The following is a 72089-nucleotide window of genomic DNA, read 5'->3' as shown; positions in this document are numbered from 1 at the left end:
TGAACATTCGTGACAAAGTATTGCATAATGAAATGTTTGATTCGGGAACTTCCCATAATCTGATGCCTAAATCTGTGATGGAAAGATTGGACCTAGATATCACAAGGCCATACAAAGACTTGTTTTCATTTGATTCCAGCCAGGTCAGGTGTCTAGGCCTAATCAAAGATTTGTGTGTATCTCTAGTCCAATACCCTGCTAAGACTATTTTAATGGATGTAGTGGTAGTTGATATCCCACCAAAGTATGGAATGCTTTTGTCCAGATCTTGGGGTGCAAAACTCCAAGGATCCTTGCAGCTAGACATGTTCTATGCCACCATTTCAGTCTTTGGCCAGCCAAAGAGATTGTACCGGGAAACATTGATGAAATATGTGGTTAGTAGTCAAGAGAAACCCCAAAATTTCCCCATTTATTCCATTCATTCTGATATGGATTCGTTCGTCTTATACAATGCTGAAATGTGCCCCAAAACTGATGACAAACTTCTAGAATTAGCACAAGCAAGAGACATAAATGAAGAATCTACTGCTCAAGATCTAAAAGTTATTGAAGTGATTGATGCAACAAACAAACAAGCCAAACCATATGAGTCACAAAATCCAAATCTGCCCACTAAGACAGTTTCTAAAACTCCTCATCCTAGTGGTAATCAAGAAATCTTATGGTACTTAGAATTTGATGGGTCAATAAATAAACTAGGAGCAGGGGCAGGGATTTGGATACACAATATGCAAAATGATGATGTTGAGTTAACGAGTCTGTTTGGGTTATCACATTTCGTAATGGGAGTGTTCCTTTGCCTTTTCATATATTATTTTCATTATAATATTGCAATGCGAGCAAGTTTCACTGTGAAGTGATTTTGTTAATACTTAAGCCTTTTAAGGAATAGACATGCTAGGTTCTTAGGGGTTATCCTTTATGGCATTGCAAGTTTCAAAAGGGTAAAAACAAAGTGTTGTTTCTTTGATAATTTGCGATATGTGATATCGTTGGGATTTTCTTTAAGGTAGGCTTTATTCAAGTTGTTTGGGGCCGCTTGGATTTGTTTATTCAAAAATCAAATTTTCTCTTTCAAAAAACCTAAACTATGTTATTTTCCTATGCTTTTAAATTTTTAAGGGTCTCCATTTATTTATACAATAATTTCCTAAGACATTTATATATAAATAAATGGGGGGTTGTTGCATAGCACAACAAAACAATATATTCAACCTCAAAAATACTAAGGGAATTATACTTCTGCTTCCTGCTCATCTAAAATATAATGGTAGATCCAAGACTAAAACAACATATTGAAGTTATTTTCCTATCAATAACATTTTTGTCCCAGTCAACATCAATATATCCATGCAGCCATACGTCTCCAATGATACATTTGAGACTAAGGTTAATCATCACATACAGATATCTCAACACATGCTTGGAAACAACCTAATGTGCATGAAGAGGATCTATCATGAATTGGATCAAAGTGTTAATTGCAAGACATATGTCTAGATGGGTGCTCACAAGGAACATTAGTGTCCCAATAAATTGTTCATACTTAGAAGGATTTACCAAATCGAGTCCTGCAACATCTCCACATAACTTCTTAAAGTTAATCTCCATTGGTGTGCCCATGGACTTGCATTTTACCATTCCAAACCTTCCAACAATTTCACAACATATTTTCCCTAAGACTGGAAAATCTCTCTGGAAGATTTCCACAATTCTAATCCTAGGAAGTAATGCATCAAACCAAGACCTTTCATTTCAAACTCAGACGCCAACTCCTTCTTACTCTCAAGCATCAAAGGCTCACTACCTATCAAGAATAGATCGGTAATATATAAAATAAAAATGAGAGGCATATCTTGGACCACTTTGAAGTAAAGGTTTAGATCAACATTGCTTCTCGTGACTCTAAGCTCCACCAGGTAACTATCAATGCTGGCATACCAAGCTATGGGGGATCACTTCAACCAATATAGTTGTTTCTTTAAACTACAAACATGAGTCTTCTTTCCTTGAACTTTGAAGCCCAATGGTTGCTCAACTATTACTTCTTCCTATAAAATGCCATGAAGAAACGCAACCTTTACATCCATCTGGTGGAGGGTCCATCCTTAAGTAGAAAGAAAGGAAATAATAGGTCTAATCGTGGTATAGCAGAAAAAATGTGAAATTATATTGTCACAATCTTCTCCCTCTTTATGGGATAAACCTCTAGTCACGAGCATTGCTTTATATTTCTCAGTACTTCCATCAACTCCATGATTGATCTTGTATGGTCACTTCTAGGTAATGAAAAACTTTACTTTTTAAGTATTAGAACAACATCCGCACATCATTCTAATAATATACTCATACACTTCAACCATGGCAACCTTCCAAACCAACTCTTATACTGATTCTTAAAAAGTGGGACATTTAGCCTGGATGATAGTGCTCATAGCTACAATGTATTCCTGGTACCAACATGGATTCTTGCTTTTCCTCTGATAGTGGCATGTATTTTAGCATCATGTAATGTATCATGAAGCCAAAAGGCTATCTTCTTGCTAGGGGAATCATATGGACGAGGATCTAAGGGTTCTATATGCTCAACAGGGTCATGAACAATCTCCTTCTCAAGCTCGGGCATAGAAGGACCTTCTGGTAGTTCCATGTCATCATCCTTATTCTCAATAGGATAAGGTTGAGGAATGTCCCTTGATTTTGCAAGGGAAACATCTTCATCGAAAGTCACATCTATACCAAATTTGATTTTCCTTTGAATATATATATATATATATATATATATATATATATATATATATATATATATATATATATATATATATATATATATATATATATATATATATATATATATATATATATATAGTCAAAGGGGAATCATATGGAGGAGGATCCAAGGGTTCCATAGGCTCCATTGGATCATGAACAATCTCCTTCTCAAGCTCGGGCATAGAAGGACCTTCTAGTAGTTCTATGTCATCATCCTTCTTCTCAATAGGAGAAGGTTGAGGAATGTCCCTTTATTTTCCAAGGGAAACATCTTCATCGAAAATCACCTCTGTTAAACTCTATTTTCCTTTGACTATTTTTTTTTTTCTAAAGGATTTAGAATTTTCACAATATCCAACAAATATACCTTTCTTTTTGGTGGCTTCTAGCTTGTTCCTCTTGTTCTTCAGCACATTAAAGTACATGGGGTAGCCAAATATCATCATTTGTCCAGCTTCGGGCTTCACACCTATGAAAACTTCTTCGTAAGTTTTGTTAGCTAGGGCTTGATTAGCAACACTGTTTTGAACATAGACCATTGTATTAGTGGCTTCTCCCCAAAGAAAATTCAATGAATTTAGATCACATGGTTTGGGAATATTCCATGATTGACCTATTCTTTCTTTGAACCACTCCGTTCTACTCAAGATTATAGGGAACAATCATTTTCTTCTTAATTCCAGCCTTCTTGCAAAATTCAACAAAACTCATTAGAAGTATATTCTCTACCATTTTAGACATACATACCTTGATCCTTTTCCTAGTTTGGTTCAGTATCAATTAATTAAAATCCTAGAACATATCAAATGTTTCATCCTTGTGCTTTAAATAAAATATCCATATTTTCCTAGATAATCCATCCACAAAGATTATATAGTAAAGGTATCAACCAAGGGAGTGCACATACATGGGTCCACATAAGTCATAATGAATGAGTTGTAGGATATCATTGGTCATGGTTTCACTGGAGGGGAATGCTCCCCTTGACTTATTTCCACTAGTACATCTTGGACATACTCCATCATAACCAACTTTAACCTAAGGCATTCTAGAGACCATCTTTCTAACTTTGGGTAGAGCTTCATAATGTATGTGAGCAAATATTTGATGCCATAACTAATTTTGATGATTGATATCATGAACCATTGCTTGTAGTGGTCTTCCATTACCTCTATAGACTCCTTAGGCTTTATATACCCAGGTAAATGCATCCCTCATGTGAGATTCCATAGACTAGGTGAGTACCATTCCTCTTATGAAGAAAAATCTCATCCCTTTGTATTCCAAGGCATATATAGATATTCAATTCTACTTTAATCCTGTAACATACATAACATCATGAATAAGAATGAATTCCATAGAGTCCAAATGAAATTTAAATGAACCAAATCCCTTTAGCAAATAAGTGGAGTTGAATCCAATAATGATCTTTAAATTGGTATCCCATTCAAGTAGATTTGAGAGGACTTCTAGATGTCCATAAAAAAGTATAGAATCCCCATTATCTACCAAAGAGCTATCACACGAATCTGGAGGAGAAGAACTAGAAAGAGAATAAATAAGAATGTATTCGTATTGAGTAGCAACTACATTATTTCCATACCTGGAGTTCCTTGACTTCTTTTAAGGATGATGATCTTCTTCATGATCATGCAGAGCATTTCTTATTCTTCTATCATCACCTCTTTTTCTATCATTGAACCTATTGTTGTTGAAGCCATGATTGTTGTTGTAATTAGACTTTGGAGCATTCCTCTTTTTTGGACAATCTTGAGAATAATGACCATATTTGTGACAATTATAACATTTAATCTTTGACATATCCCTCTCCCTTCTTGATATTCTATTAGAGTCCCTAGATGTTGGAGAAAAGTTTTTTGAATTAGATGGTCCTCCTCTTCCTTAACTTTTCTTGTCTCGAGCAAAAAAAGCAACGGGCACTCCTTCTTCATGCTTTTGAATCCTCCCTCTAGAGATAATACTAGATTCTTATTGAATAGATTTTCCAACCAACTCATCAAATGTCAGAAATTTGTCATTGTTTCTTATAGCAATGATGAAGGTTTCCCAAATTAGGGGGAAACCTTGAAGATTGGCCAACATAAACCCTATATTAGATATAGGCTCACCAACAATCTGCAATTTATCCCTTAAATGGTATATCCTTGTGAAATAGGATTGCATAAATTCCCCCTTATTCATATTGATGTCATTGAGTTGATTCTTCAAGGAAAGCATGTGATTTAAAATATTGACCTCATATATCCCAACCAACTTATCAAATATATCCTTAGAATTTTTTAATTTTCCAACATAATTAAGCATATGATCTTTCAAAGAATAAATAATAATTTTCTTAGATTTGAGCTCACCTTTGTTATATTTGGACTTGGTAGCAGGAGGAGAATTTTCTGGTGGCTCAAGTACTTTTTCTTCCACATATTCCAAAACATCATTGTCATCCAATGTGGCTTCCAACCAGATCTTCCAATCATAAAAGTTTGATGAGTCAAGAAAACTCTTTGTGTCCTTAAAGTAAGAGGCAGACATCTTGACCAAGTCAATTAGGCTCCTTTAGCTTCTTCCAAAGATGATTTCTCTTGTCTCTTGATTCCTTGAGCTTGTCTTAACCTCAACTCTAATACCATGTTAATTTTCCATTGTTCTATGCTAAGTACAATCAAATATCCCAATTCATTCCTTAGTTAGCAATCAATTTTAAGTAAAATTAATATTCCAATGTCAAATAGAAATTGTAGATAGAATAGTAAATCCAATATGCAATAGAAGACAACCATGAGAAATGACAAGAAACACAAGATTTGTTCAAAGACCAGGAAAAAACCACACAAGGGGGAAAAACAATTCAATTTTTTCTTATATTATATTGTCATCAAATGTTTAGTAGAGATATTACAATGTTCCAAGTCATAAATCAAGAGTCAAAGTTAAACCTTTGACTAACCAACAAAACCAACCAATCAATATCCAAAATATGAGCCCAATAGTCAAATATGGTCAAAAAGTCAAATATAAAAATTTGGTCGAAGTCAACCATAGTTATAACAGTCCCAAATGGTCAATAGACCTACAAAAGAGCTCGGTCAATAGTCAAAAAGTGCGGCCTTATATGTTGGTCAAAGTGCAATCAAAACAATCCAAAAACATTCTTCTAAATTCAGTCAAAGTCCGTTGAAACCCTAGTTGCATATCTATAGTCAAATAAGGTCAAAGTGCCCATAAAATTTCATCCTCCTTTCTAATGAATTCAACCTAACAAACAGATGCAAAATCTCAAGTCAAACCAAGTCAAACCAATCCCAAACTCAAAAAAGTCAACAAGGGTCGAAGACAAAATTTGGCCCAATAAGAAGTCTTCTCTCTCCTCCTTGAACATGTGAATGAGACCTACAATCTTTAGAATAATTCAAAACTCCAAGAGAAGAAGAAGATGTGTGATGATGATATCCAAATGAGGTGACATTGAGGTGTATTTATATGCTTCTTTGGAGACCCAATTTGTCCTTTAGGTCGACTTGTAATTTTGTGTACTTGTGGGTTCTCCTTTAAAAATAATATTTTCCACAACCAAATTAAATTCTTCCAAGGGTAAAGAGGATCTTCTCTAGATGAGGAAGGTTGGAGAGAATTTTTCTGTGAGCTACCATGTTAACAACTTGGTTATAACAAAGATTAATAGCCTACTAGGGCTTAGGTTTGAATACCTCAACTATTAACCATAGTTAAAATATGTACTCTTCTAGAGTATTGTTCATCATAATCACATAGGTACCCCCTTTTCAATGAATAACGGTGGTTAACATGACATCCTCTCAAATTATGGTGGTGAAAAGAAGAAGGTCAAATTCTGAGTGGCATAACTTTCGGATATAGACTTTAATTGAGGTGATTCTTGTGTCATTGGAAACGTATATGTATTTAGAACATGGAAAATATGTGTAGAATCAAAGCGACAAAGCTTTACCCCCAAAATACGTCATTTGATGACTCAAAATGGTCTTGGAAGGTTTTAGACCCCGATTTGCCAAACTGGGTCTTGCAAAATAAAAAATGGCCTTATGAGATCATTCGTATGCTTTTTCCACTCTAAAAGCATCGAGGTGGACAAAAAAAATATAATGATCTAATCCAAATTAGAGAACTTCTGAATATGCTGCAACTACTTTACCCAACTCTTTATTCAATATGAGGATATCAACCAAATATACAACCACGAAATACTTGGTGAAAGGTCACAACATGTCATCCATTATCCTTATGAAATTTGATGGGGAAATTGTCAAACCAGAAGACATGACCAACCATTCAAAAAGAACCTCCTTAGACTTGAAAGCGATCATCCACATATTACTTGGTTCTATAAGAACTTGGTGATATCTAGACTTGAACTCAATATTATTGAAGTACTTGACCCCATTGAGCTGGTCAAGAAGGTCATCAATATGGGGAATCAAGTACTTATTCTTGGCTGTGAATTTTTCCAGAGTCCATTAATAAATGCAGAGACTCCATGCCCCATCCTTCTTTTTCACGAGTACAATTATGCTCCCACAGGGTGAGGAACTTGGTCGTACATGTTGTCTCTGTAGTAGCTTTTATATATGCCACTTGATTTGCTCATTTTGCAAAAGAGAGCGATAATAAATTGGCCAATTGGTTAGAGGTGCATCGGGGGTTAGATCCATTGAATGATTGAATTGATAGTGTAAAGGTGCTCCCATGGGTGAGGAGAAGATGTCTCTATACTTTTTGATGACCTTATTCACTTACCTCTACCATGAGGAGGAGCCTTATGTGTAGGCCATGGATGTGGCCATGATCTTCTCTTTACTTTGAGAGAAAATCTATAAGAAGAAAAAATTTCTAGTCTAGGAGACAATCTTACTACATTTATTAGCAAAGATCAAAGAAATGGTACTAGGTGGGACTACCTTTGGTATCCTATATAATTGTCTACCTGTTTTGTAGTTGACTTGCGAAGAATATAGAATCCCAAAAATACGAGAACAATATTGCCAAAAACATATAAATATCACACTGAATGAGACAAGCTACAAATATCTTATATTATTTAGAAGAAGAATAAAATATTCACTTGCCTCTTCGAGGGGCAACCTCCAACAAAGCAGAGCTCGATTACAATAAAACTTGATGATACCTCCCTTACTATCTAAGACTATTTATAGCTTCATGGAATCCAAAGCCCTAAAAACTCATGGTGGCTTGCATAATATGGATTAACCACACTATTTAATAACTATGCCCACTTATAACTACTTTTGGTCCATTTTCCATAATGCGGGTCAACCACTTACAATCATTATTAATTCGGATAACTAGTTACGGGCTTTATTAACTCAACTAAACAAAAACTAACTAATTATGACTTTGACAAGGCCCCTTGGGATTATTACACAAATAAAAGGGTTAGGTTTGGACCCTAACATGCCCTCCCCCATCAAAAGAATCCTTGTCCTGAAGGTTGAAGCTGTGGAAATTGCTGAAGTATAAAGGTTAGTTCCCATATTGCATCTTCTGGAGGTGTCTTTCCAATTGATGAGAACTTCCTTGATTGTGTAGCCATAGAGATGTATTTATCGAGTATCGAGGACCTATTCAGGCTGGAGCTAGAGTGAAACTTCCTCATCTAATTTTGGTACAGTTGTCTGAACCATGTAGTTGTTCCCCACAACTTCTTAAGGTAGGATACATGGAAGACTGGGTGAATTTTTGGAGTGGTCTAGTCCTAACCTATTGATGAGTTGGGACAAAGAGGGGTGGGAGAATCATTCATGACGGGTTTCTTCAATCCAATTTGGTATGGGAAAAGAGAGGGATAAAAGGGTGCCATCTTCCTCAAGTTGGCAAGATAAGACATCGACCACTACATTTTCATGTCCCTTCTTGTATACTATCTCATAATAATATCCCAACATTTTTGTGAGCCATTTATTTTGCTGTGGCGACGATAGAAGCTACTCCAAGAAATATTTTAGGCTATGATGGTCAATGCGGATTTGTAAATTTTGCCCCATTAAGTATGGTTTCCAAGTGTATACTGCATGTAAGATGGCCATTATTTCTTTCTCAAAAGTAGATTGACTCAAATGTTTGCCACTGAGTTGTTCACTGGTGAAATCCATTTTTTCTCCTTCCCGCATTAATAGTTCTCCAATACTTGTACCTGAAGCATCACATTCAATCACAAAATATTTTTCGAAGTCTGGTAGGGCCAAAACTGGAGTGGAGCACATGGCCTGTTGATATTTATGATTGGGAATTACTAAGGGGGGGGGGGGGGGGGGGGGTTGAACCAGTAATTCAAATTCTTTATTTTTTCTCAACTTAATATTCTTCTTATGCAATTAATGATTTATGTTTGTGTAGAATTATTATTGAATTCCTTTTGCAGGTGTCAAGGAGAGAAGTTTTCAGATTTTTTTATCAAGAATTCAAAACATTCACACAACATGCAAGAATAAACACATAAAGACACCAGATATAAGTGGAAACCCTAAAGGGAGAAAACCATGAAGTTTAGGCTGGAAGTGATGTGAAGGTAAGCCACTACTCCTTATTACATCAAATTTTTGTAGGCTCTAACCTAAAAGAGGTTCCTTCCATGAAGGAAGCTCCAACACCAACAAGTTTTTTGCAGGCTACAACCCACAGGAGGTTCATACCTCAGCAGGCTACAACCCATTCATTTTCAAGCTACAACATAGAAGGGGACAAAAATATCTGAATCGAAACATCATGTTACAAATGAGGGTTACCTTATTTATTGTTCTTCTGTCAAGTCCACTGCTGCATTGCTTCTCCTTTTCACTTTGCATCTCTTTCCTTGTTTCACATCCACTTTCGTATGCAGATTTCTTTTGCTTATAAAGTCCCATTTCCATTCCACATTGTATGTTTTTTAAGAAAGCCAGATGGGCTGTTTGTATTCTTTGTAGGAATATGAAATGAAGCATTGTATTTTGGACTTCCAAAACAACTCATACACTTGTCCCTTCATTTTTAGTTCTGAAAGAAATTTTGTAATATAAAATAGAGCTGAAATAACACAACTCAACTAGTAATGATTACAAGAGACAAATAAGAATTGTATCATACATTTTTTTATTAATAAAAGCATATATTTTTCCATCTTGTGTTTCAATAGTTTTTTTTCCATTTCATGATGTTCAACCTTCACATTGATTATCATAGCCTTTACACTTCACATCACTTTCAACCTTCTTCAGTTCAAGCCATCTAGCATTCAACATAAATTATCCTTTGAGCAACATTCTCACTCATCATATGCATACAACAACATAAGCCAACATCATCAGATCATCAACATCCCAAGCTCAATATTTTGATTCACATAGTTTCTCCTAAAACAATGCCAACACCTGTTTGAGAGCCAAGAAGGCCTGTTGAGCTATGTCAATCTAGATAAATGAATTTTTCTTGAGAATATTAGTGAGGGGCCTAACAATGCATCCATAACTGCTAACTAATTTGTGATAGTATCCCATGAGACCTAATAAGCTCCTCAAGCTCTTCAAGGTTTTTGGTTGGGACCAATATTACATTTCCTAAATGTTTTTTCGGATCAACCCTCACTCCTTTATGACCTACAATGTTTCCCAAATACTGCATTTCTTCCATGCCAAAAGAACACTTGGATAACTTGACAAATAAATAGTGATCCTGTAGAAGTTGTAATACCTTGTCAACATGATGAAGGTGTGTGTCCCATGTTATGTTGTAGATGAGGATGTCATAAAAAAATACCAGGACAAACTTTATGAGATATGGTTTCAGAGCTTGGTTCATGAAGCTCTAAAAAGTGGATGAGACATTACAATGACCAAATGGCATGACCAAGAATTCATAATGGCCTTCATGGGTTTTGAAGGTTGTCTAGGGAATGTGAGCTTCCTTCATCTGTATTTGGTGATAGCTTAAGCGAAGGTCCAACTTGGTAAAAAAAATAGTACCATGAAGTTCATCAAGCATATTGTCAACTACTTAGATAGGAAATTTGTCCTTGACAGTGAGCTTGTTAAGGACTCAAAAGTTTGGACACATGTGCCATTCACCATATTTCTTTAAAACCATGACCACTAGGGATGAATAACACCTACTTCAAGGAGTTCCTTGACAATTTTTTTAATTTCATTATTTTGTGCAAAAGGATATCTATAGGGGCAGACATTAGGCAGCTGGGTACCCAAAAGAAAAGGGATGCTATGATTATTTTCACCCCTAGAGGGTGGAACCTCCTTAGGTTTGTCAAAAACCCACTGGTGGCAATCCAATACCTTTTTCATATTGGGATGAATGTTAGTTAGACTGGATTCAATGGCATGAATGACATTGGATTTCACTACTATCCCATCGCAACCCTTTTTTAAAATCTTCTCCATTGGATACGAGATGATGATAGTAGGATAACTTGTCTAGAGCCCCCATATTGTATGAGTGTGGTCATTCTAATTAAAGATCATATATAGCTCCTGAAAGTCCATGGTAATAGGGCCCAGTGTGTGGAGCCACTCAACACCAAGAACAATGTCACAACCATCCAATTCAATGGAAAACATGTGGGTTTTGAGCTAACAATACCCCATCTGAAGCTTAATATTTTTACAATGTGCTTCACATTTTAAGGTCTCCCAATTAGTGATAAGGACTTGGAAATTAGATATTAGCCTTACAAAATAATGAACGGCTTCAACTACCCTCTTATGAAAAAAGTTATTCGTGCTGCCACTATAAATCAACATTACCACTGGCCTATGAATAATAAAACCTTTGATTTTTAGAGTTTGTGGAGAAGAACTTTCCACCAAGAATTTAGTGAGATAACTGAATCATATAGCATAGTTGTAGTCTTGATGTGGATGGATGTTTGAGGTTCACCCTATTCCTCCTCAGTAACTTCAGTGGATGAAACTTCATTGACAGAGCTATTTTCAGTAGCATTGATTTGAAAGAATTTTTGTTCCTTGCATTTATGTCCTTGGGAGTATTTGTCATTAAAGTAGTAGCAGAGGCATTTTTTTCTTCTTTCACCATTTGTATCGATGACACATTTTGAACTTTAAATGTTTGGGTGGGACCCATGGCAATGGTGGGACGTGCCCATGAGATGAAAGTTGGACAGTTGGATTGGGCATTTAGAGCAACTTCCGCATCTAAGGCCTTGTAGCATGCCTCCAACCAAATAGTTGGTTGATGCATTCAAATATGGGCTTGGATGACTTCCTTTAGGATGCTGATGAAACATTCCATGTAAAATGCATCTCCTAGGCCCTCAGTCTAGATGACCAATTGTTTAAAGGATGTAATGTAGTCCTGTACTACACTAGTTGTTATAACCAAAAAATTGATCATCTAGGCTAATTTACTAGATGGATCGAAGTATACCATGTAAATCCAGTTTTACCATAGTAAAATTTCTTTCATAGTGAGAAATTACCTAATAAACCACCTTTTTTAAGTAATTTATAGTTAAACGCATGAAGAATAATTAAATAAATCACTATTTATTTGATTTTCTTATAGGAATAGTTAATTAAACCATTGTTTTATTATTATTTCTTGTCAAATTTTAACCAATCATGAAAAATAAACAGATAAATCATTATTTATTTTATTTTTGTCTAAGAATAATTAATTAATCACTAATTAATTATTATTTTTTGTCAAATTTGACTAAATCCCTTAGGAATAATTGAATAAATCCTTATTTGTTTATTATTCCTTAACTAATTCCTTGAGATGATAAATAAATCATTTATTTACTTATTATTTCTAAATAAAAGTTTAAATACTTTTTCCCTTCTAACTAAATTGTTGATGGTGCTAGACCTGCCAACATGTCATAGATCTCCCCAGTAAGAAGTCCCAATTAGACCTCAGACCATTTGGTGTTGGAGTCTGAGCAATGGGTCGTATGGTAATTCCTTGACCGAGATTTCACACAGAGGCAAGTAAGATAGCTCTGTTGGTAGCAAGGGCGTGACAGTTGCGGTGTGTCAAGGAAGGTGCATGAGAGGTTCTAACACATGGGGTTGATATGAGTGCACCCCTTGGAAACCTGTGGTAACATGCAATTAAGAAGGGAACACACGAGAAAAGATACATCACAACATGAAAGGCAAGTTAGCAAGCAATCCAAAGGCATTTCAAAAAGATTCATACATACATACACAGATAGCTATACATGCATGTGTAAGAAAAACAATACATATATCATTTAGAGTGCATGAAATGTACTGGCTCTTGTTATATTAAGAAGTGTAAGTTCCAATCATACAATACATCCATGTCCAACCACTAGTTCCGATAGCGTAACGTTACAACCACAACTGCCTGTTCCTCTAAAGAGATGTACTAGCTCTACACAGTGGAGAAGCCAAGGCATATCACAATACTGTAAAATCTCTCTCCGAGATAGTCTTATCGGAAGCTTGGCTAACCAAAAGCCTATAAAATGAGTTATGAGAGGCTATTTATAGCAAAGGGTGGGGTGGCCCTTGACATTCCCCTTTGTCACAGTTCAACGACTCTCATGACTCTTCATCTAGTTTGTGACTGTTACATCCAACTATCGACACTTGACTTACATTTGATATGACGTTACATTACAATGCACATGTACCCATGTGAGACAAAATGGCTTGAGCAAGCCATGCTAGACATCAATATGACTTAGACAACCATGTAAGTCCAACTCCTCAACATCCTCATGCTGATTAGCAGTAACATACTGATGCCAATATGGTAGTCCTTGATGGTGTTTGTGTGCTCCAAGGTGACATCTTTCTGGAACTTGACTCTTGCCTCCATATCATCTAGGTACAATGCTTGGGCTCCTCTGTCCAACTCGTCTCTAAGCATGCACATCATTGTCTTTAATGCAGTTGGAGGAGCAACATACTTATGCATGATGTCTACACTGATGGGCAAGTCTAGGCTAGTAGAAATGCACATCAACTTGTCAAAGTAGGAGTCAAGCTCTACTCGGACCTATGCCTTTTTCTTCTCTTGGGTGACAGTCACAATAGATGGGATTGCATGTGCGCGCACCACAACATCTATATTCTTGAAAACACGTGAATGGGAAGCCTATATACTAGTGATGAGATGCAAGAGCTCTTCATAGTTCTGGATCTGACTCTGGATATGTGCCTTCAGCTCAACTACATTGGCCTTCATCATCTTAGGTAAGTGAAGCAGGGCTCCCTTGTATCTCATCATCCATGCTTGCATAACTGTGTCAAGGGACAATACTTCATCTAGTATTGCCTTCTTCAGTTCATCTTGGGCAGATGTTGCACCAACTCCCCTCCTTACTTGGCCGTCTATAGTTCCTTACCCATTCCCTCATTCTCAGCTATCAGAAAGAAAACTCTTGAGCTAGTGGCTTCAGCATACACTCTGGTTGTATCGGCCAAGGCTGCTAGATGTTTGTGCACATCAGACATGATCACTCGTTCCTCAACTTGCACAGGAGATGTATGATCATCTGGAGTCAACACTTTACAAGACTGCACAACTCTATGTTGAGACTTGTCGAATGAGATGTTGTTCATCTCTTATTCCAGCTAATCTCTGAGGATCTTAGTGCCTCCTCGGTCGCTTGAGACTTGCTCATCATCTGGATGAGGAGAAGCAGGTAAAGTGACCTCTTGGTGGTGAGGCATAAGGTCGATGTCCTATTCTGATTCCTGTTGCTCCAGATTCGTATCCAACTATTGAAGTGCTTGTTCTATCTCATGAGAAAAGTCCTACTCCTGCAATGGTTCACCCTATTTTCCTGATGCCAGGTGTTCTGATGAATCCACTACCTGGACGGGCATTATTTCATTTGTTTGCACATGTTGTGCCCCTTGCTGTACTTGTTGCTACTCCGCTTCCCTCTCTTGTTTACACAACTCTTGTTCCTTCCAGAGTTTCTCCTTCAACTCAGGGAACTCCTTCTCTACTTCATCAATTCTTCTCTTATCCCTTTTCCTTTGCATGATTCGCTTGGTGCACTGTTGCCTCTTCACCTCTATAGCCATAGCTTTTTTCTCTACCAATGGATCGGCTTGGAACTTGCAACTTTTCTCTTCCTCCATGCGATCGACAATCTTCCTCTTTCCCTTGTCGCGCACTGGTATGCTTTCCTCTGTTACTACTACTACTGGTGCTCTCTGGAATGCTTCTTCACATTGTTTCACTAACCACTCTATTATCGTTCTAAGATTTTGAAGATTGGCAAGAAAAAGTCACAAAAGATACATCAAACCGCTTATGAGTCTAGGATCTAGCCCTCCCAGACTCAAAGAGGGATCTCTCTATATATTTAGGATTTAGCTTTATTTCTAATGCTTTAATGTGCTAGGCTAGATAAAATAATGAAAGAAATTTATTAGTTGATTGCTTGGTTGTTTGCTTGTTTGGTTGGGGTAGATCATATTTGAATCCTTTCCATTGGGCTATGGAGTCAAAGGCTAGGTGGTAACATCAATTTTCTAGAGCATTTACAAGGGAAGCTAACTGTCTTTACTGGATCTAAAAGTAGAGTGAGAAATGAGATGACAGAAAAGTGACACCAGTAATGATTAAAAAGAAGTTAAGTATTTTTTAATCATACATTAGAGGAAAACATTTAGATTGCAAACACATATAGAAATAAGGTTCTCCGAAAACATATCTTAAACTAGAATTTCTGCTTTACAATAATACTTAATAATGCATAAATGAACAAAACAGAGATACATTTAGCATAAAAAGAAAGACATCACCAGGTCAAAACTGATCAAGTATTTTACAAAAGGTCCTTTTTATTGATGCTCCAGCTCAAAATTACAATGCTCCAAAGAGAAAGGATAGTTCAAATGACTTGGGTCCAACCTCTAATACTTCCAATGCATGAAGTATTTAACAAAAACCTACATTGATAGACTTATACACTTGGCAATCTGTTATTAATTACACTGAAAGAAAATCAACTAGTGTAACCACGAAGTGGTCACGCTGAGAAAACTGGGACATCTATTCCTCTTTTTTAGGGATGTTATTTCTTGAGATATAAATTTAACTGTAGTGGCTCTGCTAACATGGTTAGTGCTGACTCAGATCTACATTGTCACCTCAATCATCCTTGTCTCGTTCTTCTTGATAATCACACAGGTCACTCCATGCATATTCATCTGGAATCTTGATCTCCATTAGCCTCTTGTATATTTCATCAGCTTTAGTGTATTTTGAAAAAGTTGGTTTGACTAAAAAAATATGCTTCGGTTCATGTTCAATGTAGATCTGATTGTTGATATCATTTAACAATGCCTTTCCTATTATATTGCCTTTGATATTGGAAAGATTTTCAGCATCCATGGCTATGCCTTGGAGTTTCTTGACATAGTCCTCTCTGGCCATGAGTTTGTCATTTATGACAAACAGAGAGGGGAGACCTTTCTAATTTAAAGGCTAAATTCTGTTGAAGAATCTGTTCATTGTTAGCTCCAAATTTTGACATTTTTCTTCTAGCTGTACACTCAAGCTCTTCTTAGTCAACGCCTTCTTTGCCTGAAGTCTAGTCTTTGTCCTGTCTGCCACCCCCAGTTCTTCCAGCTCATACCTGTTTCTTGAATTTGGAAATTTAATTATCCTATTGGTTGTTGCTGGCATCTCTCCCAGCTCTTCATTTGTAGCTGAAATGGCATCTTTAGCTTTCTCAACTAATTCTTTCTGTTCAAAGATAATTTGGATGTTGGGCCAAATTTCATTCATACCATTGATTATGTTATTCCAAATAATCTCCTTAACTCTTCCTAGAGTGTTCCCAATAGATGATTCTTTCTTTGATTTTTACAAACTTTCAATTAAGGTCCTTAACCTTTGCATCTCTACTGAGTGTTCACTGTCAGCTCATTTGATTTGGTCCTAGAGAACATTAGCTTGGGTTTCTTATCTTTTAATCTCCTCAGTCTGAAGATTCATGCCCTCCATGGATCTAGCTAGTTGTTTTGTACTACTTCCTATCTCTGTAGCAGTAGTTGCTGGTGTGACTGTAGGAAGAGCTGAGAGAGGAAGAGCTTCCATAGTAGTTCTAGCCATTTGTGCTGCCTTATCTTTCTCATGTATCATTTTCTCCATCTCTGCTTCCATTTGTTTACTTTGGAGGGATTGTTATATTATTAACTTCATCATTTCAGGCTTGTGACTCTCTGTTTCCTCTATCTCTTTAGTCAAGGGATCATGTGTTGCATGAATTTTGAGCTGCTTCTTCAAAGCTGCTATGTTGTTACAAATGAAGGGACCAATCTGGGCTTTGATCCTAAATTGTGACTTTTTCTTGGCTCCTACAAAATGCACTTTATCTCCATTGATCATTTGTCTAATGTATTCAAGTGAAAATATCCTCATGGAGAGGAACTTTGGCAGCTTATAAGAAGCCAACTCATAGCCATATACTCTTAATTCAGTGTAATTTTGGTACAAGTACCAATCACCTGTTCTTGCTTGGTCTATCAACTGCATAATACTTTTAATTTCTTCATTGATTCTAGGTTCTACAGTCCCACTAAGGAGGCTCATTTCGGGGTGAAGAAACATTTATGCAAATGTCTTGTCGTTGAAGTCCTTTTGGTCCTTCATCACTAATGTTGTCCATAAAATAACAGATTGGGTTTCACCTTCCTCATTCAACTTGCTCATTGAAAATGGAACCTGCCTGCCTGAAAATAAGCAAACATATATACCAAAACTAAGGAGTATTGAAACACTTCCTCTGTGAAGAAATTGACAAACTGCTCATGGATAGAATCTGCTAGAAATTGAAAAGGAAAGAGGGCTTGGATTATGTTGATAAAATAGACAGAAAACCTATGATAGCTTCATCAAGCCACTGATCTGAGTAATAGCCAAGTAAATAAGAAAGAACAGTGACAATGTGTCTAGTTCTGTCAGGGAAATAGAGGAGGAATAAGGAGGAATAAGGAGGATTCTTGGTTGGTAGAGGTGTTTGCTCAATCATGAAGCATTCTAAGTGTTATATGGAATTTTCATCTATGGATAAACACATTTTCCCTAGGTGGGTAGCTACACCTAGAACAACAAAAAGAAATTAGTTTAACGTTTTCCTATAGTAGATAGATGAGATTAAGGAACTTACTTGTAGTCTTTTGCTTCCTTGACCCCCTTTGAATCGCTCCTGTCGCTCCCACTTGAACTAAATTCACTCAATGGGTACCTGTGTCAATAGAAACAAAAACAAAAAATGATCAAAGCATACATGATCTATTTACTATAAACCAATGGAATCAAAGACATTGAAACACATAATCATCATAGATATGAATAAGAATATGAGAAAAGGAATAAACACTTTATTAATGTAGAAGGAAGAGTTTCACCCAATACAATTAGATCATGTGCCACTCCTCCAGCTTCAGTCCAACCATCGCAACATCAAAATCACACCAATCCAGCAGCATAACATTGCTTGGCATGAACTCAAATCTCAAACCAATAGAATTTCTCTACAATATTTAGATTCTAGCCCCCTGATCACTATGATGAGTACTCAATTTATAGGAAATGGAGGTGGTTTTGTCATAAATGAGGTATTGAATGGCCTTCCAAACTTGGAGTTAGTTTCCATGGAGAAAGGGATGAGAGGATATGAGGTTAATTGATCCTTATCCTATCCAATTCTAAGCTCATAGAAGTGTTATCACTCAGTAATTTCTCAAGGTTAAAGAAAGAAATCACCGAGGTAACCAGAAACCAACTTTTAGAGAATAGGCTCTAGCCAACCTATGGCTCAGAGAGGGCTCTCTCTATATGATTTAGCTTTGTTTGCTAGGATTTCAGGCTAGTTCTGAATGCTCGGGGGGTGTTTTATTTGTACTGAAGATTGGATGGTGGAATCCTTAAAACAGATGGATAGAAGGATGCCTTTGGACCATTGGGATATGGAGTCAACAGAAGGGCAGCAGAGCTGGAATTAACTCACTAAAGGGAGTGTTCAAAGGGCAAGATAACAAAATAAATTGCAGGTCTTTGGAGCAGAGGGTGAAATGGTTTGAACTAGGGTGAGAGAGCAATTGAGAATTATCAGACTGAGATTTAAAGGAGGGAAAGAGGATTATCATGAGAAAAGGGCAATTAAGAATCCTTTGCTATAGATTATAGAGAGACGACCTTAACTAAGGAGCAATTAAGAATTCCTTAACATAGATATGAGTTGAAAACATTTAAATGCATAATAGTTAAAACATAGTGAAATTAAGCAAATTCTGAGATATCATTCCATGTTAAAGCATTCAGATTCAGATAAACATAATGGAAAAACTTTAAAGAAGATAACAAAAATGTGAGAGAATACTTGTCTACACTTCGCTCAACACATGAATCCTTTCAAATATTTGGTCTTCATTCATTACTCCAGCTTACTATTTCAGTCAATGCTCTAATGGATTTATAGTATTTAAATCAAGAAGTCTATAGAAATGTATAAGAATCCACCCTAAAACACTTGAAATGAAGAAGTATTTATACAAATTATAATTGAACTATCTTGAACAAATATCGAGACTGCTTTTACAAATATCTCAAACTATTTTACATTAATAGAACTTAAATAAAGGACACTCAAAACTAATGAATCTATTTGGAACTATATTTATGGATTGAGGGTAGAAAAGAAGAGGAATTCGAATTTGATAGCAACTCTTAATTGATGATGAGGCTTCCAAGTCACTAATTGCCTCCATCCTTTGTGCATTCTGCCCCAGAAATTCTGCAAAATTATAGTCCAGTGATAGCATTGTATATCTCAATCCGAGATAGATATGTAAAACATGAAAGAGGTTATCGTAGATAAGGATGTTATTGAAATAAGCCTCTCGCAGTTTCCAAAACTTCATCTCCAGTTGTTCACAATATTCTCTACAAAAAGATGTCAAAAACAGGACTTTGCACAGTCCGAAAAAATAGGCTCTGAAGATATGAATTTATATCATTTTATGTAATACCTGTTTAAAAAGTGAGATAGTTTTTCATAGATTGGCCTTTTAGGAAAAAAGCCCTCCTCCAGTTTCTCAAAATTCATCTTGGATTGGCCACAATAGTTTCTGAAAAATTAAGGCTGAAACAGTAAATTTCTGGAAAATGTACCATCTCTGCTGTGTTTTTTAATCTATCTTCACTTTGATTCTTCAATCTAATACACTTTTACTGATACTCTTTCATCTAATCCACTTTTACTTTGATGAACTATTAATACACTTTACTGTGTTTTTACTTTTACTATACATTTTAACTTTTTACTGTGTATTTCAACAGTAAATTATTTAGTTTTTTATATGTATCAGCATATGGTAATGGATATTGATCAACTCTTTGTATGTTTGATCTGTTTTTCTTTTGACTGTATGCTTTGTCTAGTTCCTTTGTTTTAGCAGTCAATATATTTGATTGAATGATTTCTTTCTCTGTTCTGTGTATAGCTATATTCTTCTTCTTAATGAAGGTTTTTAAATAGATTTCCTTTTCAGTCTTGGAGTAAGCAAGTTTTGTGACTAGTATCAAAATTATTTATCCAAGCTCTAGTCTTCTGCAAATTACCTGCAAAATACAACAATCATTAAGAAAACATAGGTTGGTAGGAAAGGCAATTGATGGATTTTATGGCACAGGGATGTCTAGGAAAGGAGTCATGGCAGTGTTTTGGATGTGATCAAAAGTCGAGTTATGTTGCAGAGGTTCAGGGTGGCGCTGAAGTGTTTAATGGGTTTATACTGTGAAACATGCAAAAGGAACGAAAACGGGGGTTTTTGGGTTTTTAAGCTTTAATGGGTAACTTTTCAAATATGGCGCATAAATTCATATTTATGGATAATAAGCAGTTTATTGGGTTGGTGGGGAGGCAGTATTGGAGGTCGTCACACTGCTTACGAGGCGGAGGTGGTGTTTAGGAGGGGTCACCTAATATATTCCATAGCTTGACACATAGCCATCTGGGGGTCGGGGAAAACTACATTATTAGGTGGGTAATTCTCCACCATCACGCACGACCAATATGGATTTGGGCTATTGGATGATCGGGAAGTTGATCCAATGATAGTTGGGTGAGGGAAGCGAGCGAGAGATAAAAGCTTGGGCTTAAAGGGGTGGGGGGGGGGGGGGGGGGGGCGCAGGCTTTAAACTTCGATAGTATGGGATTAATTTAAGATTTAATCACTAGATTACCAGATCAAGTGCTCCTTAATGACAGGATTAGGTGATCAGGTAGGGATAGATGCCAGGATTAATAAATTTTGTCGGGATATAGGGTAATGTGTATAGTTTATAACTAAACTAGGGGTTGTGTTATTTATATAAAGGAATTAATTAATACGCGATAATGGAATTTTGGGGATTATATAATAAAATTTGACATGAAGTGAATGAGAGGAGTGGGTAATATCCATTAAGCATAATGTAACATGTAATATTTGCATGCATATGCTCAATACTAAGGATAAAAGGTTTTTTGTGGGTTTTTGGGTGAAAAGGGATTTACGTGGCGTTGTTTTTGCTTTTCCTAGGCAAAAGAATTTAACCATAGGAAAAGGGGGTTTTATTAGGGAAATGAGGGGGGAATGGATTTTATGAAGGGGATTATAGAACTCGTGTCCATAAGTCATTAAGCTAAGAGTCCGGTCCCACCAAAAGTCAGAGAAATGCTCTGAGCCTCTTTGACTTAAAGGATTTAAGTACTTAGAGCTTATTTATGGGAAATTAGTAAGTAGAGGGGTGAAATGACTGAGGGGATGTTAAATAAACCAAGTTGTAAGCCATTGTCCTTGCTTTGTTTACTGCTTATGCACATTTGAAAGATGTATTTAAATATGACATAAGTGCTTTTGTGTAATCACTTGATATTTCTGCAACCTTTCTTCTACTTACCCATTTACTTACCCTACCATTTTTTCTTCATTTTATTTGGATGCATTTAGGCTAGCAAACCCTCATCAATCCTTTTTTTTTACAAAGTAGACTATCTAATTCTAACCTTATATCATCCAAGGGTTCAGATTAAACTAATGAGCTCCTTTTATTTTCTCTACCTATCTAATGATGTGCCAAGATTAAACTATTTGGTCAGATTTTATTCTCTAACTATAAACATCAAATTCAAAGCTTGAAATAACCAAGATTAAATAGTTTGATTACCATGGATTGTGGCATGAATAAGAAGCTGTACACAATCATTATTATGCATAAAAGTAAATAGTAGTGGCATTTAGACTTGCACACTTTCTTGGTCTCTTTTTGTTTCGGGGTTCATATATTTCATTTTTTGACCTTCTCTTATTCTTTTTTCCTTTGATTTTTATTTTAGGACATACCCTCTTTACATTTTTTACTTTAATATGGAAAACATTTGCAGAAAGAAAAGGTATGTACAATATTACAAAGCTTAACCTCAATCATTCAAAATTATGACTCCTATTGGTATAGGAACCTAACAGTGGCTCCACATGGGGATGGCATCTCCTTGTGAGATTTCAAGAACACCATCGACTAGTAGCCTAATCCACTGGGACAACCCTAAACATGTATATTCTTTGTTGTATAATCTCTGTGATTGAAACTCTTGAACTGAAAATACACCCTTTTCTGCAAACTAAAATCTGATCTAACATAAACTTGTTGTTGAAAAAATGAATTTATTCAAACTGAAATCCTACCTACTGTAATCAGCTATCCAACTACTGGTTAGGTAAAATGAAACAACCAATGCAACCATTCAAGCATCATATACATTGGTGAATTTTGCTACTTTTGCTTGTTTGTGATTAAGACTAAGATTCTAAAGCCAGTTGTAACCTTATCAACTAATGAGAAGATAAGGAAATACTTGATTTCCTTTGTGGACTCTAAAAATTGTACAAAAGGATCTTCCAAAATATATACACTATTGTTCAACTAATTTAAGCAACTGTATAATTGTTCTGGATGGCCTCCATGCCATGAAATTGAAATGTCATTTTTATCTTTAACACCTTCCAGATTTTCAGATAAGCTTTGTGATGATATTTCTACTGATTGAAATGTTTGACTTATGAAACCCTTATCATTTTGATCCTGAATTTGATAGTTAGTTAATGGGGAAAAATACTGATTGCATTCATTATCCAACATATCATCTATTGGATCATAAAAAACTTGAAAGGATTATTGCAAATTATTGCATATAGGTTTGAATGGAACATCATAGATTTCCAGAAGCTGCTCATCCTTTTCTTTAGAGATGTTATACCACATTTCCTTTAAAAACTGAGATGATTCAAAATAAATAGGCAAAGAAGCTTCACTTATTTCCAAATTTTCTGCAGTTTCTTCTTCACTTTCATAGCTGACATGGATTAGATGGTCACTGTTTTCAAGCTGGTGAAACTGGATTTCCTTATTTCCCAAACTAGCTTTTGATTGCTCTGTAAAGTTAATTTGGATTTGAAGAACATGATTACCATTGTACTGATCATATTTGGGAAAATCATCAAAAGAAGTAATGTCATCAAACATACACATTAGATCAGTATATTTCTCCTCCACATATTGGTCTATGAATTTACCTTTTGATCTATGGTAGTTGGAGTTAGTAGGAATTTGTTCATGAATATCAACCTTTTTACTTTGTGAAATAAATGTGTCATGGTGATTTTGAGAAAAAAATTCATCTTTCATGGTGATCTTCTCCATCCTTTGCTCTATTTTCTTCATCAAAATGTCGAGTTTTTCCTCTGGAGTGTTGTTTTCCTCTGCTTCTGCTTTCAACTTTTCTATTCTAATTTGCAGATTAACTTCTACATCTATTGCAATGTTTTGCATCTATTACAGTGTTGAGTGGTTTCTTTCTCTTAGCTAAAATTCTATCTCTGGATCAAATTCTCTTGGGTAATGCAAAAGACCTGAATTAGGGGGAGGTCTTATATTTGATAGCATTGAATAATAGGTTTGATTAAATATGTCTGAAAATTGTTGTATTGTTTCATCTGGATGTCTTTTTAAATGATTATATTCTTATAAAGATTGACTTTGATTATCCATCTATCAAGGAAAATTTTGACAAACTATTGGAAATTTGATATGCTTGCAATAGGTAAATTCTTGAACCAACTCTTTACTCTATTTTGCAAAGAAAGAGCAAAAAGCCTAATAATAACATCATCTTCATCAATTTAAAATAATTCCAGATAATTCTCAAAACCTTGAATATGTTTTTGGGCAGTGATATTGTTCTCTCCATCAAACCTAGGGAGATACTTGTAATAATTGTTAGGGAAAGCATGGAGTGTAGGAGGTAAGATGAGTGACTTATACCTATCAAGAACTTTGTAAGGTACAGGAATATGTATAGGGATTGTATGATTAGTCTTCATTGTTTGATGCTCCTCAATTGGAAAATGATCTTCATAAGAGTTAGAAGAATGTTGCTTAAATATGTAAGGAGACTTCATAATTACAATTTTCAAAATACATTGAAAAGCTTTATTGATGAGAAATAAAATAATGTCTTGGCTAACAATCCAGGTTAAAAGCCTGATCTTTTCATACTATTCTTTCAAGTTCATTCCTTCAGTGGAGTCTTGATTGTGAAATTGATTTGGAGTCGCCAGGTGGATGATTTTAACCTTCATGTGTCTGATCACTGTCCACCATCATAGATCAGGTCTAAAACTGTAAAATATTTTGGAAGAAAATGTTAGTCTTCCCTAGTGGAGTCGCCACTATGTTATCACTCAGCAATTTCTCAAGGTTGAATAAACAAATCACCGAGGTAACCACAAACAAACTTTTAGAACATAGGCTCTAGCCAACCTATGGCCTAGAGGGGTCTCTCTCTATATGATTTAGCTTTGTTTGCTAGGATTTCAAGCTAGTTCTAAATGTTCAGGGGGTTTTTGATTTGTACTAAAGATTGGATGGTGGAATCCTTAAAACAGATGGATAGAATGGTGACTTTGGACCATTGGGATATGGAGTCAACAAAAGGGAAGCAGAGCTGGACTTAACTCACTAAAGGGAATGTTCAAAGGGCAAGATAGCAGAATAAAGTGCAGGTCTTTGGAGTAGAGGAGTGAAATGGTTTGAACCAGGGTGAGAGAGAAATTGAGAATTCTCAGACCGAGATTTAAATGAGGGAAAGAGGATGATCATGAGAAAATGGAAATTAAGAACCCTTTGCTATAGATTATAGAGAGACAACCTAAACTAAGGAGCAATTAAGAATTCCTTAACTTAGATATGACTTGAAAACATTTAAATGCCTAACAGTTAAAACAATGTGCAATTAAGAAAATTATGAGCTATCATTCCATGTTATAGCATTCAGATTCAAATAAACATAATGGAAAAATTTTAAAGAAGATAACAAAAACGTGAGAGAATACTTGTCTACACTTCGCTCAACACATGAATCCTTTGAAATATCTGGTCTTTATTAATTAATCTAGCTTGCTGGTTCAGTCAATGCTCCAATGAATTTATAGTGTTTAAATCAATAAGTCTATAGAAATGTATAAGAATCCAACCTAAAATACTTGAAATGAAGTATTTATACAAATTCTAAATTGAAATATCTTGAAAAAATATCAAGTTTGGTTTTACAAATATCTCAAACTGTTTTACATTAATGGAACTTAAATAAAGGACACTCAAAACTAATGAATCTATTTGGAACTATATTTATGGATTGAGGGTGGCAAAGAAGAGGAATTCTAATTTGATAACAACTCTTAATTGATGATGAGGCTTCCAAGTCACTAACTGCCTCATTCCTTTGTGCATTCTACCCTAGAAATTCTGCAAAATTAGGGTCCAGTGATACCTCTGTATATCTCAATCCAAGATATATATGTAAAACTTGAAAGAGGTTATTGTAGATAAGGATGTTAGTGAAATAAAAATCTTGCAGTTTCCCAAACTTCATCTCCACCTATTCACAATATTCTTTGCAAAAAGATGTCAAAACAGGACTTTGCACAATCCGAAAAATAGGTTCTGAAGATATGCATTTATCTCCTTTTTTGTAACACCTGTGTAAAAGGTGAGATAGGTTTTTTTAGACTGGTCTTTTACGAACACAAACCTCCTCCAATTTCTCAAAATTCATCCTAGATTGGCCACAATAGTTTTTGAAAAATTAAGGTTGAAACAGGAAATTTCTGGAAAATGTACCATTTCTGCTCTATTTTTAAATCTATGTTCACTTTGATTCTTCAACATGATACACTTTTACTGATACTCTTTCATATGATCCACTTTTACTTTGAGGACCTATCAATATCCTTTACTATGTTTCTACTTTTACTGTAAATTTTAACTTTTTACTGTGTATTTAAATAGTAAATTATTTAGTTTTTATATGTATTAGCATATGATAATGGATATGGATCAACTTTCTGTATGTTTTGATCTGTTTATCTTTTGACTGCATGCTCTGTCTGGTTCCTTTGTTTTAACAATAAATGTCTCTGTGTGAATGATTTCTGTCTCTATTCCATGTATAACTATTTCCTTCTTCTCAATGAAGGTTTTTAAATAGATTTCCTTTCATGTCTTGGAGTAAACAAGTTTTGTGACTAGTATCAAAATTGTTTATCCAAGCTCTAGTCTTCTATTAATTACCTGCAAAATACAACAATCGTTAGGAAAACATAAGCTGGCAGGAAAGGCAATTGATGGCTTTTATGGCATAGGGATGTTTGGGAAAGGAGTCGTGGTAGTGTTTTGGACATAATCAGAGGTTGAATTATGTTGCAGAGGTTCAGGGTGGTGCCGAAGGGTTTAATGGGTTTATACTATGAAACGGGAAAAAGGAACAAAAACAAGGGTTTTCAGGTTTTTAAGCTTTAACAAGTAACTTTTCAAATATGGCGCGAAAATTCATATTTATGGATAATAAGTGGTTTATCGGGTTGGCGGGGAGGTGGTATTGGAGGTCATCGCACCACTTATTATATAGTCCATAGCTTGACATGTAGCCATCAGGGGGTCAGGGAAAACCACTTTATCGGGTGGGTAATGTTCGGCCATCACGTGCGGCTAATATGGCCTTGGGTCGTTGGATGAGTGGGAAGTTGATCCAATGGCAGTCGGGTGAGGGAAGAAAGTGGAAGATAAAAGCTTGGGCTTAGGGGCGGGGGGGGGGGGGGGGGCAGGCTCTAATCTTTGATGGTATGGGATTAGTTTAAGATTTAACCACTGGATTAACAGATCGGGCATACTTAATGACAGGATTAGGCGATCAGGCAAGGTTAGATGCCAGGATTAATAAATTTTGTTGGGATATAGGGTAAAGTGTATAGTTTATAACTAAACTAGGGGTTGGGTTATTTATATAAAGGAATTAATTAATGCGGGATGATGGAATTTTGGGGATTATATAATAAAATTAAAAATTGACATGAAGTGAATGAGCGGAGTGGGTAATATCCCTTAAGTGTAATGTAACATGTAATATTTGCGTGCATATGCTCAATACTGAGAATAAAAGGTTTTTTGTGGGTTTTTGGGTGAAAAGCGATTTACATGTAGTTGTTTTTGCTTTCCTTAGGCAAAAGAGTTTAAGCATAAGAAAAGGGGTTTTATCAGGGAAATGAAGGGGGAATGGATTTTATGAAGGGGATTCTAGCACTTGTGTCCATGAGTAATTAAGCCAAGGGTCTGGTCCCACCAAAAGTTAGAGAAATGCTCTGAGCCTCTTTGACTTAAAGGATTTATGTACTTAGAACTTATTTATGGGAAATTAGTAAGTAGGGGGGGTGAAATGACTGAGGGGATGTTAAATAAACCAAGCTGTAAACTATTGTCCTTGCTTTGTTTACTTCTTATGCACTTTTGAAAGATGTATTTAAACATGACATAAGTGATTTTGTGTAATCACTTGATATTTCTGCAACCTTTCTTCTACTTACCCATTTACTTACCCTACCATTTTTTCTTCATTTTTTTTGTGTGCGTTTAGGCTAGAAAACCCTTATCAATCCTTTTCTTTGACAAAGTAGACTATCTAATTCTAACCTTATATCATCCAAGGACTCAGATTAAACTGATGAGGTCCTTTTATTTTCTTTACCTATCTAATGATTTGCCAAGATTAAACTGTTTTGTCAGATTTTATTCTCTAACTATAAACATCAAATTCTAAGCATGAAATAACCAAGATTAAACAGTTTGATTAGCATGGATTGTGGCATGAATAAGAAGCTGTACACAATTATTATTATGCATAAAAGTAAATAGTAGTGGCATTTAGACTTGCACACTTTCTTGGTCTCTTTTTGTTTCGGGGTTCATATATTTCATTTTTGACCTTCTCTTATTCTTTTTTCCTTTGATTTTTCTTTTAGAACATACCCTCTTTACATTTTTTACTTTATTAATATGGAAAAAATTTGCAAAAAGCAAAGGTATGTACAATATTAGAAGGCTTAACCTTAGTCATTCAAAATTATGACTCCTATTGGTATATGAACCTAACAAGGAGGAGATGAGAGATGGGATCCTTCTAGAATGATCTAGAATCAAGGAATATTCCCAAAACCCTACGAAAATTTCGCTCAATCTCTCCTAGCACAGGCCAAAGAGGGCCCAAGTGCATTACAGTGCAGGCTTGAATAGGCTTTCTTACTCTACATCATAGTTACCCCCGACCAAGGCTAGGCTCGTGTCCCAAGGAGGCATTTCAGCAAGGTTTCATGCTAGGAAACTTTCATAGATGGAAGCATTCAATGAGTTGACTTGTCTAGGGCATGTAACAACTGAATTAGGGTTTGATGAGCCCTAATTGTACTGATCTGAATGTTAGGAGTGATGTGCCCAAATAGACCTATAATAGTTGCCCCCTAAAGCATGAAGTTGAAAATGATAATGTCAAGTGATATGCTTTACGATGTGTTGGGGAGGATCTGAAACGGACGACGACCTATATCGATTACAATACATATCATCATGATAGTTTTTATTTTTTCATGATTTTCTGAGGGAAGGCATACCCATACTCATCATATAAACTTTTCATTACATGTACATAATTCAGATAATCATCTACAGATATAGACCCATGATAGGATGACCATCTCTGTAAAACCATTGTACAAAAGATTTAGTACTCTCCTGAAATCAGAGCCCGAATGGATGAAACTAGATCTAGGGTCTTATATCTCTTTCAATCATTCACTCAAGTACGAGTCTAACCATGTGAAAATATGATCTAAAGTCGAACATGGGAAGACACTGTCTGATTACCAGCCAATGATGTAAGCTGTTAATAGATGTGAGAGAGATCACCGATAATGATAATGATTCTCAAGGTACTATAGTACATTGTGCATGGTGTGAATAGAGGTTTCGATGTCAAACACCATACAAAGTCTTTCAGTCGAAGGCTTGTGATGTCAACCTTTAGCTGGAAGCGAGACACTTGCCATTTATTTATGCGAGCATCAAGGTACTGGATGGGTGTTTCTATGTCAACTTCCTGGATAATGTGCTGATGTTGACAAGAAGTGACTCATCGCAGGAGGGCCTTGATGTATCACCCATCAATGACACAAAATGATCGTAATCATTTTGAAGGCATAATTTTAATGATGACACAAGGTTCAGGAATGGTGGTCATGAAAATGAAGTTTTATGAGTATTGCAAAGGATGAAATTTACTGAGTGACTTCTCTTGAACATGTCGGCGACACTAAATGAATTGGCAGCTTTAACCCAAAACCAAAGTGATGGATGGTGTGATAGACCATAGGTATGATAACCATTAAGCAGATAACCGAACCCAAATAGTCACAAAGATGAAGTGAAAGTGTCATGTTCAAGAGCGACTTGCTACCATACAGTGATTTATCCCTTTTCCCATTTTCCTTGATCATTGTTGATTAGTACCTCTTTATTTTTTAACAAGCTTGAGGAGGATTACATATGCTTGTAGTATAATCCCACCCTTTGGGTGAATCCATCGCTATGTAATGTTTTAACGATCCTAGCGAAGGTGAAACTCGGTCTTGTCATGATGGACAAGTTTGTCGCTATTTGATGTTTTAACGAGTTTAATGACAATGAGAACTCGGTCCTTTTCATGTTTAGAGAGTTTTAGAAGGGACAAAAAGAAAACTCCACAAGTTCTTTTTCATAAATTTGTCTCTCAAGTTCGAAAAAGCATAAAATAATACAAGAGAGAACCTATTGACCATGTTCGATCAACGTATTGCTTTTTCGTAAATAATCTATCTCATTCCAGAAAAGGGTTAAACTTATAATGAGTAGATGTCATTTCCAATCCACTTACGAGCTGAAAAGGACAAGCACTTGGCAATTGTTTCATGTTTTAAGAGTTTGAAAAGAGCTTAAAGGGGACTCCAATTAGAGTAACGTGTGGTGTTTAGGATAGCAACTGGTTTCGGTGATGTTGGAACTTCTCAAAACATGTTGATTTATGTGAAGAGGATGGCTAATAAGACCACTCATTGCAACTGTTCCTCAAAAAGGGTAAAACAACCAAGTGAAAGCGTATGATCGACCAAGTAGATAATGACGATGGAAGGAGAAAAATCCAGGCTCATCTGATGGAAGAGGCTGATAGACTGGAAATCACGAGGGTTAAAATGGAGATGGGTTCATTTTTACACAAGTTTGAACCATAGGTAAATATGCTTGGATTTAGTTTCATGTTTACACAAGCTTGAAATGAAAAACTATGCTTGGATTCAGTTTCATGTTTACACAAGCTTGAAATGAAAAACTATGTTGAGATTGGTTTACATGCCCCCATCATGATGACTCGATTCTAGGTGCATGCCCCCCAAGCTTCATTGCATTCACCTGAGTAGACTACTTGTGGATGGAATGAAGGTTCATTTACGAGATCAAGTGAAATACTTAGTTGGGATTTTACGGTATCTAATCAAAGGCTCTAATTGGAACTTTGCTCCAGGGGACCTTGTTTCATTTTTTAATGAGCTTGACACAATACAAGGAACCGTCCTCTGATTCCTTGTTTCATTTTTTAACGAGCTTCACAAAAGACATGGAACTATGCTTTGATTCCTTGTTTCCTTTTTAACGAGCTTGACACAAGAAAAGGAACTATGCTCTGGGACCTGTTTCATTTTTAATGAGGTTGACAAAGTAAAAGAACTATCCTCATATTCCTTGTTTCATTTTTTAATGAGTTTGACACAAGACAAGGAACTATGCTTTTATTCCTTGTTTCATTTTTTAATGAGCTTGACACAAGACAAGGAACTATGCTCTGATTCCTTGTTTCATTTTTTAATGAGCTTGACACACGACAAGGAACTATGCCCATACCCTTTTTTTCATTTTTTAACGAGGTTGAGACAAGACCAAGAACTATCCTCGTGATTCCTTGACCATGACCCATAAGAGGTCATGACTTCTAAAAGGTTCTCATCAGATTGGAGAACAATGATCTGGAAGGGATACGTAGCGAGGAATCCATTAGAGAGATCTAGTTCAAATGCCCCTAGTACATAATGCACAACATCACTAAATTTATTGTCAGTTGATATAGGCATGGAACAGGATGCCACATAACTGACCCGTGGCGGTGAAGATACCATTGGGACAAAAGGACCATTTAGGGAAGATGGTTGACTGGAAGCCATATTTGGTCTAGGAAATGAAATCTGGTCAATGGTGACAATTCCACCTTCATATGGGAAATACATCAGTCCAAAGAGTGTTGAAATAATAGCTCCCATGTAGTAAACATAATCGTGCCCAAGAAGTGAATTGTAATCTAAAGGGCTTGGGACTACCATCACATTGAGATAACCAATTTTTCCTCCCAAAGTAATAGGCAACTGAGGAAGGATCCCTAATTGTTGACGGGTTCCTCTGTTAAAAGCCAACATATTCTGGGTAACAGGCATAAGTGGCAGCAAAACCAGTGCCTACCAAGCAGTGGAGGAAAGGATACTCACAGATGCACCTTCATCTATAATAATGCTAGATACAAACATATTATAAACTTGTACTATGATATGGAAAGGCACATAAGAAGGAAGATGACATCTTGTTAGTCAATTCCAATCAAACGAAGTGACCAGACTACTTTGAGGGGGTACCATAAGAACGGGATAATTATCCCCTTAAAATTCGAGAATGGGAGAATTTTCCTCCTGTCTTGATGGAACATGACCATTTCCTCCAAGCTCATTGCAATATGAAGAAACAAAAAGAACCTAAGTGGCATAATACTCACTCTCTATGGGAAAGGTATGATTAACTGAAGGTGAAATCGGGTCAACTATTTCATCGACCTATGATTGGTCAGGTATAGACTCATGGGATAAACCTTTAGAGAGAGTGGGTTTGACTGAAGGTTGATTTGGGTCAGTTACTTCATCAACTAGTGAAGGATTAAAGGAGAGTCTCTTGTGATCAGATGGAAGTCGCTATGGAGAAGCAAGACGATTATCCAACACTTTTTGCGCTTCATCCAGATAGGGACAAAGGTGAATGGGGTGATTCCCTTCACATAAACTACAGGGAAACTTAGATTTACCCTTCTTTCCATCAACTTTACTACCACTAGTTGATGGTGTGTCACCAGCATGATCTCCAGAAGTTGATGACATAGGATGATGTCAACAAGAAGACCATTCTTCTAAGATCTAAGGAATACCAGAATAGTTTCGAAGAAGATGGTCTCCTGTACAAAGTTTGCAAGGATATCGAAGTTTGTGAGTCTTATCGGATGATTTCTCATTAGAAGTTGCATTCGAAGCAATGGTTGCTTGGTTGACCTCCTATTGAATTTTCTTCTTCTTCTTCTTCTTATCCACTTGGTTACTAGTGTCAATACTTTCACCAGGCAAAGAGGAAGAAGGGGAGGAAGAAACAACCGACGAAGAAGGTAAAGAGTCAACTTTAGGATCAACTGGAGGTTGATTTTGTCTAGTTGTAGGAATATTCAGTTGCAACGCCAAGGAGGTTGAGAATAACCATACTGGCAAGTCGATGGTAAGTCCCGAAAGGGACAATGTAGCCATATAAGGAGCACTAATATTTCCGAAAGGAGGAAAAGGACTAGGATTCCCATCAAACGGAATTCCTTGATCAGTGGAATCTGGAGTTGTTTCCATATGTCTCAACCTAATATCAACTAAGGAGTGACGTGGAGGATGTTATCCATGGTCAATTAATTTTATTTTAATCAAAACAACATAAAAAACAAAAGAGGGATAATCTAGGCAAAAGGATTGCCAAGTAACTGTGAACTACAATATACTGCCTCAGTAAACCAAGGACTTAACGTATGTGTAGGAAATCTCCCCAAATGATGTGTTCGGTTTATCACAGTGTACAAGGTGGCCGACTTGGTTACCTATGGATGGATAGAAACCTAATGTAGTCCTCCCAAATATACCTGAAAGTACGTGGAGGCCTAATTCGTGTTAGCGCTGTCTAATGCGAAACCGCACAATGAGAGAATTCCTTTATAATTTGTGTACTATAACACCGCCTTATATACCTGAAAGTACGTGGACGAGGTACAATATACTTACATACGTGGAATGAGGTATCACACTCAGAATGTATTGCAGAAAATTGATGACAGCTTCTTGTTTTACGATGCAGGAACACGTATCTAGCCTAGAACCTCTAAATGTTATTCGTTAAGTTACAATGCTCCATTAGGTTAATTGAGATAACTTTTAAGTTGATCTTGTTTAGGAGTTTGTCTCTCAGGTTCACCACGTGATGTCTTTGAAATTCCTAGAATGAAACTATGATGAGAAACATTCTTTTCATTTGATTTGAACAATGAAAACCTTAACTAAAAGGGATAGAGCAATCAAAATCTTTAATCAAAGAGAATAAAGCACATCTAATTCAACTTTCCTTATACTATTCCTACAAGCACACACAAACCTATAAATTCATAATGCATGTTTTTCTTTCCATTTCCCTTAATGTTTAGATGGACAACATGAAACTAAATGCACATACAATCAATCAATACTTTTTGCAAGAAACAAAGACTTTACAACAGTTCCTTTTTCAAAGAAATGAAGACTTTACGACACTTACTTTTCAGAAAAGACTAATTGATTATAAGCTAACTTTGACAATGGATTGATAATGATAAAGAATCACTTAAGAAACACTAAACAATCAAGGTGAAAGTAGGGCTAGGAGGAGAAATACAACTTGATTTCAGAGCCATAGAAAACATTCTTCTTTCAGTAAACAAAAACAAAAGAAACTTTGGAAAAATGAAGCCAAAGGTGGATTTTTTAGCCTAAGAGGGATCAGCGCAGGCTAGAGTGGGAGACAATTCACTGCAGTGCACCGTCTCTAAGCTAAGGCTTCTCTGCAGCGCATTGTGTCAAGACCAACACTGCACTGGTGCCAGAGAGTCAAATCAAGAGACATTCAAGCACACTTTTTTTACCAAAAACACTTCAAAATGACTAAAATAAGATCAATGACATCAAGAAAAGTCTACTAGGATGTAATATGATGAGGGTAAGCCACCAGGAATGATAGTCATTCTCTAGTATGGTCACCAATTTGTTATATGGAATTTGCATCTATGGATAAAGACATTTTCCCTAGGTGGGTAGCTACACCTAGAACAACAGAAAGAAAATAGTTTAACCTTTTCCTATAGTAGATAGATGAGATGAAAGAACTTACTTGTAGTCTTTTGCTTCCTTGACCCCCTTTGATTCACTCTTATCGCTCCCACGTGAACTAAATCCGCTCAATAGGTACCTGTGTCAACAGAAATAGAAACAACAAACGATCAAAGAATACATGATCTATCTACTATAAACCAATGGAATCAAGACATTGAAACACATAATCATCATAGATATGAACAAGAATACGAGAAAGGGAATAAACACTTTATTAATGTAGAGGGAAGAGTTTCACCCAATACCGTTTGATCATGTGCCACTCCTCCAGCTGCAGTCCAACCCTCGCCACATCAAAAGCACACCAATCCAACATCATAACATTGCTTTACATGAAATCAAATCTCAAACCAATAGAATTTCTCTACAATCTTCAGATTCTAGCCCCCTGATCACTATGATGAGTGCTCAATCTATAGGAAATGGAGGTGGTTTTGTCATAAATGAGGGTATTGAATGGCCTTCCAAACTTGGAGTTAGCTTCCATGGAGAAAGGGATGAGAGGATAGGAGGTTAATTGATCCTTAGCCTATCCAATTCCGAGCTCATAGGAGGAGATAAGAGATGGGATCCTTCTAGAATGATCTAGAATCAAGGAATATTTCTAGAACCCTATGCAATTTTTGCTCAAACTCGCCCAGCGTGGGTCAAAGAGGGCCCAAGTGCACTGCAGTGTAGGCTTGAATAAGCCTTCCTACTTTGCAGCGTAGTTACCCATAACGAAGGTTGCGCTGGTGTCCCAAGGAGGGAGTGATGTACCCAAATAGATCTGTAACACTAAGGTTTTATCCCTCTTAGAAAAATCTAGTTTTTGATACATTTCAGTGAGAATCTCATCGGAAAAGGGAGTAGTTCCTTCAATAACAGGAGCCTACATCATCTTCATAATAGAATTGGCATCTATAGTAAACAGTATATGTCCTGATGGGGCCATCACTACCCTTTTCTGTGGATTGTAGCATGAGTGGCATTTTCTAATTAATTCTGGGAAACTATGGGTTTTAGGGAAGATATAGAAAGGTAATTAATCTCCCATAGGCCTATTTCATCCACTTCATCAACAAATTTATCCTCCCACCAACAGTAAACGTCAAATAAATAAAACCCTTAGAGTGTTTCATGTATCTTAAAATTCTTGTTTGAAAGTTCTATGTGATCCAAATCCAATGGTGGGTGCACCATTGGATTAAACACCTCCTGTTCCTTTTTCTTTGGTGCCATGGTTGTTTTCTGTAAAACCTTTGAAAAATAAACTGTGTTGAATGTAAGATAAGGGGATAAGAAGAAATGGGAATTCAGAGAAGGAGAAAGAAAAGGAATAAACCAGAAGCGGGGTTCAAGAAAGGGAATGTACGATCATTGCAGAAAAATAGATCTTTCTACAACTATATTGTTGTATGAGCATGCTCACTTCTTTCATTGTGTATGCCTGGATGAATTTTGATTGCACGTGTGAATGAAGAGAGCATGATAAAATTTGTAAATGGTGTGAAATGGTGCTTTTGTAGCTTTGGGGTGTTCCCGTTGGATTGGCTTGACTTGGCGAGGGTCCGTTGGCTAATGGTCTAGTCACTTGAATGTGCAATGGTGGGAATGGAGGTGATATGCGGATGGGACAGGATGGCGTCGTGAGGTGGACGGAGTGATAAATGGTCACAATGGGAGAGTGGTTTAGTTAAAGGCATAAAACGCTTTTTGGGGGGCCCTGGGAGTGGTAAGCAAAATGATGGGGGGGTGCATAATCCTGAGAGCGTGACATGTCAGTGGTTTGAAACCACTAATTTCAGACACCCGCCACCCCCGCCCCCCGCGAGATTAACTTTCGGAGGGTGGGGGGGTGGAAAAGAATGTGGGCCATTGGATCATATGGAGTAAGTGGAGATTGGGTGACAGATGGGGGTGGGTAAGGTTGGATGTGATGGGTAAGTGATTGGTGGGGTAGGGAAATACATAGGGGGGTAGACTATAGGATATAGGGGTATAGAATAAGGTTAGGAAACATAAAAAAAACCCCTAACCCTTTTAATTTCTTTTCCCGACCTTAGGAAAAACATTGACATGTGTCACCATAAAAAGAATTTTTTAGGTCTTTTTCCCTTTGAATTTTTCTCAATTCTACCTACCCTTAATTTTCTAATCTAACATCTTTCTTTTTGCATTTGTAGGGTGCATTTGAACTTGCAGACCCCTTCACTTTTTCTTTCATTTCTAACCTACTCTATCACTTATTTCTCCCATTGGTCCACATTAAACAGTTGAACCAATTTTATTTCTACCTAGCTACTAATTTGCCAAGATTAAACTGTTTGGCAGATCTTTATATTCTACCCTATAACCATAGATTGAAAATTTTTCAATCATGCTTAGATTGCATGATTTGAACAACATTTGGGGTTTTCTATTTCTTCTTATTTTTTCTCTTTTGTTGTTTTTCTTCTTTTTTATATACCCCCTTTTCATTTCTTTTCTTTTATCTTTTTTTTTTTGTGAAATCAATTGAATATTGAAATCTGTGAACAATTTGAAATCTGTAAACTGTGAAATACTCAATCACCTTGATATTTTATAAGCTATAGGACCCTAACAGTGGCTCCAGTTGGGATGGCACTTCTCAGCTTGAAGTGTCAAGAACACATGACCAGTAGCCTTGGATCCTTCAAATATGCATTATCTCAATCTATTTTTTTTTTTGTCAAATGAATAATCCAACTAAAAACCTGAAATATTGTGATATTTACAATGAAGTGTCTGTGTACTCAATAAAAATAATTGTTCAACATCCTGCCATTGACATGACCTCTTGGTAATTTTGTTCCATCTAACTCCTTGAGGAAAAATGCATTATTCCCTTTGAAAGTTGAAATAATATATCGACCCTTACAAAGATTTTCAAATTTACCATGTTCCCCTTTGTCTTCTCTTCTTGAGTCCCATTTTAGCACTTTATCTCCCAGGTTGAAATCATTATCTTTGGTTCATTTATCAAAAATCTTCTTTATGTTTTCTTGGACAACCTGAGTTCTATTGTATACCTCTTCTCTGGACTGCTGCAATTGAATTGTCTGATATATCCTTCTTTGTATAGCATTTGGTTCATTTTGTATCTCTTGAATGATATTCATAACTGGCACTCCCATAGAAGAAGGGAAAACTGCATCTATTCCATAAACTAGTTGAAATGGGGACATGCCAATGGATTTCTTTGTAGGAAATCTGTCAGCCCATAATGCATAGGTCAATTTGTTGTGCCATGACTTTTTATTGTCCTCTAGAATCTTCTTAATGATGTTTAAAAAACTCTTGTTGGAAGATTCAGCCAACCCATTACCTTGAGGGTAATAAGCTATTGAATGACCCAAAGAAATATGGTACTTATGACAGAAATCAACCATCTTTTTTTATTTGAAAGATGCAGCATTATCAGTGATAAGTTTCCTAGGACAGTAAAAATCTGGAAAGGATATTGGTTTCAAGGAATAATAACAAAATTAGTTGTAGCTCTAGAAGGGATGGCTTCTATCCATTTTCTGAAGTAGTCCATGGCTATTAGGATCCATTTGTGTTGGGTAGAGGATGGAGGATGAATTTCACCAATGAAATCCAATCCCCATTGTTGGAAAGGGATTTCAATAGAGATGGGTTTTAGGGGCAAAGGTAGTAGTTTTCTCTTCCCTTCAAAGATTTGGCATTTATGGCAAGCAGTCACCATCTTATGGATTTCTGGGAAAAGTCTAGGCCAATAGGAACTTGCATTAAGGATTTCATTAGTAGTTGTGTTCCAATAAAGATGGCCTCCACAGTCACCTTCATGAAATTTCTGCATAACTTTTCCAACATGATATTTTAACAAACATCTGAGTAAGACACCTCCAACATCTTTCCAATATAATGTATTATCAACAATGCAAAATTTGACTGCTTTTAATTTAAGAAATCTAGCCTTTGTTTTGGATAATCTAGGAGGAGCATTTAAATTGAATAGAACATATAAAAGGTCTGCATACTAGGGGGAATTTAGATATTCCTCGTCTATTGGTGGAGTCAATGATTCCTCAAGATCATCCAGAGCAAATACCATGTTGATATCTAATGGATTTAAATTTGATTCAACCATCAATTTGGCTAATCCCTGTCTTTTGATCAACTTGGTGGTCTTAATTTCTATATCATATTCCAGAATTAGATCTATCCATTTGCCTCTCTTCCCATCAGGTCCATTTTGTGTGAGAATATATTTGACAATTACATTAGGCACATAAGAAATGATATGAGAATGTAAAATGTAAACCCTCAAATCTTTTATTGCTTTGACTAGAGAAAATGCATGTTTTTCCATGATATTATATTTTAAAGAAGCATCTCTCAGAGCTTTGCTAAATAATTCTATTGGTTATTCATGTCTGTCATTGTTTTTCTGTAATAGTACATCAGCAATAGTATGTTCAGATGCAAAATAAAATATAATAAAATCTTTAGTGAAATCTGGGTTGATTAAAATTGGAGCTTCTGTTAATGCATGCTTGACTAGATCAAAAGATTGTTTGGCTTCAACATTCCATTTAATTTTTATGTATTTCTTGAGCATGTTTGTTATATTTCTGAGTAGTTCAGTAAGATTTGGTATAAATATTCTCAAAAAAAATATTTTTACAATAAAAGATTGAAGTTCTTTCATGTTTATTGGATGACTATTTTTATTAATACCTTCAATCCTACTGGGGTCAATTCTGATTCCATCTTTGGAGATGATATGGCCTAAAATTTTTCCTTCTTCAAGACTAAACAATGTTTTCTTGGGATTAAGGGAGATACCAAACTTTCTGTATTTTTCAAATACTTTTCTTAGATGTTCTAGGTGTTCTTCATTAGTCTTTGAAAATATAGTGATGTCATTAAGATAAATCACAATGAAATTCCCAATTTCATCTAAAAACACAATGTCCATTACTCTCTGGAAAGTAGCACCTGCATTCATTAATCCAAAAGGCATTTTTACATACATGAAATTTCCCCAAGGAGTAGTAAAAGCAGTTTTATCTTGATCATCAGGATGTACCAAAACTTGATTATACCATGAAAAAGCATCTAACAAGGAAATCCTACTAGAACCCACTACCCTTTACAGTATGTGATCCATCTTTGGTAAGGGATAATTGTCTTTAAGAGAAACCTTGTTTAAATTCCTAAAGTCAATGCACAATCTTAATTCACCAGTTTTCTTCCTTATAGGCACAATTTTGGATACCCATTTAGAATATCTAATTGGGACTATGATATTAGCCTCATGCATTTTCTTGATTTCCTTTTCCACCGAAGGCATCAGGATAGGGTTTATCCTACGCAATTTCTGTTTGAATGGTTTTTGGTCTTCTCTGATTGGAATTTTAATGCTATATAATGCTAGTATCACAAGATTTTAATCCTCATAGATCTAGCAAAACACATCTACAAATCCTTTGAACAGAGCTATATACTTTTGTTTAGCCATGAAAGGCAATGATTTTGACAATTTTATGATTTTGGGGTTCAGTTCACTTCCTATGTTGCATTACTCAATGTTTGTTCTCGTTGGTTCCATTTTTGGCTTTCTAGCAACATCATTAAAGTCAAACAACTCTTCCAAAGGGGTAAGCCCTCTAGGTAAAACATTATCTTTGAGTTATAGTACGTTGAAATCTTCCTTTTCTGGATCTTTATGTATTTTAGTTTTATGTACAATCCTATTTACATTAATTTTCCCATCAAAAACAACAGGTCGCTTTATATCAACATTTACCTTAGTTTTACTGTCTATTTCATCTTCCAAATCTATATTACTATCCTCAATTCATCCTTTGATTTTAGAAAACTCTCAATCTCTTATCACTTCCAAAAACTTGCCAGTATCTCATGTTATCAGGCACTGTATGACGATGTTTTACTTCAACTGTGTATTACTTGTTTGGATGAGGTAATTTGTAAGTGCTGGCTGAAAAACCTAATCCATTGGCCATACTCTTCAAAGGTTTTAAGAAAATCAATCACAACATTTCGGTATTCTATAAATATAGGATGTTTTGCAGAGTATTGTCCTTTAATTTGTTTGATGATGAGTTTAGAGTCTCCCTAGACATAAATTCTTTTGGCACCTACCTTTTTAAGAAATTTCAAGCCTAATAGTAATGCCTCATATTCTTCTATGTTGTTTGTGCACATACAATTTAGTTTATAAGAATGGCATTCAGCCTAATTAGTTGTTGAATTGTATAACCAAACTCCTGCTCCTGATCCTGTTTTACCACTTGAGCCATCAAAATTCATATTCTAGAGAGGTTATGTTTTAGGGTTCAGTTGCGTAATGGGAATCTGTGTATCATGTTCTTTATGAAGTTCATTTTCTACTTGCTTGACCTGTGTATCTACGTCTCCATCATTGTCATTGTACAGTATGAAAGAATCAAGATCAGTATGGACAGAGTAGAGGGGATAGTTGTCTGGCTTCTCTCGACTAATCACGATACACTTCATTATGGTTTCTCTATACAACCTTCTTGATTGACCAAATATTGGTATTGTGCCATATGTCATATCCATTTGAAGTGTCCATTGTAACTTAGGTCCCCAAGATCTTGATAATAACATACCATACTTAGGAGGGATGTTTGCTACTACTATATCCATCCCTAAACTTTTAGCTGGTATCTGGGCTAGCGTGACACAAAGGTATTTAATGAGACATAGACATCTAACCTTGCTGGAATCAAATGAATATAGATCTTTGTATGGTCTAGTGATTTCAAGTCCAAGTTTTTCCATAACAATATTTGGCATGATATTATGTGATGCACCTGTATACAACATGGCATTATGAAGGATCTTTTCATGAATATTAAGGCTGACATAAAATGGAGGAACACCCCCTTCTTGAGGCTTTCCATCAATTTCTGGTCCAAACAGAAGTTTAGGCTAGTCATCATTCAAGTTCACTGTATTAATGTTTTATCTTATGTTGAGTACCTTTAGAACCTGGGACCTATACATATTTTTGATTACCAGTTTAGTAAGAGGAATAGATATCTTGAGTTTAGCAATTTCGTTCTCAATATTGAAGGGTGCTTGATTTTTAAGAAAAATTGAGAAATCAGTCCTTTCGGCCACAACCTTTGTTATGAGTTATGTTTGTTGACTTGTAGTAGGCATTCAATATTGGACAACTTTTGTTGAGACATCAATTTTTTTCTTAGCAACATTTCTTTTGTTTCTCCTTTCTGGATTGTTTTCATTTTTCTTAGATCTTTTAGCTATCTTCTTGGGATCAGGCTCTAAATTTTTCTTGGCAAAGTTATTAGAATCCTTTTTATTTGAGTGATCATTATTTTTCTTGCTCCTCATATTATATTGTCTGTGGAATTCTAAGATAGCATTCTAAAATCCATGTTAATAGTCATTAGATTCTTCAGATTCCAATTCTGTTTGAGTTAATAAAAACAATTCCTGCTCCTCTTGTGTAAGAAAAATAGAGTTATATTCAGTTTTTGGCATTAAATTAATTTGGTTTTCCTCAACTTCTTCAACTACATTTACATCATCATCAACATAATTTTCTTGAGACGGTGGCCTAATTTGTTGATTTGGGCCTCTCTGATCTCTTTGTTTGATTTGTGGAGTGTTTCTTCTAGGGTTTGGATTTCGGTTCTGTTGGATAGGTGGGTTCTTGTTATAGCTCCAAATCTCACTCTTATGGTTTGTGATGCTGCACTCATGGCCTAGGGCAACCCCTCCTTCCAGACCTGGTCCTAAAATTTAAAAAACAGTGTTTTATTCCCTATACGCGACATTGCCCTGAGTTAAACGCGTGTACACGTGGGTCTGTGTATACCCAACCCGCGTGTATGTATTAAAACACTTAAAAAAATAATAAATTCCTTATTTTCGGGCGGAGATCGCGGGTTTTACCTACTGGATCACCTGTTAGTGCCCGTGTCCAAACTGTTCCCAACCAACTCCTAACTAAAAAACTACTTTGGAGATGGTATAAAAAGACATCAAAGGGAAGGCCAAAGGGAGAGGAAGAGGAGAGCAAGATTGTTATGCTGAGATTTTCCCCTTAGACCAGGTCTGAAGTCCTTGGTTCTTTCTGCACTTCCCCCATTTTGCATAGGAAACCCTTGTTTCCATGTGTATTGGTGATCATTCATCCTTGATATCATCATTGATTAAGACTTGGAAGGAGCTCTTGTTGGAGGCTTGAGGCTGGAACGAATCCGGGAGGAAGCTTTGCTTGGAGCCTGCTGAAGGTGTTCAGGTGATATCTTTCCGTTATATGTACTTTATTTGCCTTTATATATAAAGAAACATGTCTTTGTTCCCGAAACAATCTTTCTTTATGCTTATGAGATTCTTGTTTTGAATTCTTATGCAAGTGGTTACTTAAAGATTTTTATAACTAACTTTATAGCATAAAGATGGTTTATACATAAGTATTTGTACATGTACTGTTGTGTTTTTTGATTTGTTTGTCTTACAGGTCAAAGGAAGAAGAAGGGAACTCCAAGAAGGGTTTGGACCCTAAAGGCCTTCTCGAACGTAGGACCTTAGGTACGTACCCTTAACAGTAGAATTTGTTTAAAAGTAAAGATGATGGCTGTGTGTGTGTTTCTTTGAATAAGCAATTTTCAGTCTGGTAGAGTCTTAGCCCAAAGGACCCTAGGGGTACTTTCCCTTCATCCAGAATTGGCGACTCCGCTGGGGACAACACTCTTGTTGTTCCTAGTTTGGGTAGTCTTCAAGCCAATCAAGGCTCAGCCCCTCTGTTTGTTGGCTCTGACTGTCTGATCTGTTCTTGAACTCCAAGCTTTTCCAGTTTTTTAGTCTGTGTTTTTTATTTTTCTTGAAAGATTTCCGATACGCTCTTTTTCTGGATTACAGAAGCGTATGTACGCAAGTTGCACTAAGCGAACCCGCGTATACGCAGGTTTCCTTAGTTACAGTCGCGTGTACACGCATTCTGCACATAATTGCAGGCGCGTATATTACATAATTTTCAAGATTTATAAATTTTATTGTTGCTGAAGGTTTGTCTGGTGGTTTGGGTCAGTTTCAAGCAGTCATTTTCTGGTAACAGTCCTCTGTTTAACAGGGGGCATCTTGTTCTGAACTCTCTCTAGTCATAAGGAGTATTAGTCTTGTTTTCGTTGATTGCAAGCGTCATTGATTTTTGACACACAAGATTTCTGTTTAGGAATCTTGATTGCTCTGTTTCGGCAGAGTAGGAAGATTGGGTTAAATCTTTGTGTCCATTTTGCTTTCATGACACTTTTGTTTGCTTAACGAAATCATTTTTGTGACCATTTGCTCCTTCGTTTCGGGAGAGTTGTTTGTTATCATTTTCTTGAAACTTGTCTTTTGATCTTTTGGACTTTCATTGCTGCTTCTGATTGTCAAAAGCGATTTCAAACACATTTATTTTTGTTGAGTTTTCATCATTTGAAAGGTGTCAATTCACAAAAGTGTTTGGTTGCCTATTTATCAATCATTGGTGTCAGTATTTTTGAGAGCTTTCCGTTGAAAAAGACTTTTTGGTTTGATTGAAAGAAAATCTTTTGAAAGCTTTGGGTTTCGCTTTCTTAAACTTGCTTTTCATTTGATTTCCTTTTTTGCGAAGTGAAAGTGCTTTGTTTTTATCTTAAAACTTGTTTTTATTGTTTGGACGAAATGATTGGTAACATATCATCTTCTATCTAAGCATTTTAGTGGCAAGACAAAATTTGGTAAAGCAGCAACTTTCCTTCTTTGTTTTTAGAAGTAGTCTTTAAATCTTGCATCCACATATAGTTCTTGCATTAGGATAGATTTGCATCTCTTTTTAGGCATATTTAGTTTTGTTAGTTTTTGTGAGTGTGGAGTCTGATAAGAAAAAGATAATTTGTTTATATTAGAAGTACCTCTGAACCTCATAGAAATTGCTCTTCATCGAAAACAAAAAGTGCATGTGCATGTAGCTAAGTTTTATTAATTTCTTTTGCGTCCATAAAAAGACCACAATTTCATCTCCATTACCTTGTGACTTAAAGAACAGCCTAATAAAATCAAGCGCTAAATTAAAATCCACTAGAACTTTTTGTTTTAGTCAGTTACACCAACAAGTTTAGGATTTTAGGGCCTTGGATTAGGCGAGTGGAGAGTTAACTCTCCAAGGCCACATAAAACGTCAAACATAAGAGTCTGATTAACGAGAGTAAATCCAATAGCGTTAGGAAGACCAGGAAAGCTTCGGATCTGGGAGTTAAGCACGAGGGTCTGTGAAGACAGGGAAGAGAGATACCCCCTCTCCTACTTGTCCGAACTTACCTCACGACTGTTCCGCCTGGCTTCTGCGACGAGTTGGTACCCATAGTTGCCTCTCCTAGGGATCTGCATAGGTGGCTACGGAGGGGAATCCCGTGGCACCTGAGGTCGACGTTGTATCACTCTCGACAGTACTACTGGAGGGCACCCTTGCGAAGCTTGGGGGCTTGCACCGGCGCAGGCTGTTGTTAGGAGGTCAGTGTAACTTCCTCTGATACCTTCTCTGATAGGACTGGGCCCTCATCATCCCAGACTATCTTCGGAAGGCCCCTTGATTCACTTTCTCGTATTTTGGTGTCCGGTCCTAATCACCCGGAGCGGAAATACTTGGAAGATTGTTTGACTGGCTGTATCTTTAGGGACTTTATAGTGTGTGCTCTGTGCTCCTAGTCGGCTTAGCTTTTAATTTTTTGAGTCTTTAGTTAAGATCATAACAAAAAATTCAAAGTGGCTGACCGATCTCCAAGACGGTCTCGAAGACTTCGTGGTCTCTCGCCACCAAGTTTAGAGCCTTCTCCTAGAAGGCGCAGAGGTAGTACTACCGGTGGGGTCCGTCCCACGCCGGTTGACGCATCGGGGATTGATCCTCCTCTCGGGGACATTAGCGGCCAAGCAAGGCCTGGTACTTCTGAGCAAGAGAGGGACACTCCAGTCCTTTCTCGAGTTCGCTTTCAAGCGGAGAATAACGTAGAGGTAGAAGAACTTTCAGAATCATTAGTGGTTCCAAATTCTCCTCTACCATTTAGTCATCCAGACGTATTGCAATACGTTGGGACTCCGTCACATAGACCAGCAAGTCCAGGTTACGCTACGCGCTTACCATTCATGACCACTACTGGAAGCATGGCCTCTGCGAGTGCTGCGGCTATGCAAACCCCTACATCGGTGCAAGGGGGAGGAACCATTTCCATCCCCTCCACTTCCTTGTTTGGATCTTTTGCGAGCACATCTCTACTTGGGTCTACCTCCATTCCGTCCACGAGTGGAAATGCCCAAACCAATGCTTTTAGTACTGGACTCTTCTCTTTTGGCACCCAATCACAGGGTATTCCATCGGTTTCGTTTAGTGCGGCTATGTCCATGATGGGCGGATCGACCTCATTCCAGGGTTTTCCTTTCGGAAGTGGTCATATACCACATTCCAACCCGACGGTAGGATCCATGACTTTTTCTTCTATAGGACAAAGCAGCAATCCTTTCCAAGGTTGGAATAACCCTGGGGTTAGTAGTGCAGGAACTGGGAATCCATTTATCGGCCAACAAGGGAATAGGCCGTACACCACGGTTAGTTCGTTTCAAAGTATTCCTCCCCTTGCTTCGGCTTGGAACCCATATCAGGGGTTATCAACTCCTTACCATTCTTTAGGAGGAAACTTTGCAGGCTATGGAGGTTATACGGCAGGAGTTGGTCAAACTCTGAATTTTGCTGGACCACAAGGCTTGCCTTTTGGTTCAGCCGGTTCTACTGGTCACTTCGGGCAGCCTGGTGCCTCCCAAATCCCAGGACAATCTTTTCAGAACTTAGGGAGTTCCGCCCAGTCTGGGTGGAATCCCCTAGGTCCTCCTAGGCTTCCATTTCTGGCAACGTTAAACCTACCAGATCTCACAAAGTTAACAAACGATCCAATCAGGTATAATCCGGCCTGGCCTCGGTCCCAACCAAACTCCCTTCGGACATTCCAAAATTCGAAGGGAAGAATGGTGAAGATCCGGGCGATCATGTAACCACATTCCATTTGTGGTGCTCATCCAACTCCCTCATCGAGGATTCGATTAGGTTGAGACTCTTTCAGCGCACCTTGACTGGTAATGCGGCTAAATGGTACATAGAGTTGCCAGGGGGCAGCTTTACATCGTTCGCTGACTTAGCCAATATCTTCTTAAATCACTTCCAGTTGCCTGTCCGCTATGATGCCGGAACTGAACTTCTGGCCACCTTTCGTCAGGATAAGGCAACCCACATTTCTGATCACATTCAGGAATGGAGACGGAGAAAGAGACTTATCAAAGCTGAAATCCCTCCGGAGTACCGTCTAGAGTTGTTTTTGAAGTCTTTGTAACCTGAGATCTCCAAGGATGTCTCCATGTCTGGGGTCTATTCTGAGGAGCAAGCCATTTTCAGGGCCCAGCAGTTAGAACTGATTTACTCTCAGTCTGGGATCCTCCAAAAGTACTTGCCAGATGCTCTTGGATCTAAGGTTGATTTAGCTGAGACGAAGCCAGGTCCGCACGCGGACGGTATCGTTGGGTCAGTAGATACATCTACAGTGAACTTGTTGAATCAATTGCAGCAGTTGTCTTTGCAAACTGCTTCTAACAACCAAGTCACATTGTCTAATCCTTCAGCTTCCCAAACTTCTTCAATTAACGTTGTCCAATCCGATAACCCCAAAAGAAATCGAAATTCCAATGGGAAAAAGAAAGGACGTGCTAAGAAAAAGAACTCGGATGGGAAGCCTGATGCAAATAAATCCGGCAACAATGCTGGTGGTGGTGGAAATGAGTCGAGAAAGAAAGTTAAGTTTCCTTGCAAATTATGCAGTGGAGACCATCTAACTCATCTCTGCCCTAGGATTGAAGACGCTCAGCGCTTGTTAGGACAGCAAGGGACTTCTAGTTCCCAAGCTGTGTTAACTAACCCTTTCCCCCAAGGGCAGCAACTTCTTGCTGGCGCAAGTTCAAACCCTGGTACCTCCTCAGGGGGCAACCAGGAAGGGGACAAGTCATCGAATGTTTTCATGATGGGTGCTCACGCTAATGTGGCCACACGGTCACGTGATTATGGTGAAGGTGAAAATTCTAAGGGTAAATCAGTTCCTGAAACTAATAACCCACTTCATATTGAGCGACCTTCTGTTGAGACTATACCTCGAGTGCCGAAAGGTTCCGCAAAACGCACGACTATCAACCCTAATATTAGGGCAGCCCAGAATTACTCCATTGTTGAGGATCTGGCCCATAGTCCATGTGCTATGTCCGCATTAGAGGTTCTCCAGTCATGTCTTGCTCAACGAAGTGCCTTGCTATCGGCAATGGGGGCAGTGGATCCAAGTAACTCCTTAGCTCTCACTTTTGATATGAGTAATGTCAAAAAGAGACTTCCTCATCACATGGCTTTCCAGATAAAGTCTACCTACCAGAAAACAAATATTTTTCGGACGGTTGTAGATGAGGGAGCTTCCACCTGTGTCATGTCTATGTCATGCTGGAAGGCCATTGGATCACCGTCGGTTGTTCCTTCACCCACCCTATTGACAGCATTTGATGGTCATTCTCATAGGCCATACGGGATTATCCCGGATTTTCCTGTATGTGTTGGAGGAAAGGTCGTTAATATTGAAGTAGAGGTCATAGGCGCTAACCTAGACTATAATCTCCTATTAGGAAGGAACTGGATATACGAGATGGACGCCGTGGTTTCGACTCTGTTTCATGTCATTTGCTTTCCTCATGAGGGGAAAATCGTTAAGGTTGACCAATTGGACTATTGTCCAGTTGATCCTCAAGCAAACTCTAACTCTACTATTCCTTTAGTGGGTAATCCCCGTCCGCCTACTGAGAGTCTAGGAGTCGGGATGTACTCTTCATTGATGGGTACGTTTAATCTTCCCCCTCCTACAGCTGGTATAGATACAATTTCATCCTCCAGGGATCCTTTACGGAGAGAGTTTATCCAAACTCCTTATTCTTCGAATCCTGGAACCTTAGCTTCATCTACGACCACATCAGGTGACGACAAGGTGGGTGGAAGAGAATCTCTTATATCTACAGTGGAACCTAGATGTGAATCTATCGATAACTCTGTAGATAGCCATTCTACTATTTCCTTTGGGAAAGAAATAGATGGTGATGTGGCTCATTTTCGGACCCTTGATTCCACCTTTGCATCGGATTGCTCGGATATTGTTTTTCCATCGGATGAAGTGGTATTCAAAGCAATGACAGTCGTAGATCAACCTTTGGAAGATTTACATCGTCGGTTACACTTTCATTCCCCTGTGCATCAAGTAGAATCTCGGTCCTCCAGTTCGACTAGTGATGTTTGTACGGTCCCTTTGGCTCCAACACATTCATTTGCCGAAGAGAGTATATTGATTGGTTCGATCGTCGTACCTATAAACATCCCTAGGAGTGAGTTGGCGGAGCCCCGAAATGGGCTCTACCTAAAGAAGTACTTTGCTTAGTTCAGGCTGGGCGATGACTTCTTTGTATTTTATGTATATATTTATACATATATTGTCGAGCTTTTTCTGATGTCAGTGCTTTTTGGTCTGTTGTGGCAGGTGCTGATGGATGATTTGGTCTATTTTGGGTTCGCCAATGGTGCTAGTTGGCACACTCGGAATCTTGCTTCCGCAGCTTGGGTACTTTATTACCCAACTGGTCAGTTGATGATATCGAGAGGCGTGTGTATCGGTCCTGCTTCAAACAATATGGCCAAGTATACAGCTGTTATCAATTTATTATCCGAGGCAATCTCTTATGGGATCGACTCGTTGGTAGTATATCTTGATTCTCAATTGATAGTGTCTCAGTTAAATAACATTTATCGGGTTAGAGATCCATTATTATATCGCCAATATTTAAGGGTGAGGTTGTTGCAAAGATCATTTATTTACATTAATTATTTGCACATTCCAAGATCTCAAAATTGGTTAGCTGATTTTATCGCTAATCAAGCATTAGACTGGCATATCAATCATTCATCATCATAAAATCATGCATCAAAAAGTCAAACTGTATATATATATATATATATCGCAAAGCGTCTCGAGTGTACATATGTGTGTCCAAAAATATACAAAATTGGGACTCAAATGCCCATAATCATGTCAGGCATATCTAGCGCCTCGGCTCAGGATGAGCATCTAAGTATGTCACTATAGCGTGGGCCACGCGCCGAAAGATGCGAACCCAGTCACATGGCATGACAACCACATGACGCTGCATATCTGGAGGAAGGTCCTCTATCTCGGCCATCGGTACTTGGCAGCTCAGTCTCGCCAAGTGTCGCTGGACGTTGTTTAAGGTTCGTTCCGCATCCGCAGCCGCCTCTTCGGCTCCTCGGCCACGCCGTCCATGCCGCGGGAATCCATCTGGTCGTACGGGCCCAATGTCTGGAGAATGATCATCATATTATTCATTTGAATCTCATCGAAAAATATTTTTCAAAGTTCATCATTATATTTGAAAAATCCAAAAAAATCATAAAATCATAAAAATCAAAAATCTTACCAATCTCACCCCATGCTGCATCCGGTGGTAACACTAGATCAGGATCTCCTCGGAAATCCAGTCCGGCATAGGGGTAATCATCCACGGCGATGATTTGCTGCTCCCACCAGGTAAATAAATCATCGTCGAATGCATTCCTAGGGACTTCCCCACCCCCCAGACGTTTCATCAAGTCAGCCCACAGGCCCATGCGTGGATCACGTGGACTACTGATGGAAACTGCTACCCTGGGGCGGAGTGCAGGAACCTTCTCGAAGAAGAAAGTGCACAAGATGGTTCTGAACCCTAAGTTCTTGGTCTATCCCCTCCTGATAGAAGTGAGTTGTTCCTTCATGTTGGCAAGGAGAGGAGTACACCAGTCAAACACTGTAGTGAGACAGTCCACTGCCACGCTCATGTTTACCCGTGATACCTGATGTAGTGAGGATGATCCGTTCACTCGACCTATGGTGAACAAGATTATCCTGAGTGACAAACTCGCCACATGTGGGATAGAGATCTGACTCCCGACCTTCCGATGACCTGGGCAATAAATCTGTACATAGTCATCTATACTGAGGCTATTCCGTGTCCTGCCCCGGGAATGCACTACCTCTCCCCTTCGGGAAAGGCCCGTGATAAAATATATATCTTCCACTTCTACCCTGAGTCGCATCTGATCAATGATGAATGCTTCCTCATCAACATCCCAATAATCAATGAGTCTCTCGAGCAAACGCGTGTTGGCTTTCATATTTGGCAATTTGAAGAACTTTAGCAACCCACATCCCCGTAGGCCATCTAATGCCTCATCATTGTTCATAACTTCATTATCCATAGCTGAGTGCTCTCTTTCGCGCCATGTGAGAGTCATCCTGGAAGAAAAAATCATTTTCATCCGTTAGTTTTGTGTATAAAATTAGTTTGCTGCACACACGCAGGTTCCTTTGTATACAGTCGCGTGTAGGGCCGTCGTATACGCGAGTTCTATATAGCCAACCCGCGTGTACGCCGCAAAGGAATTTTTTGCAAAAATCCAACGGTAAAACATCAATTAAACTTCCTAAAAACTATCACAATTAATTGCAAGACAAGTTTAGTGCTTACCTGGAAGTTTTCGGCAAGTTTGAACGGTTGAATAATTCACAGGGAAGTTTGCTCCTTTTGCTCCACAATTTTTGCTCTCCAAGTCAAACGGTGAAAATGGTAAGTCCAAAATTTCTTTTTATAAGTTTTGAAAATGCAAAATTTTTTCAAAATTTTATTTTGTTTGGTTTCATGTCACTTTTAACTTGGGAGCTTGGAATGTTGAGATTGGGTTGTTTTTCAGGACATTTTGGACATTTTTTGATGGTCCGAGACGGTTCCATGACTGTTGACCCGTCATGGCAGGTATCGTGTTCTCACTGGCATATAGGTTAGGGACACCATTTTTCCGTTGCATTATGCATACTAGCCTCCATTTGACCGATACATCTGCCATAGGGTCGACCCCATCGTGTTATGGTTCGTTAGCCATTTTCACTCGCTGATTCTTTAAATCATGACACGATGGTAGAGCCATCCTTTACATGGGCATCCTAGTTAGCACCTCACTGACATTTGTTGCCCATGCTGCTTCGTTTTGAGTAGGCTCGGGAGTCCTCTGTAGTCCCGCCATGACTTTTGCGTTGAAGACTCATTCCTCTTTGCTTCTTCGCTTTGTTCTGGCCTTATACCCTAGAGGCTCCTATGAGTGCCGAGTTGTACTTTTGCATTGCATGTTGACCATTTGCACCTTTTGGCCTAGAGCCGGCTTCACTTGGACTCGTGTTTAAGCCAACTTTTGACCATGACGTCTGCAAAATCAACCTTGCATACCTTTGACTTCTGCAGCTTGACATACCCAGATCCATGGAAGGAACATACCTCTGAGTGTCACTGACCAGTTTTCACCTCCCTGCATTGAGCATAGGAACGTTCCTTTCCCAGGAACTAGATCATCTGTTTCACCGACACTCGTTCTTTCCACTGTACCATAGCATTCTTTTATTCTTTTTCCGGCTTATCAGAAAAAGACAAAAAAATTAAATATTCCAAAAAAGAGCGGGAACAGGGACATTATTTCCATTTATTGTTGGCATCTAGAGTCAGTCGTGTCGCCCTTGAACAAAGCACTCAAAACAAAGTCTCCTCCGCATGGGTGGGATTTAGTTTGACTTAGGTATGCCATAACCTTGTTATCGAGTCAGTTCTCCCCCGATTGGTTATCTCTTCCAATCATATGGAGGCTTCGTTCGTGCCTCCTGCATGACGAACTTATACAGATTCATCATATGCTGCCACATAGTCACATTGAGTCGTGCTTTTGTTCAAGGGAAGTTAGCCTGAGTCGGCCTTTCTGCGGTGTCTCTTGACTCATTTTTCAGTCGGCCATCCCTGGTTGTCAGTGTCATGTCTATCATCACATCAGTTATATTGGTCCTTTACTCGTGCCGGTTTGAGAAGGTCCCCATTGACTTCTTGCTGGCGGGTCTTGTCCTTATCGACGACGACACCTTGCTCTGAGGACAGGCCTAGAGCCGCACCCTGGCCCTATTTTCATTATTGATAGGTCACCTTGTGCTCAGCATCGATCAGTATCATGGGTCTTTGACTGAGTGGTTTCCCTTGTGTTCGACGTTAGCATACATTATCACACATTGGGATTCGTGCAGTACCTTGGTTTCCATTTGACCCTATTGGTGGATACCTCGCCTCTGTGTCAGCTTTCATTATTGGTTGGTTCAGAGGGTTTCTGCCGTGCGCTAGCCACATCTTGTGTACACCGGAAACGTACTTTAGTTGGGTTACTACATCTTTTTTCGTCCGATTCCTTCCACATTATTGGCCTACGGGTTACACTCGCGCTAGATTGATGGAGGATGCCTTAATGCCTTCCTTCCAGCGGATATTTCCCTATCGACTCCGACTCATTGCTCTGGGGCAAAGATCTAGAGTCCATTTGGCAGTACCTTGGGGTTTGCAGTCATTAGTGGCAGATCCTTTGCTATCGACAGTGGGAAACCATCATTGTCTCCTGATCGATAGATTCTTACAGGTGTTCGACTTCAGCTCATCTATTCACACTTGTTAGATTGTACTGGGTACCTTGATGCTCATTATCATTATCGGTGAGTAGTCTCGCGTTTGTTAACGGTATACATCAATGACCGGTAATCAAACGATTTCTCACATGGTCGAATTCAGATCATTTATTCCCATGGTGTAGAAATGTACCACGGCGGTCGGTGAAGACCTCAGGTTGTATCAGCATTCATTGGTTCACTTGACAGTTGCTCCTGTTGCTGCTAGTTGATGCCACTCCACCTTATATGTTGCAGTCAGTCATGGCGACATTCTATATGCTGGCACCTGAGTTTGCAGTGTAGTACCATCCTATTCCATCATGTTCAGTTGGTACCTTTTGGGATCAGTCTTTGATATCAGTGATCCGTTGCATCTTTCAGCATCATTGACAGTTTTATATGTGATATTTAGACATGTACTTACTCATTATGATCAGATGATCCATTATGTATCTTCTAGTCATGTATACTTGTATACTTAGTGGATCTGCTTGTACTTGCTATGAGGACATGCTTTACTTTTCCTGAGCATGGGTATGCCCGCTTCAGACAGTGTTTCTTTCTGATCTCCTTTCGGTGGCTTGGCAGGCTGAATTCTGGTGCAGTCCTCCTCGGTTTTTCGACAGAGTTCCTTTCCATGTACTTACATAATATATTTCGGCCATCATGTTCCCCTTCTGACCTCATACATTAGGGGGCATCTGTTATAGCTCCAAATCTCACTCTTATGGTTTGTGATGCTGCACTCATGGCCTAGGGCAACCCCTCCTTCCAGACCTGGTCCTAAAATTTAAAAAACAGTGTTTTATTCCCTATACGCGACATTTCCCTGAGTTAAACGCGTGTACACGCGGGTCTGTGTATACCCAACCCGCGTGTATGTATTAAAACACTTAAAAAAATAATAAATTCCTTATTTTCGGGCGGAGATCGCGGGTTTTACCTGCTGGATCACCTGTTAGTGCCCGTGGCCCAACTGTTCCCAACCAACTCCTAACTAAAAAACTACTTTGGAGATGGTATAAAAAGACATCAAAGGGAAGGCCAAAGGGAGAGGAAGAGGAGAGCAAGATTATTATGCTGAGATTTTCCCCTTAGACCAGGTCTGAAGTCCTTGGTGCTTTCTGCACTTCCCCCATTTTGCATAGGAAACCCTTGTTTCCATGTGTATTGGTGATCATTCATCCTTGATATCATCATTGAGTAAGACTTGGAAGGAGCTCTTGTTGGAGGCTTGAGGCTGGAACGAATCCGGGAGGAAGCTTTGCTTGGAGCCTGCTGAAGGTGTTCAGGTGATATCTTTCCGTTATATGTACTTTATTTGCCTTTATATATAAAGAAACACGTCTTTGTTCCCGAAACAATCTTTCTTTATGCTTATGAGATTCTTGTTTTGAATTATTATGCAAGTGGTTACTTAAAGATTTTTATAACTAACTTTATAGCATAAAGATGGTTTATACATAAGTATTTGTACATTTACTGTTGTGTTCTTTGATTTGTTTGTCTTACAGGTCAAAGGAAGAAGAAGGGAACTCCAAGAAGGGTTTGGACCCTAAAGGCCTTCTCGAACGTAGGACCTTAGGTACGTACCCTTAACAGTAGAATTTGTTTAAAAGTAAAGATGATGGCTGTGTGTGTGTTTCTTTGAATAAGAAATTTTCAGTCTGGTAGAGTCTTAGCCCAAAGGACCCTAGGGGTACTTTCCCTTCATCTAGTTCTCCCTAGGAACACTCCTATCATTTATATTTATTCCCTCCATCATTATTTCCATAGTCCTTACTAAGGAATCAATTTTGGCTTTTGCTGCAGAAGTTGATGTTTCTTCTCTAAAAGTCACTTTTCTTTCAGTTCTCGTCCTGGCTCTTTTAGCTTGTAAGTTGGCCTCTACACTCATATCATCTGTTTTAATTGCTTCTAATGTTTGAGAATTTCTTTCCCTGAGCTGGTAGGACATATATTTATCAAAGCCATCTGGAAATTTTATGAAGGATAAGTCCTGAGGTGGATTAAGATTTATAAGTAATGCGTTATAGGTGTTGTTAAATCTAGAACAATAGTCCTAAACACTTTCACCTACTTCTCTTTTAATATTTTCACATTCTAATAAAATTTGGAGAGGGTTCTTTTTGACTTCCCACCTATTAAGGAAAGTTTGGTGAAATTTCAAGAGATCATTTATACTATTTGCAGGCAAAGACTTAAACCATTTTATGACTTCTCCTCCTAAACTTTGAGAAAACATTGTGAGCTTTACAATTTCTTCATCTACTTCTTGTAAGTCAAAACAATCATTTAATTTATCCATATGTTGTTGGGCTGTCAAAGGACCATTACCATCAAATAGGGTGATTTTAGATTGATAGTCTTGTGGCATATTGGCCAATGGTGCTGGCAACACCAAAGGGGAATATATGGTTGCCATGATTGGTGGTGGTGGAGGGCCACTTGAATAAAGTTGAACAGTAGATGAGGTTGGACTAATACTAGGTGGAAATATGAGTAAAGGAATTTGAGTAACCTTGTGTTGAAGGATAAAGGAAGCGGTGGGAATTATGGAGGAAGTAGGACTTGGTGATTGAATATGTGCAGGTTGAGATGTCAGGGAAGAAGCTGCTAGGTTTAAAGAAGTTAATTCTACTAAATGATGAAGGTAAGCACCATCAATTTCTAAGGTGAGATCTATCACTAGATCTTGAAGAGTGTCAAAATGTTGTAAGAGATGAAGATATGATTCAGTTTGTGAAGAAAATTCTCTCATTGGGCTCTTTGGGAAGATTGATGGAACAAAGATAATATGATATTTCCAATTGTTTGATTTAGTCCTGAATAAGCCTTTTTCAAAGTGTAAATCAAACTGGATATCTTGAAAGGACAAAGTTTTCAGGAGTGAGTTAGCTTTGTGAAGAAATCTGTTTCTTATCTGACTCTCAGTTCTAGTGGTTTTCCTTAAGATCTTTTCAGGATTGTCCACTATGGTAGGAGGATTTGGATCTGGATGGTATCTAGTAGAGATTCTTTTGGGAGCCAATGTTTAGATCTAACACACAGACAAACTAAATATACAAAAACAAAAAGAAAACCAATCTTAGGATTTATTGTATCATACAAAGTTGTTTAACTGGGTACTCTGAATTTGGATGAAAGGATAAATTTTCAATAGATCCCTAGTATGATCACCCTTATGTTATCGTTCTATTATTTTGAAGATTGGCAATACAAAGTCACAAAGGATACATCAAACAACTTAGGAGTCTAGGATCTAGCCCTCCCAGACTCAAAGAGGGCTCTCTCTCTGTATATTTAGGATTTAGCTTTATTTCCAATGCTTTAATTTGTTAGGCTAGATAAAATAATGAAAGAAATTTATCACTTGATTACCTGGTTGTTTGTTTGTTTGGTTGGGGTAGATCATATTTGAATCCTTTCCATTGGGTTATGGAGTCAAAGGGTCAGCGGTAACATCAATTTTCCACAGAATTTACAAGGCAAGCTAACCGTGTTTACTGGATCTAAAAGTAAAGTGGGAAATGAGATGACAGAAAAGTGATATCAGTAATGACTAAAAAGAAGTTAAGTATTTTTTAATCATACATCAGAGGAAAACATTTAGATTGCAAACACAGATAGAAATAAGGTGCCCCAACAGCATATCTTAAACTAGAATTTATGCTTTACAATGACACTTAATAACACATAAATGAATAAAATAGAGATACATTCACCACAAAAGGAAAGACATCACCAGGTCAAAATAAATCAAGTATCTTACAAACGATACTTTTTATTAATGCTCCAACTCAAAATTACAATGCTCCAAAGAGAAATTGTAGTTCAAATGACTTGGGTACAACCTCTAATACTTCCAATGCATGAAGTATTTAACAAAAACCTACAGTGATTGCCTTATACACTTGGAAATCTGTTACTAATGACACCGAAAGAAAATCGAGTAGTGTAACCACCAAGTGGCCACGCTGAGAAAACTGGGGCATCTGATGCTCTTTTTTAGGGATGCTATTTCTTGAGAAATCAATTTAATTGTAGTGGATCTGCTAACATGGTTGGTGCTAACTTAGATCTACGTTGTCACTTCAATCATCCTTGTCTCGTTCTTCTTGATAATCACATAGGTCACTCCACGCTTCTTCATATGAAATCTTGATCTTCATTAGCCTCCTGTATATTTCATCAGCTTCAGTGTATTTTTGCAAAAGTTGGTTTGACTACAAAAATATGCTTTAGTTCATGTTCAATGTAGATCTGATTGCTGATAGCTTCTAGCAATGCCTTTCCTGTTATGTTTCCTTTGATATTGGAAAGATTTGCAGCATCCATGGCTATACCCTGGAGTTTCTTGACATAGTCCTCTCTGGCCATGAGTTTTTCATTTATGACAAATAGAGAGGGGAGACCTTTCTGATTTAAAGGTTGAATTCTGTTGAAGAACCTGTTCACTATTAGCTCCAAATTTTGACATTTTTCTTCTAGCTGTACATTCAAGCTCTTCTTAGTCAGCACCTTCTTCTCCCGAAGTATAGTCTCTGTCCTGTCTGCTACTCCTAGTTCTTCCATCTCATACCTGTTTCTTCAATTTATAATTTTGATTATCCTATTACCTATTGTTGGCATGCTTCTCATCTCTTCATTTGTATCTAAAATGGCTTCTTTAGATTTCTCAACTAATTCTTTCCATTCAAAGATAAATTGGATGTTGGGCCAAATTTCATTCATACCATTGATTACGTTATTCAAAATAATCTACTTAACTCTTCCTAGAGTGTTTCAAATAGATGATTCTTTCTTTGACTTTTGCAACCTTTCAATTAAGGTCCTTTCCCTCTACATCTCTACCGAGTGTCCACTTTCAGCTCTTTTGATTTGGTCCTGTAGAACATTAACTTGGGTTTCTAATCTTTTAATCTCCTCAGTCTGAAGATTCATGCCCTCCATGTATTTGGATAGTTCTTCTATACTGCTTCTTGTCCCTGTAGCAACAGTTGCTGGTGTGGCTGTAGGAAGAGCTGAGAGAGGAAGAGCTTCCATAGTAGTGTTGGCCATTTGTGCTGCCTTATCTTTCTCTTGTATCATTTTCTGCATCTCTGCTTCCATTTATTTAATTTGGAGGAATTGTTCTATTATTAACTTCATCATTTCGACCTTTTGACTCTCTGTTTCCTCTATCTCTTTGGTCAAGGGATCATGTGTTGTAGGCATTTTGAGCTACTTCTTCAAAGATGCTATGATGTTACAAATTAAAGGACTAATCTGGGATTTGATCCTAAATTGTGAATTTTTCTTGGTTGCTACAAAATGCACTTCATATCCATTTATTATTTGCCTGATGTATTCAAGTGAAAAGATCCTCATGGAGAGGAACTTTGACAGCTTATAAGAAGCCAACTCACAGCCATATACTCTTAATTCAATGTAATTTTGGTACAAGTACCAATCACCTGTTCTTGCTTGGTCTGTCAGTTGCATAATCCTTCTAATTTCTTCACTGACTCTGGGTTATGCAGTCCCACTGAGGAGGGTCATTATTGGGTGAAGAAGCATTTATGCAAATGTCTTGTAGCTGAAGTCCTTTTGGTCCTTCATCACTAATTTTGTCCAGAAAATAACATATTGGAGTTCACCTTCCTCATTCAACTTTCTCATTGAAAAATGGAACCTGTCTTCCTGAAAACAAACAAACATATATACCAAAACTAAGGAGTATTAAAACACTTCCTCTATGATGAAATTGACAAAATTCTCATGGATAGCATCTGCTAAAAATTGACTGAAATTGAAATGGAAAGAGGGCTTGGATTCTGTTGATAAAATAGATAGAAAACCTGTGATAGCTTCATCAAGCCACTGATCTGAATAATATCCAAGTAAATACAAAAGAAAAATGACAATGTGTCTGGTTCTTTTAGGGAAAACATAGGAGGACTAAGGAGGATTCTTGTTTGGCGGAGGCGTTTTCTCAGTCATGAAGATTTCTAAGGTTTTAGCCCTCTTAGAAAAATCTAGTTTCTGATACATTTTAGTGAGAATCTCACGGGAAAAGGGAGTAGTTCCTTCAATAAAAGGAGCCTGCATCATCTGCATAATGGACTTGGAATCTATAGTAAAAAATATTTGTCCTATTGGGGCCATCACTGCCTTTTGCTATGGATTGTAGCATGAGTGGAATTTTCTAATTAATTATGGGAAACTATGGGTTTTAGGGAAGATATAGAAAGGTAAATTAGTGTCCCATAGGCCTATGTCATCCACTTCATCGATAAATTTATCCTCCCACTAGCAGTAGATGTCAAATAAATCAAACTCTGAGAGTGTTTCATGTATCTTAAAATCCTTGTCTGCAAGTGGTATGTGATCCAAATCCAATGGTGGGTGCACCATTGGATTAAACACCTCCTGTTCCTTTTTCTTTGGTGCCATGGTTGTCTTCTGTAAAACCTTTGAAAACTGAACTGTGTTGAATTTGTAACAGAAGGGGATAAGAAGAAATGGGAATTCAGAGAAGGAGAAAGAAAAGGAATAAACCAGAAGCAGGGTTCAAGAAAGGGAATGTATGATCACTGCAGAAAAAAAAAAATAGATCCTTCTACAACTATACTGCTATATGAGCATGCTCACTGCTTTCACTGTGTATGCCTAGATGAATTTGAATTGCACCTGTGAATGATGGGAGTAAGTTAAAATTTGTAAATAGTGTGAAATGGTGCTTTTGTAGCCTTGGGGTGTTCCCGTTGGATTGGCTTAACTTGGCATGAGCCCATTGGCTAACTGTCCAGCTTATTGAATGCGCAACAACGAGAATGGAGGTGATAAGTGGATGGGAAAGGATGATGTCGCGAGGTGGCGGGAGTGATAAATGGTCACAATGGGAGAGTGGTTTAGTTAAAGGCATAAACCACTTTTTGGGGGGCCCTAGGAGTGGTAAGCGGAATGATAGGGGGGGTGAAAAATCTTGAGAGCATGACATGTTAGTGGTTTGAAACCACTGATTTTGGACTCCACCCCCCATGGATTAACTTTCCAAGGGTGAGGGGTACCAAAAAATAATGTGGGCAATCAGATCATATGTTGTAAGCAGAGATTAGGTGAGAGATGTGGGCGTGTAAGGCTGGATGTGAATGGTAAGTGATTGGTGGTGTAAGGAAATACATAGGGGGTGGACTATAGGATATAGGGGTATAGAATAAGGTTAGGAAACATAACAAAAACCCCTTCCCCTTTTAATTTCTTTTCCCAACCTTAGGAAAAAAATTGAGATGTGTCACCACAAAAAAAGAATTTTTTAGGTCTTTTACCCTTTGAATTTTTCTCAATTCTACCTACCCTTATTTTTCTAATATAACATCTTTCTTTTTTATTTTGCAGGGTGCATTTTGACTTACATACCCTTTCACTTTTTCTTTCATTTCTAACCTACTCCATCACTTATTTCTCCCATTGCTCTAGATTAAATAGTTGAACCAATTTTATTTCTACTTAGCTACTAATTTTCCAAGATTAAACTATTCGACAGATCTTTAACTTCTACCCTATCAACAAAAATTGAAATTTGTTCAATCATGCTTAGACTATATGATTTGAAAAACATTTGGGATTTTATTTTTCTTCTTATTTTTTTTGTTTTGTTTGAAATCAATTGAATATTGAAATCTGTGAACAATTTGAAATCTACAAACTGTGAAATACTCAATCACCTTGAGATCCTATAAATTAAAGGACCCTAACACAATCCACAATGAAGCTGACCTGTTCATTGGGTCTAGAGAAACTGTAGCAATATCTCCATGGGTCCTCCTCAGCCCAATGAAATTCCCCATGGACCCAGTTGAATTGTACTCTCATGCAATGATCTTTCACAATACAATGTGGGTCATACGGATTATAGCTTCAAAGGTTGAATGCATACTTCTTCACCAATTTTGCTTGAAAATCTACTTTCTTGATACTATGGATCTCATATAACCCAATCTGCAACAGAAGAGTGGGCCAATGTACCTTATTCTTCCAGTGTAGTCTAGTTTTCAAGCCTGCCGAGATGTGATATGCTACTTCCTACATGACGAGTACATCCAAGGCAAGCTTTGGTAGAACAACTAGAGACTTTTTGTGTTGAACACTTCGATGAAGGTGTCAGAAGGTGAGGCATACCAATCAAAAATATCTATTAGTGCCTCCATTTCTTCCTTTGACATGTAGGGTGCATCTTGTTTGAATATCATCTTGTAGACTGGGGTGACAAAATGATCAGAAAACTGTGTGATTACTCCTCTGAAGTTGCATTCGGACAACATGCAATATGTGTTCACAATAGTCTTTGTTGGTGACAATGCCCACTCCAATCTCGGGAACTCCTGTCGGGCACAGATTACATCTAAGATGTAGGCAGACATGTAGATCTCTACTTGCATACCTCCGAGTGGCTGTCGAGCTTTCATTACCTGTTCCTTCAGTTGAATATCCAACATGTCAGACTAGTTACATGGTTTACCCTCTCTGGCCAGTTGGTCTAGTGTGATCACCCAACTCTGTGGGAAGGTTTCCGTGATTTTTGGCCATATAGTTGACATGCAAATATTACCAAGTATTGATACACCTTCTGTAGTATCTTCGTCTTATAGATCTGGTTGGGTGTCATCCTAAATTTTGGCGGCTCCTTTACCCAGTTCTTCAGAATGTCTCTGGAGTTGGCACTACTACTAGGTAAGATGAAAGGAGTCTCTATGATAGTCATGGGCTTCAACATCTAATACATATCATCATAATCCTATGCTTAGAAGGTGCCAAGCTTCGTCCTGCTCACATTACTCAGAGTCATCGTATTAAGATCAGTGTGTGAGATGATCCAGTGTATCATGTCCATGCATGGGAACACAGGGTATCTGCATGCAATCCAGTACAAGCTCATTATTTGAGAATAACTCAATATTTTGTTATAAATATAAAGGTTTTCCATTCATTACTCAATTTTTATTATTTTCATTGTTGCAATCACTGTTGTAACTCTGATTATTTTCATTGTTGCACACCATATTTTTGTTGGGTTTACACATTATAAAGGAGAGAGACTCTACACAAGCTGAAGACATTTGAGGATAGCCAAGAACCCATTCCATAGAGGGGGACTAGTAACATATATTTGTTCCCTTTAGAGGTGTTATAATAAAATTATTCTTTATATATCTAGTTTCCATTGGATGATTGGAGTTATTACACTTTTTTCTGTTGTTTAACAATAATTGTGACATAGATTTGGACTTTGGAAGGTTTTGTTTCTATCAGTTGCTATAGATCTACAATGTTTAGTATCCATTTATATTGTTGATATTGTTTGTCATCCACAATCTGAAGTGGGTTCTTTTTGTACATCTTTGAGAAGAAAACACTACAACAAAATTGGCGACTCCACTAGGTTTTATACTTCAGATCCAGAAACCTAGGCGACCTTTGGTTTTTAGCTTAGGGTTTCTTATTTTTTTCAATTCTCTTAATGTTTTCTAGTTTTTTAACCCTAGATCTATTAAATTTCTGACTTCCACAAGCTTTCCGGTTGTTTTCGTAGGTCACAGGAACCAACCGCGAGAAAGGCGACACTCTTTTCCGACATTTTCCAACCAGGATCCATGTTTTAGAAATCACACTTTTTGGCCCCAAAAGTGCGATCTGGAGGCTAGAACACACTAAACAGCCTGAAAAGTGTGATCCCTACAGAGAAATAGGTCAGTACCTACGATTTCTAGGTTTTAGGGTTTTTCTGAGATCTGTTTTTGGGTTTTGCAGAGAGCTATTTGCTGGGTTGTCTGATCTCTGTCTCATCCCACTTAGGCCTTGATACACTCTAATTTACTCATCGAAGTCGAATTTAGCCTCCCTTAGGGATTCTAGTATGCTTCCACCTTTTTAGGAGGAGTTTAGCGAAGTGAGTAGTCTGAGTTTCTGCAGTGCATTCAGCCACATTTTCCATATATGTACCTTTCTATTTCAGATTTGTTAAGATAGGTTGCTACCATCCATAGTTTCACGTTTAAACTTGTTTGGTAATTTTCCTTAGGGTCCCATCCATTTCCCTAGGTGTTTCACCCATCTCCCTATCCTTTTGCAGCAATCTTCCCCTCTGATTTTTTGTTGTTGCTGCACCACTTTTCAGCAGCTTAGTGTCACTTGATCTCAGTCACATAGAAATTCTGATATCTTGACCATCATAGTGTATTTTCCATCAGTTTAGCCACCAAGTAGTATAGTGTTTGCAAACCCAGTTTGGGTGGGGTTTAGTTAATTGTTTTTCTGTTTTTTGTTATTTATTTCAGTTTATTTTCAGCAACCTTTTTCTTTTTTCTACAAACACGATCTGGACTTAATCAATTAATACACTTACACACACAAGCACACCTTGAGCGAAGGGCACTTGGTTTACATTACCAAGCCAAGACTTAACATAATAAATTGATCTCCCCACATCGAGGCAAAGATATATTGCTGATCTACCTTCACCATTTCTGTGTCACGTGTGTCTTACCACCATTGCGCCACCAAGGTGTTTGTCATGGAGACTCTTACGTCTTCACCCCCAGTTTCCACTTGGGCATATTACCCCTCCTCGTTGTGTTTGAGTTCATAGCCCTCTGATTCCCCATACAAACTCTTCTACTGGTCTTTCTGATTCCTCATCTGTTCTGAGCCTCCTTCACCGCATATCATCACCATGTCTAAACCCATAGCTTTTCTAGGAATCCAACCTGGTGTTAGCTCTGGATCTATCCCAATGGTCACATTAAGTGGAACAATATCAGGAGCCATTCTCACAACCCCCATGCTACCCTTTATGGCTGGATTAAGTCTCTGAATTTTAACCAGTTGATAAATGACCCCTTATACCATGATGTTGGTTGGCCCTTTATGTTGACTAAGCTTCCCTCTGACATCCCAAAGTTTGAGGGTAATGCTGGAGAGGATCTTGTTAGGATTCCAAGAAACTCTCCTAGGTTGTAGCTCAGAGATGCCTGGTAACATATAAATTCAACTATTGTTGTAAGGCTTAATGGAAGGAATGATGGTTTGTTCAAGTCAGATGACCACTTCTACTTTTTTTTACTCCAGACATGCATGAACACCCTCAGACTACAAGGCTTTAGACCACCAATGCTCATAGTTTTAGATATTAGGAAAATATGGTGAATACTAATCACACCAGAAGATACACAAGACCATGTGATGGCTAGCTGCAACTAGTACAGAACCTTGCAAATCTAATCTATTAATGCAAAGATAGGATGACAGCTCTCTTGCATTAGATAAAAAGAAACTTGAGCAACCTATTCAGTGATGCATTCAATATTTTAACACAAAGATAAGATGATAGTTATCTAGTGCTAAACATCAAGAGATCAAGAACACATCATATCAGGTACAAGATTAGAACAGAGGAAAAATGAACAGTGAGTAGTTAACATCAAAAGAAGCTTGTATTTGCTGAAAATGAAGATGAGACGCTGCAAGTGAAAAAATGTCTACAGTATCTAGAAGTTGAACCTTACATCAAATGCCAACCTTGATTACATCTTTCTTATGGATATTTATTAGTTTACATTACTATGGCACCAAGCCATTTAGGTATGGAGGGGTCATAATTGACCACCAATTGCATTTAACTGCCTGATGGAGTATCTGAACGAGGTTTCTTGTTTCAGTGGGTGAATTCAATTTTTTCAGGTGCTGTTTTGTCCTTTAGGCGGTTGGAGTGCTCATACCAGTGGAGTCCATGACTGATAAATTTAGTTACCGAGTCGTGCTATGTCCTTTTCTCCTTTGGCCATGCTTTATGTTAAATATGGTTGTTGGGGATATTACTGTAACTGATGCTGATAGAGCTGGTCATCTCCTTATTTGGGCAATAGAATGGTCAAGGACATGGGATGCATGGGTACACGAACAGTTGGGATGAGAGAGAAGGATGACCATCAGATCAGGAAAATGGATGGCAGAAATGGCTCGACGGAGGCTATCGGATGAGATGGGAGTGAGGTGTGTTAGGGATGCTACATCTTCAGCGGACAGATCAGATGGTCATCGAGTGACGGAGTTGCATGGGCATTTAACGGGAAAGGGAGGTTTGGTAGAGCGGTAACGGTCTTCATCGCACTGCTTTCGGGTCCTAAGTGGTAAATGCCCGGGGCTAAGCGATTCCACTCAATGATTAACACGTAATAGTGGATGAGAGAGAAAAATCACTCTCATCACATGCTATCACTTGATCAAGTTGATGGCACGATGTATGCAAAGACCATCAGATCGGGCGGGGATGCATCTAATGGTGAAAATTGGTTGAGCGAGTCACCTTTATCGGATGTGATGTGGGCCATTAGATTATCAGGGAATGATCAACAGCGGGAAAGAGATGAGGGGTTTATGAGTGCGTGAGGGTGTATGGGTAGGTTTTTATGGTTGGTTTGGCTTTGCACTTAGAGCTGGGGCCAAAAGGGGCTTTGTCAGGTTTTAGAAGGCTTATTCAGGGAATGAGAAGCGTTTAGAGGTGAGGGGGGTGAAGGAGGAAATGGAAAAGTGACCAATGTGAGCCCACCCCTTTAGACATAACCAAGCAGATTGTGCTCCTTTCTCACCTTAGAAATTCAGCGCTGCATGACAGAGCTAACACTGGCTCCTTCTTGTGATGAAAGCCTCCCTATGAGGTTTCAAGAACCGTAGACCATTGCCTTTCATACAAAACAAGATTATAAATATTTCCTAGTGTTCCATTGGGCATGGAGTCTAATTAAGCCTACACTAAAACTTTGTAAAAGAACATATTTACAATGCTGAGGCCTAAAGGCCTTAAAGAACATAAACCTTTAAAAACTACCCATTGACTGGACCATCAAAAACTATTGCTCCTTCCATACTTTGCAGCATGAAAGTGTTGTTACCCTGGACCTGAGCAATGACAAAAGGTCTAGTCCACAGAGCATCAAACTTCCCATGATTGCCTTTCTTTTCCTTCAGAGCATCCCATTTAAGAACCAAGTCTCCAATTTGAAAATTTTCCATCTTTGCCTTTCTGTCAAAGGCTTCCTTGATTCTCTTTTGATGTGCTACAGATTTTTCAATCAATTGATCTTTGATTTGATGCACTTCAGCTAAGTCACTAATCCTCTTTGCCATGTCATTTTCCTCATTCTTCTCTTCCTGCAAGAACCTGGCCACGAGGAGGGTCAACTGGATCGGGAATACAGCCTCAGTGTTGTATACCAGTTGGAACGGAGAATTCCCTGTGGATTTCATGGTGGTCACCCTATCAGTCCACAATGCAAACTTCAGTTTGGAATCCTAGTTCCTTTTTTTGTCTTCTAGCAGCTTTTTGATTATCCTTATCAGGCTCTTATTGGATGATTCTGCTAGACCATTACCTTGAGGGTAATATGAGGTGGAATGCACTAGCTTAATGCCCATTGAGTCGCACATGTCCACCAACTCTTTTGCCCTAAAGGCTGCTGCATTGTCTATAACCAATTTGTGTGGACAGCCAAACCTGGTGAAAATGTTTTCTGTCATGAACTTCATGACAATGTGGCGATTAACTTTCCTAGTAAGGATGGCCTCAATCCACTTAGTGAAGTAGTCAGTGGCTACTAAGATCCATATTTGTTGGCCACTAGAATGCGGATTAATTTCCCCTATGAAATCCAAGCCCCACTGCTGGAAAGGGCCACTAGCATGTATGGGCTTCAAGGGTAAGGACTTTAACTGCTATTTTCCTTCAAACCACTGGAATTTGTCACAGGATCTTGCAAATGAAAAGACATAAAAGAACAAAGTGGGCCAATAGTACCTAGCTCTGAGGATCTTGTGGGTTGTGGTTTTCCAATAGTGATGCCCTCCACAGATGCTGGAATGAAACTGATGCATGACCTCCATAGATTGTTGCTTGTCCAGACATCTTAAAAGGATTCCAGATGGATCCCTCCAATAAAGAAAGTTTTCATGGATACAGAACTTGGCTGCTCTAAGCTTAATAGTCTTAGCTTGGCTTGAACAAAGGCCTGGAGGAACTTCTACCTTCAGCAAAAATTTAGCTATTGTAGAATACCATTCACAAGAAGCTAGATTTTCAGCCAACAACTGGTCATATCCTTTTCCTACTGTTGCTTCTTCTGTCTATCCATCCTATGAATTTGTACCCATGCAGTTTATGTCAAGAATTTTGCAATTTTCCTCAGCCATCAACTGAGCAAGGCCCTAGCCCTTAATAAGCTTGGTGGGCTTCAATTCTATGTTGAATTCAATAAGCTTTGCAATTCACTTAGCCCTTCTTCCATCAACATCTCGCTGCGTTTGGACATCCTTTACTGAAGCAGAGGGCACATATGTAATTACCTTGGAGTGCAAAATGTAGATTCGGAAAGCTTTTAAGGATTTGATAAGAGCATAATCCTATTTTTCGATAATATCATACCTTAGTTCAACATCCCTTAAGGTTTTGCTGAAAAATGCCACTAGATGCTCTGAATCCCCATCATCTTTCTACAATAAAACTGCTGCAAGGGTGTCACCAGAAGCAAAGGAGAAGATATGTAACTCCTTGCTATAGTCTAGGCTGATCAAAGTGGGGGCTTTCGTAATAGCTCTTTTGATGGCTTCAAAATATCTTCTTGTTGCAATGGTCCACTTAATCTTTGATCCCCTTTTCAGCATACAGGTGATGTGTTTTACCAATTCTGCAAAATTAGGAATAAACCTCCTTACAAAATATATCTTACCCAGAAAGGATTGGATGTCCTTTTTTGATCGTGGGACAAACAAAGTTTGTATTGCTTCCACTCTCTCTGGGTCAATTCTCACACCTGCAGCAGAAAAAATGTGTCCTAGAAGCTTGCCCTCTTCTAAAGAAAACTGTGACTTCTTAGGATTCACTAATATCCCAAACCTTCTACACTTCAGAAACACCTTCTTCAAATGCTGCAAATGATCTTGATGGCTGTTGGAGTATACTATTATATCATCTAGGTAGACAAGGGAAAACTTATCCTTCTCTCCTATAAATGCTATATCCATGGCTCTCTGAAAGGTAGCCCCAACGTTCATCAGCCTGAAGGGCATCTTAGAGTACATAAAAGTGCCCCAAGGAGTGGTGAAAGTAGTTTTTTCTTGGTGATCTGGATGTATAGCAACTTGGTTATACCCTGAAAATCCATCCAGGAAAGACATGACTTTGGCTCCTGAGACTTTCTGTAGCAAATGTTCCATCTTGGGTAGGGAATAGTTGTCCTTTTTGGAACATTTGTTCAAGTTCCTAAAATCAACACATAGCCTGATTTCTCCACTTTTCTTCCTCACCACTACCAAGTTGGCTACCCACTTTGAATACCTCAGAGGAACTATGATTTTGGCAGCCAATAACTTCTTGATTTCCTTTTCAATCAGAGGGAGGAGCAAAGGATTAATGGGTCTCAGCTTCTATTTGAAAGGAATGGTGTCTTTATCCAATGCGATCTTATGCTAGATGATATTTTTGTCATAATTTTTAAGGTCATTGTATTCCTAGGCAAAGACATCATAAAATTGCTTCATTAAGGTGCAATACTCAGAGCTTTAGGCAGCAGAAAAATGGTTGGACAGATTTATATACTTTGGATGATCTGGACTCCCTATGTTATGCCTATGGATATCAAACTGATTTTCTTTTTGGCAGCCTTATGAGGCACATCGTTATGGTCAAACAACTTCTCTAGAGGCACTAGCCCTTTACGTATATGATTGCTAGGAAACTGTACAATATTGTCTTGGCTAATTTTGTTCCTTAGCTGGGGCTGGGGACATTCCTCCAAAGTTTCATTCTCTTGATCAATTTGCATTTCATAGAATTCATCGATGACTTGCAGAAACCTCCTTACTTCATCATCATCCTCAAAAACTTTCCAATGTTGAACGTTATCAGGCAAGGATGGTCTATATTTTACCTGGACTTGATAAGCCAATCTCGGGGGCATGGGGGAATGAACATGCTAGCTGACACAGCAAGGCAATCGACAAGCTGATTTTTTACTCTAGGGATATATGAGATACAAAAGTTGTCAAAGGAGTCTTTAAGTCTCCATACCTCATCTCTATATGCTTTCAGACTTGGGTTCCTTGCTTGGAACGTTTTGTTCACTTGTTGAATGATGAGGTTAGCATCTCCAAATGCCTTTATGTCTCTGATTCGCATGTCTTTGGCAGCGTTTAAGCCCAATATCAGAGCTTCATACTCTGCTATATTGTTGGTGACCTGAAAAGTCAGTTTAAAAGACAGATGTGCGCCTTCTTGTTTTGGAGACACCAACACCACCCTTGCTCATGCAGTTTCCTTTGAACAGGCGCCATTAAAGAACATATCCCAACCCTATGTCCCTTCCTCTTCCATGGCCTGGCATACTGGTTTCTTGAGCTACACCGAGGCCCTATGGGATTCTTCAATTTGGATAATACATGCTCCAAAATCAGTGTCCACAACGTAAATGGGATGATTAGTGGGATTCTTCTCATCACTGATGATCCAAAAGCTGGGACGGTGGAATAAGACAAATCATTTTGCAATGTCCCAATTTAATCCACCCTCTAGAAAGTAGCATACCAAACTTGGGGGGGACATCTACTACCACAATATCCATCATCATGCTCTTCATGGGCAGCTGAGTTAGGGTGATAGCTAAGTCCTTGATTAACCCCAAAAATTTCACCTTCCTCGAATCAAAGGAGAACAAGTCATGATAAGGTCTAGTAATATCAAGGCCTAACTCTTCCATGACAGCTTTGGGCATCAGATTATGGCTGGCACCTATGTCCAGCAGACAGTTGTGGAGGATTTTGTCATGAATGGTCAAGGAGACATAAAATGATGGGGAATTGTCATCAGCAGGTTCAGTCATTGGGCTAAGCACAACTACAGGTTTATCATCTTGTAAATTCACATAGTCATTGGATGTTTGTGTGGCCTTCAGCTCAAGGGCATCAAGGATGGGTTTCCTAAAGACCTCACTCTTTACAAGTTCTATCAGAGGCACAGATATTTTTAGCTTCAGGATTTCTGATTCAAAACTGAAAGGGGAAGGGGACTTGTAAGGGTTTCTTACCACTTGAGCCGGTGTTTTAAGGATGATGGGATCAACGATCAGTCACTTCTTCTTGCTAATCTACTGCTCAGTGGGAACATCAGCTCTTTGGGTAGGATTCTCTTTGACATTACTCGTTCTTAACCTCAAGTTATATCTTTGCTGGTCTTCAGTTTGTAGAACAACTTCTCTGTCCCACTCTTGACTGGTTTGGTCCCTGAGTAATGACTCCTCGTAGGTAGCTAATGTCAAAAAGGTAGCAATGCCCTTGTCTTCCATGCAATGAATCTCATCCTCTTCATCAAACTACTCCTCCTCCATGACTACGTTATAGAAAGGAGTCTTAACCCTTTGTTCTTCACTGGCCTCTTTTCCCCTTTGAGTGATCTTCAATTGTTCATTTGCTCTTCTGAATGGATTTCGATTTCTAGGAGCAAATGTATTAGGAAGCCTTTCTTTCCCAAAACTTTGCTCAACCTTCAGTTTGGATATTTCAGCCGCCAATGACTCTATCATTTTAGTCATTTTGTTTATTTTGGGTTCTAAAAATGAAGAAGAAGAGAAAGACTCACCTCTCTGTCTCCTTCTATCAGCATGTCCTTTGAGTTTCTCTGCAGCGATGATATCGGATTCCACCTCCAAGGATGCATCTTGCATTTCTGCTAGGGAAGCACATCTTCTTTCTCTTAAGAGTAGGCAGAAATTAGAATCAAAGGCATTGGTGTAGGTGATTTTGGCAGAGGTGGGGGTAGGCTTCACTTCGACTGGTGTCTTGCTATACATACGATTGAATATTTTATTAAAGTCAAACAATGAATCCCCAGTTTCCCTTTTCAAGTTGCCAATTAGTATGGTAGTAGAGTAGGTCTTTGTTATCTCCCCAATGCTTTAAAAACACATCATCTAATGCTTCAATGTCTGCTATAGACCTAGGGGTCAGTTCTCTGAACCACTTTCTAGCCTCTCCATCAAGGCTTTGGACAAATACTCTCATCCACACATCATCTTCACTGATATCCAGGTTATCATCATAGCTATAAAAAGGCTCAAGGTGTTCCTCAGCTGTTACTCCCTCTATGCCACTGAACTTAGGCATGTATTTATGATATTCTCCTGCAGGCATGGAATTCAAAGGAATAGGTAGGACCAAGGGTCCATACCTAGTAGCTATGATTCTCTCCATCTTGATAGGTGCTTGTGGACCTGCCATGATTGGGGTAGATGGAAGGGTACTGGTAGTTTGGATGATAAAGCTGAGAAATGAATGACGGGGCTGAAGGAAACTAATGGACTATAGGGGAGGTTTTCTTTGGGCTAATATCTGAAAGGGAACTTATTGAACAAGGAGCTTTATGAATATCTGAGAGTATTTCTTCATTGATAGTGCTAGGCTCTATATTTTCGACATGTGCATGCTCAGTTACAAGCCTTTCTTGTAGAGATACATAAGATTGTTTAGGCTTACCTGATCCTAATGCTCCTTTTTGTGATGTCTTTCTCTGCTTGACAATCTTCTCAGGGTCAGGTACTAGGTCAGTTGGTGATTTCTGAGGATTTCTCTGAATGTGTCTCACAAAATAAGCCAGAACTATGATGGGGAGTCGTCAAAAGGTTGGTCCTCCAGTAGAGTCGCCAGATAGATGATTACAACCAAAAATGTGTCCAGATTTTGCCTATCATCAAAGTTGGATCTGTGTCGTTCTCCTAGGGAAGCTGAGCTTCAATCTCCTCTCCCCAGCAATGGCGCCAATTATGTTAGAATTCCAAGAAACTCTCCTAGTTTGTAGCTCGGAGATGCCTGATAACATATAAATTCAACTATTGTTGCAAGGTTT

The sequence above is a fragment of the Pinus tabuliformis genome, chromosome 6, assembly GCF_031772625.1.
Source record: "Pinus tabuliformis cultivar Carrire ecotype Pingquan chromosome 6, CPIR1, whole genome shotgun sequence".
Lineage (NCBI taxonomy): Eukaryota > Viridiplantae > Streptophyta > Pinopsida > Pinales > Pinaceae > Pinus > Pinus tabuliformis.
The sequence above is the reverse complement of the archived record's forward strand: the minus strand, read 5'-3'. Positions refer to the sequence as shown.